We start from the raw sequence: 56,407 nt of genomic DNA, 5'->3' as shown, positions 1-56,407 counted from the left end.
AAAATTTTTTTATTAATTTTAATTTTTTTTTTTATTCTATTCATAATTTAAATCTTTATTATATTTAATGTTTTCTATGTTATTTATAGATTTTTTAATTAAAAAATACATTTAATATTTATTATTTATATAATTAAATAATACTTTAATTTTTGAATTTTATATTATTAAAATAATTTTTTTTTATTTTAGTTATACAAATTATATATTTATATTTTTTTTTTATATATTATTTAATTTTTTTAATTTATTCTATAAAAATAATTATTTTTATTTTTATAATAATATATCTAAAATTTTTTAAGTATAAAATTTTTTATAAAAATTATATATTTTTTTATTTCAATAATTTTTTTTTATTAATAATTATAAACATGCCCGTAAAAAATATATATTATTATTAAAATTTGATATGTAATTTTAACATATAATATATATATTTTATTTCATTTTATAATTTTCATGTATTTCTATTTATTTCATTTTCAAAAAAATATTATTTTTTATAATGAAATTTATTTTTTACACAAATTTATTACCTTTCATATTTAATTATCGATTATACATTTTTATATTATTATTGTTTTTTATCAACTGAAAATATCAAACATATTAAATTTATTTAAGTTATTCAAGTATTAAATTATGAAAATTCGCAAAAATTGTTATTATCAATTTTGAAATTTCATTTAAATCATTTTTATTTACTTTTAGAATGACTTTATATGATATTTTGTTGCTATTTTTATTATTAAAATTGATTATCTTTATGATTTCTATTTGTTTATTAAATTCTACTTTCATTATAAATTACTTAATTTTATAATTCTTAATTATTATTTTATTGATTTTCCTAATTTTAATTTTTTTAATATTTATATAAATTTTTTAAAACAAATTCTTTTAATTTATTTAGGATATTTTGATTATTTATATTTTAATAAATTTTAATTTTTTAATATAACTCAGAAGAAGAAGAATACAAATTCTTTTAAAAATGCTCATTTTATATTATTATTTTTTATTTTGAATGAAGTTTCATATTATTTAAAAAATAAATACTAACAAAAAATTTATATTCATTTATAATTTATTAATTATTTTTTTTTAAAAATATGAAAAATTATTTTTATTTTAATTTGTAATTTCAATAAAGGAATTCGAATTAAGACTAATTTCATAACAGAAAAATTAAATTAATGAATCTGAAATATTATTTAATTATAAATGTTATATTAAGAATATTTTTTTTATAAATAAGAATTGGAATTGATACTTTTTTTATTTAATAATAATTATTATTAATTTAATATAGTTATTTTAATAAATAATTTAAAAAAAATCAATTTTTTGTTATGTTAATTTTATATTTGATTTTTTTAAATTCATAATCATTTTATTGTTAAAACTCAATAAATTATTTATATATAATAAACTTTATAATTTAAACATATATTGGTATTTAAAATATTTTATAATATCAAATATAATTTTTAAATCTTTTGATATATTTAAATTTGTACATAATATAAAAATTAATATTATTATATTATTATAATTATTTATATTTTTTAAGCTATAAAAATATTAAAATAATTAATAATTTTAATAATAATTCGTATTATTTAATAAAAAAATGATTATATATAATATAAAATTAAAAAAATATCCTTACATAAATTATATATTAATAATTATACACATATATTAAATATTTTACATATTATAAAATTATTTTATTATATATTTTAAATATTTATTTAAATATAATAAATAAAAAATATATATTTTTAAATTTACTATAATTTTATGAAATTAAATTAAACTTAAAACTATTATTTTGGTTTTTTAAATATATATTAATTTTTAGTTTTTTTATTAATATGTATTTTTATTTTAAAATCATATTTAAAAAAAAAATCTATTATACAATTATTTCACCTTTTTTTTTACTAATTTTTCTATTTAATAAAATATTACAGAAAAATTCTAATAATTAATAATTTATTGTTTAAATTAATATTTTTATTTTTATATATCATATATTTTTTTACCTATATTATTTTTAAATTTTATAATACATAAACTATTTCAATTTTTTTTATGCTATTAGAATATTATATTTATCATCTTTAAGTGGTTTCAATGATTTTTTATTTTTTAGTTTAATAATAATTAATATATTAACCTACATTGATAAATAAATTATTTAGATTTAAAAAAAATGAAAAATAAAAAAAATATACAATTTATAAATTTCTTAAAAAATATAATTTAGAGAAAAAAAATAATTTAATTGTAAAAATAATATAAATAAAAAAAATAAAAAACAATTTAAATTTATTAAAATAAAAATAATATATATATATATATATTTATATAAATAAAAAAAATGGATGATTCTTAGAAATCAATTTCAAGTTCATAATCTTCAACTTCAAGATCTGTGTATGAATTTTTTAAAAAATTACACATATTTTATTATTATAAAAAAATGAAAAAAATTGAATTAAATAAAAAAGCATAAAAAAAATAATAAAAAACATAAAAAAAATTAAACATTTGTAGTCATAATCATACATAATAAATAAAAAAAAAGGAGCAGAAGCAGAAGAAGTACATCACATAGAAATTCTCAAAGAGAAATCCGTGTATATGATTATGAATTGTTTCTCGAAAACGAGCCTCGAGATATAATTTTAAAAATGGAATAATAAATCCAACAAGAATCTTCAGTTAGAATAGACAAAAACTTTTAAATTCCTGATTTATCTGGTACCCTTATACGTATATCTGGAGGGTAATAAAGCAAGAAATATGATGAATTAATGAGATTATTGAAGCAAATACATGAAAAGTATTAAGAAATGAGTTCTAAATATTAAAAAGACAGATAATTTACAATTTTATGTTTAGTACCGAATTAAATGGTAAGTTTAGTAATAGGAATAAGGGGGAAATAAATAAATTAAATAATGAATGATACTAAAACTAAAATAGTCGCGAATCAGCCGATTAGTAAAATGGTTTAAAGGACTATTAGAGTATATGGAGATTATAAAGATGTAGGTTATGCAATAAAATAAATATATTAAATAATTGAAGAAAAAGGAAGCAAAGTTGGAGATCAAGAGAGTAAAATTTGTGATCCTGTGAATATTTAAGAGTAAGAAGTTTAGGTTAAATATGTTGTTTATAGCAGGGTTAAAAGGTATTTGGAAAATAAGAATGATTTTTTGAGACATATTTAGAAAAAATATGATGTTAGTGTAAAATTATATGAAGATAGGAAGGCTAGATAACTTAAATAAAACGAATGTGTTTGTCTTTTAAAAGGAAGATTGTAAAGTGTGAGTAATTGTACGGCCAATTTATATGAAAAAATCGAAGATTTTTATGAGAATGATGATGATTCTAAATAGGATTTTTATATAAAATTTTTCATCCCTAATAAATATGTTACGAAACTTATAGGAGCGGAAGGATGTATGATTAAAGATATTTCATAAAAAAGTAAAGGGGCCTAAATTAAAATATTGAGTAATAAAGAAAGGGATAATGGGGATTAGAAAGAATGTCTTATTAGTATAGGAGGTAATATTACTTCTAAAATTACTGCATGTTAGTTAGTACTTTAGTAATTGGAAATTTTCAAAAATGGGGGACCTATTTTGGTTTCTGGAAAGGCTATGAATGAAAATTTAGTTACTTAATTTAAGTACTCTGTTTAAGATTAATTGAATTAAAAAGTAAATTTTTTTTTTTAAATAAGATATTTTTATATTATTTATCATTTAGGTTAAAGTAAAACATCACCTTATAATAATAGAAATAGTTCAGAAAAAGGAAAAAATAACGCGAGATCAAGAAGTAGATCAAAAGATGATTTAAAGAAGAAAAAAAATCAGAAAATTCTTAAACTTAATCTAGAAAATCACCCATTTAATAAAAAAAGTGTTTTATGAGGATTTTGAAGGAAAAATAAGATTTTTAGTAAATTAAAAACTTGCAAGACGCATGTAAAATCAATTATCAAATATTAAAAGTTAATCAAATTGCTCGAAGATTTATTTCGAAGATGTATCATATTTTTTTTAAATAAAAAATATATACATTTATATTTATATAAATTAAAAATTAAAAATAACAATGTTTTTTTTATTTTAAAAAACCATATCAAAAAAAGGTGATATAATTCATTTTTTTTGATAGTGGATTTTTTAAAAACACTATCAAAAAAAAGAAAACAATTATAATATATAATATATAAACATATACTTATATATAAAAATATATTTATATATTTTTATATATATTAAAAAATAATATTTTTTTTTATAAGGATTCTGATTATTCAGAAAGTAGTAATTATAGATAATTAGTAATTAAAGGTAATAGTATGCAAAATAATAACGCTTTTAATTTAATTTAAAGATAAATATTTTCATTTGAAATGGAAAATTTAAATAGTTATTGATTATTTAATAATAATTTAGAACAATTTTTTTTTATTTTATATTAATAATTTGATTTTAATAATAATTATAATAAAATAGTGATTAAATTAATTATAAGCAAATAATTAATATATATATATTATAGTTAAATCATAACATGATTTTAATCACCAATAATTTAATTATACTTTCTTAATCAAAAAAATAATAATTAAGAAAATAAATAAAAAATTAATAATTTATATAAAATGCAATTTAACATCATTTCATAAAATATTAATAATTTTCATATTATTTTTGTTATTAAAAATAATTTTTATTGATAAAATATTATCTTATAGTTTTTATAAAACTATTAGTAACCATAATTATAAAAAATAGCTAAAAAATAATATTAAAAATTTTAATAATCTTTTTCATATAATAGATTAATAATTAAAAAAAAAATTCATAAGAATATAGTTTTTTAATTATTATAAAATTGTTTATAAACTTTTGGATAAATAATTAGTAATTAAAATAAAAGATAATAATTTTAAAATATTTAAAAAATAATAATATTATCAATATTATATAAAGAAATATATAAATTTATATTTAATAATAAAAAAATATAAAATTGTTAAAAATAATAATAATTGTAGAAATTTCATTTAAAAATAGTCATATATGTATTTATATTTAAATAGTATATATAATATTTTTAAAAAATACTAAAAAATTGAAAATAAAAAATTGTGAAAAAAAAAAAAAAAATTTAAATAAATAAATATGTATATAAATATAAAAAAAACAAAATATTATATAAATATAAAAGTAAATGAATATATATATATATTTATATATAAATATATATATATAAAATATATATATATATAAGTATTTATATATATATATTTATATTTTAATTATATATAATAATACATTTATATTAATATATCTATCAAATTTATATTTTTAAATTTATTAATTAAATAATTTTTAATTTTTTTTTTTTTTTTTTATTTTCATTTTTTTTTTTATATATAATTATATAAATATGTGTATATTTTTTATTTTAATTTAAATTTATTTTCTTTTTATTTTTTTTTTATTTTTTTTTTATTTTTTTAATATTTATTTTTATTTTTAATTTGGATATATGAAAATTTTTTTTTATATAAAATATATATTTTTTTACTTTTTTCTCCATTTATCTTTTTATTTTAATAATTTTTTTGTTTTGATTTTTATATTTTAACACATGTTTTAAATTTTATTTCATTTATTATTATATTCTTTTTTATTATTATTATTTATTTAGTATTTGTAATTAAAAATCATTAAAAATTTAATTAATCTATTTTAAATTTTTATTATTTTATAGAAATCTATCTAAAAAATGAATATTTTAATTTACATTATAAAAAATTCTAAGGTATTATAAATCAATAAAAAAAAATTATTTTAATAATATATCTGAAAATAAATAAAAAATAATCATAAATTACTAATTTACAGTTTTAAAATTAGTAACCATGCTATACATATACAGTTCTTTATTTTTTATATTTATTCATATTTAAACAAAATTAAATAAATTTTTTTCTTAATGATGAATGCATTTGATATTTTTCTTTATAAATTAGATTTTTATATATTAAGAATAATTTTTTATTTTTTTATATTAAATTGTTATATATAAATAAATATATATTTTTTAAAAAAATATTACTATTTATGATGAAATTATATTTAAAATGAAATTATAACTAATAAGCTAAAACATGTAAATAAAATAATTTTATAATTTATATCTAATTTCAAATAAAAATGTGATGACTAACTTAATTGTTTAAAATTTATAATAAAAAAAACAAGTTTTTTTATTATTTTAATATTAAATAATGTTTTAATGAATCTCTTATTTAAAAAAAATAAGAATATTTTAACAATTGAGTATATTATTAAATAAAATTATTATATTAATCTTAATTTTTAGTTTATGAATAAAAAATAGAAAATTTTAAACCCAATATTGTGGATAAATCAGCTTATTTTGTAATTAATAATTACAGTAGTTTTTTATTAATTTTATTTTAAAAAAGAATATAATTGAATTGAAAGAAATTAAATAAATAATTATAAATTTAAAATTTTTATAAAATCATATTTTTTTTGAATATAATTGACTAATATTAAATAAAAAATATCAAAAATAAAAGTTCTTGTTTATTCTTTTGTTAATAAAATAATAATTTGTTTATTTTGCAATTTCTAACTTATTTATAAATTATTTAAGAAGTTTATTATACATAAATTTATATGTTAATTTATTATTTTTATTATAAAAAATGAAAACATAATATAAAATATTTAATTGAATATTAATTTACTTATTTTCCATTACAATTTTAATAATTTTATTTAAAATTTTCTTTCATTAATGTATTTTTTTATTTTTTTTTGGAAAAATTATTAAGCCTAATCATTTATATAAAAGTTTTAGTATAATATATGTTCCTAATATTTAAATTACTTAATTTATATGTTAGAACAAAACTATTTTAAATATTCTTTAAAAAAATTTATAATAATAAAAAGAATTTATAATAATAATAATAAGATTATTTATATAAAATGTTTTATTAATCAAATTATAACCATAATAATATTTTTTTTAATTTTTACTAATTAATTAATAATATTATTATATTATTATATTATTTATTATTCTAAAAAAGTATTATAATTTTTTTATTAAATATTAACATTTTTATCAATAATAATAAATTCATTTTTTTTTTGCCTACAAAAAGTTAATATTAAAACTAAAATTATTAAATATAAAAAAAAAAAAAACTTTTTTGAAATGTTTTAAAGCATAAATTTATATATTTAGACATAAGATATAAAATTAAAAATTAAATACAAAAAAAAATATAAAATTAATATTTTTTATATAAAAAAAATAAAAATAATAATAAAAATAGTTTGTAAAAAAAAAAAATATATGAATTCACACCCAGAAGAATAAAAAGAAGAAACACTAGCTACCCCTGGTGTCCTTGATAAGTATTAAGCTGCAGGAAAAATAACAAATTGTAAATAAAAAGATAATAAAAAAAATACTTTGACTTTTTTTTTTAAACAAAAACTAAAATTTCCAAATATATATATATTTATAACCTTTTATTTTTTTAATTAAAAAGTCGTTCTCGAATAAGTATTATAAAAAATAAAACCAGGTGCTAAAATAATAGAAATATGTGATTTTGGAGATAAACTTATTTAATCAGAAGTAATATAAAAATACATATTTAAAATGTTTTATATATATAAAATAAAAATAGTTAGCTAAAGCTTACACTAAAAAAAAAGTAGAAAAAGGCCCTGCATTCCCCACATGTATTTCCATTAATGAAATATGTGGACATTATTCCCCTCTTTTATCTGATTCCGAAGATAAAGAAAAAGATAATTCCCTTTTAAAAGAAGGAGATGTAGTTAAAATGTAAAAAATATATAATATATATGCATATAATAATATAACAAAAATAAAAAGTGATTTAGGTACACATATTGATGGTTTTATAGCTTTAGGTGCTCATACAGTTGTATGCTAAGATAATTAATAAGTAACAAAAGGTAGAAAGGCTGATGTAATTTTAGCCGCTTATAAAGCTTTGTAGGCTACTTTGAGAACTTTAAAACCTGGTGGTAAGAATAATGATTCAACTTAAGTGATAAATAAGGTAATTGAATCATATAAATGTAATGCTTTGGAAGGAGTTTTGAGTCATGAATTGAAAAAATACATGATAGACGGAAACAATGTGATTATTAATAAAGAAACTTTCGACTAAAAGGTTGATGATCATGAATTTAATGTAAATGAAGTCTATGCTATAGATATTATTGTTTCTAGTGGAGAAGGAAAAGCTAAAGAAACTGAATTAAGAACTACAGTGTATAAAAGAGCTTTGGAAAGATCTTATAATTTAAAAACTAAACACGGAAGAGCATTTATTTATGAAATTAATGAAAAATATCCAGCTTTATGCTTTTCTTTGAGAAATTTCGAAGATGAAATTACAACAAAACTTGGAGTAGCGGAATGCTTAAAGCATGATTTGTTAAATAATTATCCAGTTTTAACTGAAAAAAAAGGTGAGTTTGTTGCTTAGTTTAAATATACAGTTGCTATTATGCCTAAATAAATCGTAACTGTTGCAGGATTAGGGTTAGATGAGTAACTTTTCGAGAGTTAGTATTAAATTACTGATGAGACTATTAAATAATTATTAGATGTATATTTTTTTTTCTTTTTTTTCTTTTTATTTATATATTTTTTAATAGACTCCTATTACAAAAAAAGCTGCAGCAGCTAAGAAATGAATAAGTTTTTTTTCTTTTTTTTCTTTTATTTATTTAAATTTTTTTTTTTTTTGTGTTTATGTTTAAGTATTTGTTTTATTTTTTTCTTAAAAGAATAATATATGCATTTTTTTAAATTTTTATTTATGTTTAAATAACAAAAAATTAGGAATATAATAGAAAAAAAAAAGAAAAAAAAATTAAAATAAAATCCATTAATATATATATATAAAAAAAATGAATTTTTAATATGAAAAAAGTATAGCTAATATATATATATGTATAATTCTTTTATCACTTTTTTTTTTTTTTTTAAAAAAAAAAGAATATCAGTTATGCACACAACTTTCATAAGTTGGAATCATATATTTGATATTAATAAATGCATCCTAATTATAATTTTAAAATAAATAAATGAAAAATGTATACTTCTCCTCCTGTTTATTCAAATAATTCTAAAGTTTCTTATATAAGATCTCCTAAACTGAGTTTTTTTCTTTAACCATATTCAATATAATCACCAATATTATTGTTTTTATTTTTAAACATATTTAAAATAGGTAATATTTATCTATAATAAGGTACCTTTTTATTTTTATTTTTTATAAAATAAATAAAAAAAGAAAATTACTAAAGCTTCTCCAATCATATCTCCGCTTTAGACTAGTTTTTATAAAATTTTAAGTACAATTGAAATAATTTCATGATGTCTAGTATTTAGCGCAGCTTTTATTTAATTATATTTTTTTTTTTAATTAATAATTTTTACTTTTTATTGGAATAATAAGTTAAGGAATTACAGGTAAAATTTTACTTGAACCTTTCTAAAGTAAATCATTAGTACCTAAAATAGCTAAAAATCTATAAGGATCAATTCTTTCTCTTAATCCGTCAAAGAAAATAGGCAAATAATGATGATAATCAAGTTATTCAGGTGATATTTTCCATATAATATTATTTACAGATCCTTAATGATCTATTTTGATAGGTAAATCACCTCTATCATAATATCTTCGAAATTCTGAAAGAGGAATCTTTCTTTATAAAAAAGCACCAGAAACAGGCTAGGGAGGTATACAAAATTATTTATGGGGTAATTAAGTTGATGTTTTTCCACCCGTACCTTATCTTAAACCCTAGTATTTATCTTTTTGTTTATTTAAATTAAATTATATATATATATGTAATTAAATTGTATATATATAATTCACTTATTGTTGTCGCGGCTTATGAATCCTCGTATATAGGAATATGCTTCTTTTCAAGGCATTTTTAAGTAGGAATATATTCTGGGGGATAATCACCAAATGGAGAATGCGCATTCTTTGGTGCATTGCTACTTTTCCATGGTTTATAAGTACAGTTTCGGGATTTAGCTAGCATGTTCTTTAGGTGGTCTTCGACAATTAATTATGAAGCTATATTTTCTTTTTTTAAAATTTATTATGCATTTTATTGGAGTTGGACTTTAGGTTGCATTATATTGTTTTTGTATTATTTTATTTTTTGTTGCAAAAATGAGTTATATTATTATTTAATTTTATTATTATTTATTGTTAATGTAATTATTTTTATTTATATTAAATTATTAATTTTTTTTGGATTTTATAAAAATAAGTTATAAATTTATTTTTAATTTAAAAAATAAATTTTAATAGTTAAAAATCAACATTCTTGAAAATTTTGAATATTAATAAATATATTTTTCATATATATAAAATATTGCTATTTATTTATATTTTGTAGAAAATATTTCTATAAATTTTTAGAATTTTTTACATTTAAATTAAAAATAATAATTATTTATGTATTTATTTAAAAATATTATAATTTTTTAAATTATATTATAGAAAAAGTTAATATAAGATATTAATTTAATTGCAAAAAATAATAATTTTTTAAAATGGATTTTTTGAGAAATTTAAATTTCTTCTCAGGATATATTATTGGATTTTCATTAATTTGGTTGGTTCCGAAAAAGCAATTTATGTAATTGGGATATTTTTATGAATTATTAAACACAAGTAAATGAAAATAAAAAATTTAAATAAATTTTAATAATAAAGATTAATTAAATATTTATGTCTCTAGTGAAGAAGAATAAGAAGATTAGGAAAAAAATATTATAAATAAATAAGAATAAAATATTGATAAAATCTAATAAAATAAAAAATGAAATTTAATTGAAATTATTAAATGGTATTTTATAAAAATATTTTGAGAAAATAATAAATATATATATATATATATATATAATTATTTATTCATATATATATTTATATTTTAAAAAATATTTACTTATTTTTAATTTTAAATATCTACATATCTACACTATATATTTAATTTATTCAATAAAAATATAATTAAAAATTAATTCATAATACTTATTTTTTTATAATATTTTTATTTAAATATTTATTCTAATTTTTATTAAAAAAATTATTAATTCTTTTTGTATTTATAAAAAAATATAAATATTTTATTATTATTTTTACAAATATTTTTATTTATAAATTAAATAACTTAAACAATATTAACATAAATTAAAATTTTCTAGCATCAAATTAATCATATCAATATATAGAAAATATATTTAATTTTATTTTATAATTTCATTAAACTAAATAATTTTAATTTTAAAGTTTATTCGTAATTAATTTTTTTATAAAAAAAATATTGTTCTAATGTAAAATAAAATAATTTAAACAAATATCTTATGTTTTTTTTTTTTTTTAACAAAAAATAATAATTTTATTTGTATTATAATGTGTAATTTAAACTGCTTTATCTTTTTATAATTAAATAAACATATCTTTATCTAATACATATAATTTTAAAAATACATAATAAACTTTAATATTTATTTAGATGTAATATGTAAACTTAAATTTTTAAGAATTAAATTTAATACATTACATATTAACTAATTTTAGATATATGAAATAAAAAAAAAAGGTATTATGAATTATTTTTAATAAAAAAGACTTTAAAAATAAATTTATAGAAGAATTTTTATAATCTATTTTATAAAAATTAAGAATGAAAAATAATTGATAACGAAAAAATTATAAATATTTAATGATAAATGCAAATTTTAATAGTAAAAAACAAATAAACAAACTATAGAATTATCTTAATAAAAAAATTTTAAATGAAAATCTTCGACAAAGATAAAATTCTAAATACTTAAAAAATAATTAAAAATGTAAATATTAATAGAAAAAAATAAAAAATATAAAAAATAATATGTATTTACCATAAAAAAATATGGCTTTAATTTAATTTAAAATTAGAAATTAATTAAATATTCGAATTTAAAAGTTGAATACTTATTATAGTTGTAAAATAATATTCATGATATAATTTAATATTAAAATTAAGTATTTAAAAAAGATATCGAATTATAAAAATATGTTACTACTAAATAAATATTAATATAAAAAAAATATATATTATAAGGATAAATTAGTAATGTTTATAGAAAATATTATTTAAAAAAAAAAAATAATAATATATTTATAAATATTTATTTTTATTTTTAAAAATTATTATAAGAAAAAATATTATATATATTTTTTTAATTAAAATATAAATAAATAAATCTAAATGGATTAATAAAACTATCATTTAACTTCAGGATTTTCATTTCATAATTTTGAAAAATATATATTGAATTCTTAATAGAATTTTTAAGAACTAAAGGCTCATATAAAATAATAAAATATTTACAATTTGAAAATACGTTTTAATACTTATCGATTACTTTTAGGAATATTCAAACCAAATACTACAGATAGTGAAAAAAAAGAGATTTTAAATAAAAATAGATAATGCTATAAAAAATAATTTGAAACAAAAAATAATACAAATAGTTGCTTTTAATAAAATCCTTTATTAAAAGAGATTAAAATGGAATTAAGTTAGAATGAAATTAATTTGAAAAACGAAATAAAAAAAGATGTTGATAGGACTTATTAAAATAATTAACTTTTTTAGGAATAAAAAATAAAAAATATTATGAATAATGTATTATTTATTTATGCTAGAAAATATCCAAATGTCTCATATAAATAGGGTATGAATGAACTTGTTGCAAATTTAATTTAAATTTATTTTTCTGAACTAAATTATATTTAATAAAATTTAAATAATTAAACATATTCTTAAAGATCCAAATAAATGGCTTAAATTTTTATTTGTGAAGAATATTCTGAGGCTGATATTTATTTTATTTTTGAATTTTTAATGGAAAAAGCTACATTTGTGGAGTTTTTTAAAGGAAATAATAGCGATAAATAATACCCTTTAATGTAAAAAATAAAAACCATTGAAGATAAGTACTTGAAAATTATTGATACGGAGATTTTTAAACATTTAAAATTGCTTAATTTTGATGTTAATGTTTGTATTATTAGATGGATTAAGTGTATTTTTTGTAGAGAATTTTAGCTTTTAGATGAGTGTTTTTTAATTTGGGATTTAATTTTACTTTAATTTTTCGAAAATAATAATTAAAATGTTCATTTTATTGATTGTTTATGTTTAGCTTTAATTTAAAATTTTAGAAATCAAAGTATATTTTTTTTTTTTTTTCTTTTTTAATAATATTTTTTTTTTTTTTTTTTGGTCCGTGGGGAAAAAAAAGTTTAAGTTTTGAAAAAAATGAGGAAATTTTAGAATTTTTTACCAATTTCAAAAATAAGAAAAAAATGTGAAATCTATCATTGATAAAAGTCTAGAAATTTAAAAAAAAATTAGAAAAAAGTTTAAATTAAAATGAAATTAATGATAATATTTAAGTAGAAAATAATAATTTTTAAAGGTTTTCGAATTAACTTTTTGATGATAAAAATCAATAAAAAAAAGAAAAAAAAATAGAAAAATAAAATGAAAGTTAACAATATTAAATTTAAATAAAAGCTTAATTTCCTATAATAAAGTTTTCATAAAAAAATAAAAAAAAATATTCGTCTTCGTCTAGTTCTTCTTCATAGTCTTTAAATTCTTCTTAAGGTTCTTCTTCTAAGTCTTAATATAGTGATTAAAAAATTGGAAAAAAAAAAAATGTTTAGAGAAAAATCATTTTGGATAAAAAATAAAGTCCTGAAAAATAAAAATAAGAAGAATATTTAAAATAACAAATTAAATAAAAAAAAAGAAAATAAGGAAAAATAAATGAAAATGAAAATGAAGATGAAGATGAAGATGAAATTGAAAATGAAAATGACTATTAAAAATAAGATAAAGAAATAAAACAAAAAGAAAAAAATTTAAATAATTTTTTTTTTTAAAAAAAAAAAGAAGAAAATAATAATAATAAATAATAATAATAATAATAATAATAATAATAATAATAATAATAATAATAATAATAATAAATGATAATAATAATAAAAATAATGATAATAATAATAATTCTAATATTAATAATAAAAATGAGATTTTATAAATTTAAAATAAAATTTAAAAAACAATTTAAAGCCTAACAGATTTATATAAAGAGTAAAAAAAAAAAATTAATTTATTAATATATAGATATATATATATATTTTAATATTATATTAAAAAAAGATTTATTGTATTCTTTTTTTTAATATTAAATAAAATAAAATAAATATTTTTATTTATATTTTTTGACAATTAAAAGAAAAAAAAATAAGTTATATTATTACAAAATAAATAATATAATTATATATTGTATTGTATATATATATATATATATATATATAATATATATATATATATTTATTATTTATATATATATATATAGAAATTTAGATAACGATATTCTTAAAAATGCTATTTTCGAACTTGAAGTAATTGAATCATATTTTTAAAAAAATATTTTTAGTTAACATTTAAAAATTAATAATAAACCTATATTATTTAATAATATAACTTAAAATAATAGAATTGATTTTGAAAATAAAAAATAAGTATCTCTAGAATCTTATTAATAAGAATTAAATAAAAAATTATAATAATAAAATATTGTTATATATTCTGATTAAGATTATAATAAAATATAAACATTAGATAAAAACAATGATTTGAATCATTAATTTGATTAAAAATTAGAATAAAATTATGAATTATAAAATTAATATAATTTGGAATAAAACTAATAATTAATATAAGTATAAAAATCATAATAATAAAAACTAAGAAGGCCAAAAAACACAGATCCATTAGGAAGATTAAAAATATGATTTTTATTTGTTTGTATCATAAATAAAAAATAATATAAGCTTTCATATATATTTTTTAATAATAATATAATATTATTATATATTTAACAATAAAATATTTTAATTAGTTAAAAAAAAGAAAAATCTAAAAAGCAATAAATAATAAAAATAATACTTATATATTTGAAATGTTAATTATCATTTATATATATCAAGCTTAGCCTATTTTATCAAAACAAGTGACGATAACATAGTAGTTACAATAAAAATTGCAAATATCTACTAATATCCAAAAAAGGAAATAGTTGTTTAAATAAAAGCCCCACTAATACTTCCTGTACTATCAATAATTGCTGTAACTAAAGCTAATAAATGTTTACTACTTTAAAATCCTGATTATTCCACTAAATCTATTGCTACAGAACCCCCTATCATATTATAGGGTCCTCCTAAAAAAATACCGGCTAAAAGGACCAGAAAATAATAGGGACCGGGATTTCCTGGAGGCATATTATATAATATTACCATATTAATAAAACTCAAAAAAATAAATAAATTAATAACAAAAGCCCTTTATTAAAATTTATCGACTAAATATCCCAACAAAACTCCTCCAGCAAATGTCCCTATTTCGTTCATAGAGCAAATTACTACAGCCTATTCTTTCATGCCATTTTTTTATAAATAAATGGGTAACCAAAAAATTATGCCATATATAGTCCCTTTTACACCCCCCATAGCTATAGCATACATTGCCAATCCGGGAACTTTTACCCAAGCACTGAAATAATTTATATTTTCAGCTACATCTTTATTATGTTAAGAGTTTATTTAATTTTCTTATATTATATATTATTATTATTATTATTATTATTATTATTATTATTATTATTATTATTATTAAAGGTTCATTATTCAAATTTTCAATTATTTTATCGTTTTTTAAATCTTCTTCGTCTTTTGTTAAAGAAGTATCTTTTTCATCTTCATAGTCTTTTATAATAATATTTTTGTTATTTTTTAAATCTTACGGAATTATTATTTTTTGTTTTTGGTTTACTTCATTAAGAAATATGTTTTATTTATCTATTTAGAATATTTTTTGGTTGTTTTTTTCATTTAAGGATGATATTTGTTACGGAAATTAATTAACATTATTATTTTCGTCTATTTAGTTATTCTAAACTTCTTGTTAAAATTATAAGATTATTGGTTAGTCTATTTAATTTTTTTATTTTTATTGAATTTAAGGGTTTTCGTCTTGCATTTATAAATGATTTAGTTATATTTATTATTATTATTTATTTTCCGTTTTTTCACTTAAAGCTTGTAAATCTTATTAAGTAATACCGAATTTTTAAGGATAAGGGTCCAAATATAGCACGCAAACGACACCAAGGACAAGAAGAAACATCCCTGAGAAAAATAGAGAATATTTCCAGTCTAATTTCATTCTATTAACTGCCATATTTTATATAAAATAACCTATCATATTTCCAAAATTTCCGTTTGTAGCCCATACTCCCATTAAAAGTCCCTTTTTTCCTTTTCCAAACCAATTTCCCATACAAGAAACGACACTTGGCCATGTTGTAGATTATGAGATCCCATTTAATATCATCATAATTAAAATAAAAGGCTTATTTAATGTTACTTGACATACAAAATAAATAATCAAAAATGCTATAGAAGCATTAATCATGCCTATACCCAAAACATATTACAAAGGAATTTTTTTAGTAAATGATCCTTATAATTACATTGAAAATGCATAAAATAATAAAAATGAAGTGTCCACTAAACCAAGAAATTTATCATCTTGGTCTTACATTTGGTTTTTTAAACTCTCTTTTGAAGAAGACCAAGATGTACGAGTGGCATGAACTGCGGCATAGGCTAGAAATGTTAATGTAAACGAGGCTATTTAATTTCTTAATATTATTTCTTGTTTATTGTTGAGATTTTTTAACATTATTATAACTTTTTCCTTCGAATATTTTTTTTTATTTTTTTACACTATTGTATTATGTATATATATTTAATATAAAATAAAAGAATCTTTATCTTGAATATTTTTATTTTTTTAACTTTTGATTATCTATTCTGATTTTATTAAAATTAAATAAAAAAAAAAAATGTTTTAAAATATCAAAAACTTATCGATTTAAGCTAAAAAAGCATTAATAGGAGTCATAATTATAAAATTTGCAACTGGATTTATAACAACATGGGGAATATTAAATATTTATTATTATTGCTATTTTAAAAGTGTAAAAAAATAAAAATAAAATACTTATAATTAAAAATAGTTAAATCCTGATTTAAAAATAAAAGAAATAAGTTTACTGATTACGATAACAACAATACCAGTAGGAATAGCTTCCTTATTTTCATTAAGAATATGCCGTAAATATGGTTATGAACCAATAATTAGAATTTCTGTTATAATTTCTTCTTGCAGTTTAATTGTATCATCATATTAGGATACTTTTTATAAATTCGCATTATTTTATATGATAATTCCTATTTTTTTGATAGGATCATGCGTAATGCCTGTTTTGTATTGCCTGTGGAGTCATTTTCCTAAAAATACAGGAAGCGCGACAGGTATTGCATTGGCCAGTTTTGGAATTTCGGGATTTTTATTTTTAATTATTACAAATAAAATGGTAAATCCATAAAATTTAAAAGCGGAAATAGATTATTAAGAAGGAAAATAAGTATTTTTATATAATTATTTTATAAAAAAAAAAGAATTTAAAATAAAAATAAATAAAATATAAAAATATATGAATATAAATATAAAATAGATTTTTTATAATATATATAGTTATATATATTTATATATAATTATATATATTTATATTCACATATTTTTTTAATTATATATATATATTTTATTTTAGAATTATAAACTTTTTGGAGAAAATGTATTTAAAAATATTCCTTAAATGGTATTTAATGTTGGCTTAATTTAACTTGCTTTAAATACATTCGGCTGTTTTTTTATTTCATACAATAAAAACTAGTAAGATGACTTAGAAAATAATAAATAAAATATTTAACAATTAATTCCTAATAGTATTAGATCTTTAAAGAAAGATATTTTTTCATAAAATTTTTAACTCATTTATTTTTCATCATTTTTTATTAATTTTATATTTATTTTTTTATCATTAAATTTTAAAATATATGGATTAACGAAAATTAATAATGATCTTTTTTTAACTTATTTAGCAACAATAGCTTCTGTTTTGGGTAGTTTATCGACTATTTTTTGGGGATTTATTGTTGATAAATTTACTTTCGTATATATTTACCCTAATATGATTTTATGTTTAATTTTTTCTATTTGCTTATTTCCTTTACTTAGTTCTTTTAAATTTTTATTTGCTTTGTAAGTTTTTTTTTATGTATTTTTTTAAATATAATATAAAAAAGAGATTTTATAATATTCTCACTTGTTGAAAAAGGTATATATACTATTGTTGCCCCTGGTTTAGTTTAACTATTTGGAATGAGTGTTGGAGCTGAATTATCTGTTATTAAAGGCACATCTTTTTATGCAGCTTTATTTTTGGTTCCTATTATTTAAATATGGCTTTTACTTCATTTTAATTATGATTAATGTATTTTTTTTATTGGTTTGTCTTTGTTTATTTCTTATTTTATGTCTTATTATATTCGTTGAATATTTTTATTTAAAATATAAATATATTTAAATAATAAATATATTATTTTTTTATATAAAATTTTTTAAAAACATTTTTATTTTTTTATTTAAATTATTTTATATGTATTTTAATTTTTAATATAAAAATTTATTTTTTATTAAAGTAATATAATTTAAACATAAAAATAATTATATATTTATTATTAGTATATATTGTAAATAGAAATAGTAATTTTAATATAAAAAAAAAAATTAACTGATATTAATATATATATATATATATAAATGGGATAAGAATGTTCAACATGTAATTGTTCAAAATAAAACGAATTTACAACAGATGCCATAATAGAAAATAACAATGAAAACAATGCTACAGTTTAATTATATTAAGATAGATCAGCAACTATGTTTAATTCTTAAAATATAAATTATTAAAATAATAATGGGAATATAATGAGTGTTTTTGTTAGTCCAAATAAGAATAATGCTACTCAATAATCTGTTAAATTATAAAAACAAATAAACCATAAATTAAATTAATTATTTTTATTTTATTTTATTTTTAAAAAAAGTATTAAAAATCACCAAAATTAGCTCAAAATAGTCTTCTTTGTAATGAAGAGCCTTTAAACGATGAAAATAATATAGGAGGTGTAATAGATGCTAATGAATAGAAATATTTTACTTAATAAGAATTTATATAAACATTAAGTTAGAATTTTTAAAACAGAAAAACGAGAGAAAAAAGGCTTCCTTTTTAATTCTCTACAGGAGCAATATATGATGGAGAATGGATAGGTTTTCCTACTCTATATAAAATTAAATATATTTCATATTTTTTCTAATAAAATAAAAAGGTAATTATAGAGATGGCATTGGAATTTAAATATGGTAAGATGGAGCTAGATATGAAGGATAATGGAAAGAAAATAAAGCTAATGGAAAAGGTAAATTTTTACACGTTGATGGGGATATTTTCGAAGGAGAATGGGAAAATAATAAGGCTAATGGTAAAGGAACATATTTACATGCTAATGGGGCTAAATATGACGGTTTGTTTTATTATAAAAAAAAATATATATAATTAATATTATTTATTATATAAATAATTTCTTTTTCTTTTTTTTTTTAAAGGATATTGGAAAAATGATTTATAAGAAGGATATGGAATAGAAACTTGGGCAGATGGTTCTAGATATGAAGGATATTATAAATAAGCTAAAAAAGATGGTATTGGGGTTTATATATGGTCTGATGGATCAAAATATGAAGGTGATTGGTTTGAAAATAGGTTTTTATTTTTTTTAATTCATATTTATATATATATATTATAATATTTATATTTATATTTATATATATATATATATATATATATATATATATATATATATATTTGTTGTTGTTGTAGAATTACTGGAAAAGGAATATACACATGGTTAGATAAACGTAGATATGAAGTTAATTTTTTAATTTATTGATTTCTTTAAAAAAAAAAAAAAAGGGTGAATGGTTAAATAATAATATGCATGGTAAAGGTATTTATACATGGTAGGATGGAAGAAGATATGAAGGTGAATATTAATATGATAAAAAACATGGATTCGGTACATATTATTGGGTTGATGGTAGATAATATAAAGGATTTTGGTAATATGGAAAGTATTTTTAAATAAAAAAAAATATATAAATTATTATGCTTTATTTTTTAATTATAATAATAAAAAGATAACATGGAAAAGGAAAATATACATTGCCAAATGGAGAAAGCAAAATTGGAATTTGGGAAGATGGAAAAAAAAAATATGGCTTGAAGGAGAAACTGAATTAAATTTGTAATAAGAATTAAAGGCTTGAAGAATGCTAATTTAGGGTTTTTTTTTTTATATATTTTCTTAAAAATATAGTATTTTTATTTTGAGGGGATTTTACTTAATAGTTTTTGTTAAAAAAAAAATGTTTATATGTTGTATTACTAATAATTTAAATTTTATATATTAATATAAGATAATAATTTGTTCGTAGAATTGTAAAATAATTGACAGATATTATATAAATAATAATTGATATTATATTTATTTATTTTATAAAATCTTATTTTATATATTTTTTTTTATTATAATATATGTTTTAAGTAAATTTGTTTGAATTATATAAATTAATTTATATATAAGTTGAATATGAATTAAATTTTAAATATAAAATCAAATCTATTTATTTTTAAATTTGAATTTTTTTGTTTTTGTTTAAGAATTTTTTTTAAAAAAATTTATTAATAAATATTAAGAAATTTCTTAATTTAAAAAAACATTTATAAATCTAAGGTTATGTAAATTATTATAAAAGCACTTAAAATTTATATATAATATATTATTAAATGCTATAATAAAACAAAAAAAAATATATTAAAAATAATTTTTTTTTAGTATGAATAAATAATAAAAAAAATATATTTAAAATGATATATCACATTTATATAAATATTGGAAAACAAACAATGTTTTATATTGTAATGGAAAATATATAGGAGGGTAGCTAAAACATTAATTTAATAATATAAAACAAAAATTATTATTATTTTTATTTTTAAAGATCGGATATAAAGAAATAGTTTGGGACATTTATTTTACTTAATGCCCCTATGTTATTATAATATATTTATATCATTCCTGTAATTAAGTTATTCGAAATTAAAAAATATATAGATTATATGATAATAAACAATTTTGTTAAATATAAAATATATATATAAAAAAAAAATAGTAAATGTATTATTCAGCATAAATAGGATTTTTAATAATACTTCATGTTTTGACAAATATTTTCTTTTTTATTTTAAGTTTAACGGACCCAGGAATAATGCCAAAAATTGTATAAAATTAAAAAATATTTTAAATAATAATGATATATATTTTTTAGAATTTATAATATGAAATTGATTAGGATGCTTTATAAATACCCTTATAATAATATGTAGTTTAAAAAAAAAAATAGTTAAAGTAAAACCTGGCTTTTTTAATTTATAATAAGTCATATTTTTTAAGATTAAAATATTGCAAAACATGTTATAAAAAGAAAAAAAAAAATTTAAAAAAAAATTAAATAAAAATATAAGGCTGTATATATAGACCTACAAGGACTTCACATTGTTACTCATGTAATAATTGTGTTGAAAGATTTGATCATCATTGTCCATGGTTAGGATAGTGTGTTGGGAAAAGAAATTATAGGTATTTATAAATATTTAGTTAATCTTTTGTAAATATATATATATTTTTAATAGATTCTTTTATTTTTTTTTATTGTTTTTATCATTTCTTTTAGTTGTAATTATATGTACAAATATAGATTTGTTAGCAAGAGATAATGTTGAACATTTAGCTGTTTGTATAATAATATTAGTGATATCATCATCTGTAATAATATATATATATATATTTATATTTTTATTTTAAAAAATAAATTAGTTTTCTATATTTGTTATTGGGTTATTTATTTTTCATAATTATTTAATAAGTATAAGTATGACCACAAATGAATATTTAAAAAAAGTCTGGATTTCAAACGGAAAGAATCCATTCCATAATAATAATTTATGTTTTAATTTTTTATAAGCAATATTAATATAAACTACATTTAAACGTATAAATCTTTAAAACAAAATTTATATAAGGGCAAAATAACAAAATGAATAATACATCAAAATCTCTTCAAGATAATTAGAAGATTAAATAATAAATAATAATTTAATAATTAATAATAATAATATAAATAATACTAATAATATTATAATATAAAACAATATAAGCAATAATTAAACGTTTATTTTTAATTAACAAATTATACCGAAATAATGTTTGTAAAATAAATTTTTGTACAGTAAAACGAAACAAATGTATGATATAAGAAACGAAGGAAATATAAATCAAACTTTTATTAATCAAAATTTAGTATAGTTTTATAAGATGGGACTAATAAAAATATAGAATTTATAAATTAGTCATAGATTAATGAATAAAACTTTAATAATATATTTAAAAATCATAATTAAAGAATTTAATCAAATACAGGAATTGTTCATATTATTAAAAATATATAATTTAATAAAAATGATATTTTAGAATAAAATAATATAATAAATAACAAAGATTAAATTTGTAAAATTATTTATAATTATAAAACTTTTCCAATATGAAACAAAAAAATAAATATAAATATAATGGCATATAAAAAAATATTTATAGAACTATCTATAAATAAAATTTAAAATATAAAAAATAAAAAAAATATAAAATTATTTTAATGTTTTGAATAATAATTATATATATATATATAAATATATAAATATATATATATATATATATATATATATATAATATAAAAAAAAAAATTAATAAATAAAAAAAAAAAAAAAAATTAATAAATAAATAAATAAATAATATAATATTTAATTTTTTTGTTTTAAATATAATTTTTTAAATATTATTTCTTTTAATATTTATTTTATATTAATTATTATTTTAATATTTATATTTATTATTTCATTAAGTGTTTTTTTCTAATTAATAAAAATCAATAGGTACTTCTATTTTTATATTATCAAAATTAGCAAAAATCGAATGCATATTACTACTTTTAACCCAACTTTAGAAAGTTAGATAATCAATAAACTAATTTAAAAAATATATAATAATTTTAGATTAAAATAATACTCCTTTTTTATTTCTATCTAATTAAGAGAAAATGTTTTCTATCTAATGATTTAAATTAGGAATATTTTGTTAAGCCCATCCATTTAATTTTGCTGTATTTATTGTTTATTAATTAAAACGTGTTTTGTTTGCAGTATCTCCTAAAATCATAAAAGCTGCTTTCCATGAATCTTCAAAGAATTCAATAAATTCTTTTCTTGAAATTCTATTATCTCCATCCTTGTCATAAGCTTTGAATGTATCTTATTTAGTTTTTATATTAAAAAAATATACATATATATAATATATACAGCTTATTCTCATTTCTTTGTCTTTTATTAAATTACTTAAACCTTAAAGAAATTCTTATTCATTAATATTATTTTCTTTATTCTTTTTTTTTTTTTATTTTTCATATGAATATATTTTATAATAGACAAATAAAATATATATATTTTATATATAAATGAAAAATATAAAAATATAAATAATTTAACTGTATCAAATATATTAAAAAGTCTCTCTCCTAAAGGTGTATATCGAATTCTTTTTATATTAAAGTTTTCTAAAACAGCTAACGCGTCATTAAATTTATCTTTGTATAGACTACCGTTAATTGCAACATTTTTAAATGATTATTTAATAAAGTTTTCAAAATTTTAATCTATTTAATTTTATTGTTATGCTACTTATACATCTGTTCCTGCTAAGTTTTTTATTTTAAAACAAATATTGATTATATTATTTAATTTATTATACATATAACTTAAGGTTTTTAAGGATTGTTTCCCATTTTTTATATTATTTTTTTTATTTTTTTATTTTTATTTTTAAGAATAGAAATTTTATTGAATGGTTTTATATATTATATAGATTTAAATAATTTATATTGATTTAGATTTTTTTTTTTTTTTAAATAAATATATTTTGTGTTTTATTTAATGATTTTTTGTTTTGTTTTAAAATTAAAAACGTATTATAATTATAAAAAAAATAATCTTAAAAATATTTTCTTTTTCTTTTGTTTTAAAAATAAATAAAATAAAAATGTTTAAATAAATAATTCTTTTAATAATAACAATATAAATTATAAAAGGAGATTCTATTTAATGTAAATGGACAGATAAATTATAAAATCAATATGATTTCTAACAATTATTTACATAATCTAAGTAAAAAAAGCCAAAATAAAAATAAAAAAAAATAGGCTTAAATAAAATAAAAACCAAAAAAAAAAAAAAAAATAGATATGTAGTAAAAGATGATGTTTCAGGATTAGGAATGTTTGAAATAGTATATGTATTTAATTTTTGTGAAACAGTAAAATGCTCTGATAAATAAGTAGCAGTATATGAGGGTTTATAAATATTAGGTGATTTAACCGAAAATTGTGATATAATAGCATATTCATCAAATCCTATATTTTCCCATATAGATGATATAGCCGAAAAGGGTGTTTAAATCTAATATACGGGTGATACATGTATTTTACCTCCAGTAATAAGATATGATGAGAATAATAATTTAATAACTAGTCAGGCAAAAGAAACTGGAGAGAAAAAAAAAGCTACAATAAATATTGTATGTAGTAATTATTAAGATAATAATTTTAAATTAGATTCAAGTGATTAATGTAATTTGAAATTCGAATTAAAAAGTCCTATAGGGTGTATTGGGGGTGGAAGTGGGAATTTTATTGCTTTGAAAGTTTTAATTATTTTCTTTTTAGGAATTTTAGCTTATATGTGTATAGGATATTAAATTAATAAATCGAAATATGGAATAACTGGGATAGAAGCCTTACCTTTGTATTTTTATATCTAAGATCTTCCGTATTTAATATAAGATGGAATGAAATTCACTTTTATATAGTTTACGGGATTAATTAGAAAAATTAAAGGCTTTAGAAGTTAAGCTTATGAATAAAATAATTCAAGTAAATATTAGGATATCTGAAATTTTATCTTTTTATTTTTTTTTGTATAATTTTTTTTATAATTAATTTAAAGTTTTTTGTTAAAATATATATATATCTTAATAAATGCAAAAAAATATTTATTAATCTAAAAATAAAAAAAGTAATAATAATAAATAAAAAGATATTTAAACAAAAAATATGATTAAATAAATATCCAATCTAATAAAATACAATATAACAGTTCGTCAATAAAACCTTCATAAACGTTTACCTGAAGCCGATCCTTAGCTATAAAAAATAATCGAAAATGAAATGTAGCGCTAAAACACAAGTATTTCATTAATTCCATTCGAAAATCGAGCATCTGTTTCTGTAAACTAAGCCTTAGGATCAATTATGAACTGTAAATATTCCGAAGGTTATCCTAATTTGAGATATTATGGAGGAAATGAATATATAGATTAAATGGAAATATTATGCCAAAACCGTGCTTTGAGTTTATTTAATTTAAATAAAAAAGAATGGAGAGTAAATGTTTAATGTCTAAGTGGTTCTCCAGCTAATTTCTATGTGGTTTCTGCCCTTATAAATAATCATGAAAGGGTTATGAGTTTAAACCCATTTGAAGGCGGACATATATCACATGGACTTTAATTAGGAAGAGAAAAAATATCTGCTGTAAGTAAATATTTCGATGTATTAAATTATGGATTAAAAGATGATAAAACTATTGATTATGATAAATTAGAAGAACTATCTAGTCATTATTTACCAAAATTAATTATTGGAGGAGCCAATGTATATCCTAGATAAATTAATTATAGTAAACTAAGGTAAATATGTGATAAAATTAATGCATAATTACTAATTGATATTTCTGATGTTGCAGGACTTATTTCTACTGGTTTAATTGAGAGTCCTTTTCCTTATGCTGATGTAGTAACTACTACTACACATAAAAGGTATATATATATATATAAATATAAAAATATATAAATAAATATATAAATATATATATAAATATATATATATATATATATATATATTATTTATTATATATATATATATCTATATATATATTTTATCTATATATTTTTATAGTTTAAGAGGACCAAGAGGAGCTTTAGTTTTTTGTAATTTAAAAGATTAAAATTTAATATAGAAAGTTGATTTTGCTATTTTTCCTGGAAATTAAGGAGGTCCTCATAATCATACCATAACTTCTATTGGTGTAGCTTTAAAAGAAGCATAAAGTATTTCTTTTAAATAATATGCAAAGTAGGTTGTTATGAATGCAAAAAAATTAAGCGGATTTTTATAATATAAAGGATTTTAAGTATTTACAGGAGGTACTGATAATCATTTAGTTAGTATTGATTTAAGTAATAAGGAAGTTAAAGGAAATGTAATTGAAGAATTTTTGGAACAAGTTAATATAATAGTGACAGGATGTAGAATATAAGGCTAATAGAATAATTTATTACATTTAGGAACTTATGATTTAACTAATAGAGGATGTGAAGAATAAGATATGGAAATAGTAGGTGGATTTATAATTTAAGCTTGTGAAATTTTAAAGGGAAAGGTCATAATTGAAGAAGAGTTAAAAAATAATTAAAAGGTTTTGGATTTAAAAAAAAAAGTTTAAAATTTTTGTTAAAAAAAATAATATTGATTAATTTTTATATATATTTATTATTATTATATATAAAAAATTATATTAAGAAGAAAAATTGTAAATATGTAAATTTATAAATAATATATATATATAAATAATATATATATATTTATATTTATATATAATAATATTTTATTTCAATATAAATTATAATCTAATGTAAAGTTATTTTAATATTTAATTATGGAGGAATTTCATCACAAAAAATCGTAACATTTTCATTTACGAAATTATCTTCGAGATCAATTTCTTTATTTATAATATCATTTTAATTATGTACTTAAATTGACAAAAGTCCTCTTTTTTCAAAAAGTACTAAATTTACAAAATTCAGTACTTCATCTTCATCTAAATACTAAACTTCCTCCACAGTCTATTCTTTTGTCCAAAAATCGTAATTTAGATATTCAATATTTTCTATCAATTCATTAAAAAATTCCATTTATGAACTTCTTTTTTCTTGTAAATTCTTTATAGTACTTTCTTTCATATTATTTAATCTTTCGGATATATTATCCTGTAAATATTCGAAGTATTTAACTAATGATTCGTCTACGTAATTATATAGAAGAGTTGCTTTTTATTAATCACCCATTACTTATATTAGAATCCCATCTATATTTCCTATAGATATTATTTCAGCACATACTACATATCCTAGTTATTATTCAGTACGTAATTTTTTATATATATAATTATTTAAATCATTTATTATTAGATTTAAAATTCCATAATTTTTATATGTTCTTATTCCTATTTAATAATAATTTAATAAAGCTCTATTTTTGTTATCTTATTATCCATAATTTTTTATTCTATATATATATATTATTTTTAAGTATTATATATCTTTATTTTAATAGATATAGTTTTTTTAAAAAAATAAAATAAAAATAAAAAGAGAATATAAATTTTATTTTATTTTAAATTTAATAAATTATATTTTTATTAAAAATACATAAAAATAAAAAAAAATAAGGTTAAAATGTAATAAATATTATATATATATATATTTTTCATTTTTTTTTTTAAAAATAAATTAAAAAAATAAATGTAAAAAAAGTTTATATATTTGTTATAGGACTTTTTTTGTATTTTTAATTAAGATAAAAATAAATAAATAAAAAATAATAAAAAAATATGTACAAATAATAATATTAAAAATAATATATGTATATATTTATTTATATATATAAATATATATTAATAAATATATATATATATATATATATATATATATATATATATATATATATATATACTTTTTTTATTTGTTTTTATATATATAATATATATATATTCTTTACCTTATTATATACGTATGTAAAGGTTCTATTTTAACTATATTTTATTAAGGAATATAAGATAAATTATCTTCTGTTTATTAAAATATATTTTCTATTTAATTTAATAATTCTTATGCTTATTTAGCTTAAATATTACCATATATAAGTGCTTTTAGTTTTGTTTTATTCTAATATAAATCAAATATTTATTATATTTTTTCTAGTTTAAGATTTTCTATTTCTTTTATTATTTCTTCTATATCAAAATGTTTGAAAAGTAGTGCCTTACTAAGAAAAAGATAAAAAGCTTATTTCTAAGGATCTAGTTATAAATATTATTTTTTTTCTTCTAAAATTTGTTATTTAACTATTTAAAATTTTTCTTTTTTTATTTCCATATTTTTCCATTTTTTGAAAATTTCGGGACAAAATTCTCCGAATTTCTCACTCCAACCTGCAACTTTTATTTTCATAGAGGCCATTTTAAACTCTATTTATAATTAGAAACCGGCTTCTTGTGCTTAAAGGGATTATTCTAAAATCTCATTCTTAAAAAACTACACTAAGACACTCATTGCGGCAATTTCGGATATATTATTTTACATATTTGGAAATTAAATATCAAAAAAAGCATAACTTAAGGGCTATTTATAATAAGAATCTAACATATACCACCCTTCAATGTTATTCTAATATTTTATTAGAGAAGGATTTTATTAATTTTTCTAAATATAATCTTGCAAACCACATTCTAAAGCCTAAGAATCACTGATATAATCAAAAGACTTAAAATTATATAGTTCTTTTTTTTCACTAAAAGGATTTTTTTAGCCTATATTATCATTTTTAATCTACATATCGTTTTATATACAAATATCAACTAATTCTTCCTACAAAGGAAGATATGGATTTTATTATTGGGGTAAAAAAGGTGTAGTATTATTTTTTTCTAGTTAAAAGAAATTAGGATTGTCTAATTTTGTATATGAAATATTAAAGGTTTTGTCATAATTTTAATAGGTATTATTTTTTTATATTTTTTCGTTATTTATTATTATTATATTTTCGTTATTTTAGATTTATTCGAAGATGTTTTTTATAAAATCTTGGTCTAATTCGTCTTGCCAAATGTAGTCTTTTATTAAGGCTTCCTTAAAATTAAAATTATTTAAATTTCGGGCTATTTAGGATATTCCATCTTCGTTAAAAATATCGGTTTCTTGGTTATTATAATGGAATTTTAAAGACTCTATTTTACCTTTTTCGTTATAATATGAAGTCTTTATTTCATTTTATTTCAAAAAATCTATAAAAAGCATAAATTAATTCACTATTTCTTGGCTTTTTTAGAGACTTTATACTGTAATTTTACAACCGAAAATAACGTAGTTTTTACCTTCAAAATAAATTTCCATTTTTAAGTCTAAAATGTTATAGTTAGTTTCTAAAAACTCGTAAAAATCGTGATTGCTTTCAATTAAATAAATAAGGAATTCTATTCCTCTTTTTTTATAGGAGAATTAACTTATTTAGACTTAAAAAATTATAAAAATCTCCTCGTTTTATCCACCAAAGGAAGTTTTTATTTACTAAAAACCTTAATTGAAAATTTTTTAGTCTGTTATTTTGTCCTAGTCTTCTTCTTATAGTTAGTTTTGGATAGGAATCTGATTAAATGGCTAAATAAAATCTAAAATATTTTCTATTTCTTCATTTGTGTATATTACAAGCTTCATATTTTCACTTGTATAGTATTTTTCTTTAAAGTTTTATAGGTTTTCAGCCAGATTAGGTACTTAGGATAATTATTCGGCATTTCCAATATTAAATTTAGAAAAAGGATGTTATGGATTAGCTAATAATTTTAATAAATTTAATATTTTCCAACCAGAATCATTAATATCAATCTCATATTCATCATTTACAGCCAAAAGTTCTTTTCTGATTAAAATATCATCAAATATAGGAGAAATAAACATATTAGAAAAAATATCAAGTACATCTTATAAATAATTAGTATTTACTTTCAAATAAAAAGTAGTATTTTCATTTTAAGTTTCTCTATATATATATATATATATATATATATATATATATATATATATATATATATATATATATATATTTATTTTGTATATATTATACGCATTTGAATAACCTCCATTTAATGCTAAAAAATTATCCAAAGAACTAATATCCGGATATTTTTCATTTGAAAGAAATAATATATGTTCCAATAAATGTGCTAATCCGTTTATATTTTATTGAAAACTTCCAGCTTTGACATCTAATGCTACAATAGAGAAATTTTTATTTGTGTTTTTAATAATCATTACCTATAAACCATTATATAATGTTTTTAGTTTATATTCATTTTTATCTGTTTTTGATTTTATTATGTATTTTTCTGAAAAATCTTCTTTTTTGTTAAATTTTGAAGTTAAATTTAATATGTTTATTAAATATAAACTAAAAAAAGCAAATATTAATAAAATTATTCCGATTATTAAAAGAATGCATATAATAGATAATAAATCGTGATTTTAGTTTATTTTTTATCTTATTTGAGACTTTTTAGAGTTTAAATAGTACTTTATTTATGAAAAGTTTTTCTTTTTTTTTTAATAGCAATCTGATTTTAAAGGAACTAATAGATTTTAGTTTTCTTCATCTTAATTTTGTTGATTTTGGTAGATTTAGGCGTCTATTTCTTCTTGGATTTATTTGATGTATTAGCCTGTTATTGGTTCAACGTTTTATTCTTCCATTTTTATATTTTTTTTATTTATTTAATTTATTTTTTTTTGTTAAAAAAAATAAATAAAGATATATATATATATATATTATATATGTTTGTATTTATTTAATTTTTTTGTTAAAAAAAAAATAGAAATACACATATAAATAATTTGTAATATTTATTTATTTTTAATTTCATAGTGGTTTTTTAAATTAAGAATTATTAAAACGTTTTTTATTTTCTTTATTTATTCCCATATCAAATTCTAAAAACTTTATTTTTTATAAGATTTTTTCAGTTTAAAAATTTTATTCATAATTTTTTATTTTTTTTTCTTCTTGTAAAAATTAAATATTTACTTTAAAATCATTATTTTATGTATTTTTAGAAAAAAAATTATATGGTCTTTTAAAATATTAACTATTATTAAAAACACCATTTTTACTACTTGAAATATGAGTTATTTTAGAAAAATTGCCTTCGTTTTTTCGAAAAAAGCATTATTTACAAAATTTATTATTATCTTAAATTTAAATATTATTTGTATATTTTAATTTTTTTAATATTTATTATTATTTAATTTAATATAAATTAAAGCCTTCATTATTACACTAAATGCATTTCATTTTTTAATTATTAGTACTATATGTAGAACTTGGTCTTTGTTTAATTATATTTTATTCAATAATATTTTTTTTTATTTATAGTTTTTCTTAGTTTAGAATTTAAAATTTTTAGTTTTTTTCATAAAAAAACTGATAATTAAATGAAAAAGGTATGTTATTTTTAGGAAAATCAAATAAAATTTAATTCCAGTATATTAATTAGGTTTTTTCATTTAATTTTATAAAATAAAATAAAGCCTATTTTAATTTACTTTATTGTATATATTCTATATTTTAAACGATTTATTAAACTGTATATTTTAGGTTTAATTCTAATTGTTCATTATCTATTTTCTGGAATTGGTTTAAGAATATATTAAAGTCAGTATATTCTTTGTTTGTTTTATATTTAAATACTTATGTATAGTTTTCATTATATTAAACTCTGAAATATTCATTTTGGAAATCTTTTTTGTTACTAAATAATTAAATAAATATATTTTCAGGGTTAATATTCTTTAAACTATATTATTTTGTTTCGAAATATTTTGTAATCTCAGATTTTTCTTATAAATATTTTATTTTTAATATGTTTTCGTTTATAAGTATATATTCTATAAGTATTTTTTGGTTTTATAAAATATATTAGAGAATTTTTTAAGGAGAACTGTTTTCAGAATTTCTTTTAAGTATTTTTCCTGTTTATTATGAACGAAATAACCAAAGAAAATTGAAAAATTAATCTATAATTAATGTTTCTGGAAAATATAAAAATGTAAATTAAGTTTTTTATCTGTTTTATGAATTAAATAATTCATTAAAAATATTAAGCATTTTATAATAATTATAATTAAAAAAATAAATAATAAAAATTAATGATATCTAAAAAAGAAAAAAGATAATAATTTTATTAAAAAAAATAAAAATATATAAATATATATAAATATATAAATATTCAAATATATATATATTAAATAAATATAAATCTATATTTAATATATCTATTTATATAAATATATTTATATTTATAATTAATATTTTTATTTTATATTATTTTTTTTAATAATTTTAAAATAAATATTTTTTTTTATTTTTTGTTTCCTTTAAATAAACCTTAACAAGAAATTATTTTTAATAATAATACAATATTTATATTTTTATATTTAATATTAATTTTAAATTTTTTTATTTTCGTTTTATTTAAACATAGATAATATTTAAATTAATAAAGCTTTTATTTATAAACTATAAATTATTTTTAATAATTATATAGGTATATTTTTTAATTTTTATCTTAATTTTAAAATTTATTTATATTTTTTATGTATTTTTTTTATTAAATATTTTACATTCTGTATTTTATAAATAAAAAGTTTTTTACTTATTAATCTATTTATTTTTTATAATTTTAATATTTAAATATTATATTTAATATAATATTTTAATTTAAATTAAATTAATATTTAAAAAAAAAATATTTTATTAATATTGGTTAAAATTATTAATATTTAAATATTTTTAAACTTTATTTGTAACATTTTTAAATAAATTACCTTTTAAATTTCTTTAATTTTGATATTCAAAAAGTTATAAAATTATATTTTTATTTTTAATGGAAATCAAATATTTAATATATATAGGATAAAAATAATTTTTTTTTAAAAAAAAAAAATTTAAAAAAAAAAAAAATATTTATAAAAACAAAAATAATTTAATTTTTTTTTTCATAATATTTTTTTTTCATAATATTTTTTTTTAATTTTTTTTATAAAATATTTTATCAATTCATTTTTTAAAATGTTTACTATATATTTTTTAGTTTAATTTTATTTAAATTTATTTAATTTAGTACTTTAATTTATGTTTATTTTTAAATTAAGTTTTTTCATTTTAATTTAAATAATTACTTTATTTTATAAAATGATAATTTTATAATTTTAATATATTTTCAGTATAATAATTTTTTTTTAATTAATATTTTCGAAATTTATTAGAAATAAGTATTTTTTATAGAATAAAAACTAGTAATTATTTAAAATAGAAAAAAAATTATAATATTAATTAATACAGAATCCCAAAAATAAAAAATAAAAAATTTATTATAAAAAAATAAAAAAAAAATTAAAAAAATGAATTTAAATAATAAAATTATTGTGTAGATAAACGAAAAAATCGAATAATTATGGAATAAAAAATATTTCAAATATGAAATTTCTACTTCAAATTAAAATACAATATAATGGAATGAAATCGAATAAAATTAAATAAATTTATCGATTACTGTAAGCTAACACTAAAGAAATATTAATTGTAAACTTAACAAAAATATATTTTAATGGTATGCCTATTACAATTTGTAAATGCCGACAATATATGTAAATATAGAAAATGGTTAATAAAATGAAAATTATATTTTATTTATTGATTGTGTTATTTCTAAGTCAAATAAAATATAAGAAAGATTTAATATGAAAGGAGAAAATATTAAAATACATAAAAATGAATAAAAAATAATAGAATTTAAATAGTTGTAGTTTAATAATTTTTAAAAATATAAAGTAAAAATATTTATATACTTTTTCAGAATATATTAAATATATTTTTTATATTTTAAGAAAGCCTAATAGCATATTTGTATTTATATTTTGCTGATAAATGATGATTTTGAAATATAAGTTAAGGGTGGATATATTAGTTCTGGATTTTAGTTAAATCAAGGAAAAATCACATCAAGAAATGGTAAAATAATTATATATATATTTTATTATCTTTATTTTTAAATTTGACTTTTTCTTATTTTTGTATATTGTTCATTTTTTAATTTATCTTTTTTGTTGAACTACCTACATTTTCTATTTGTTCTAATTTACTGTTTAAAAATTAAAAAGAATAATAATTTTAAATATATAATAAAAAAAATTATATAAATGGGAAAACTATTTGAAAATATAATAATTATATATTTATGATAATTTAATATATAAATATAAATATATAAATATATATATATATATATAATATATATATATATTATTTTTCAGTACAAAGATTTAAATTATTTTTCTCCACATTATTTAAAATTACCTATAATTAATTAGAATAAAAATAAAAACAGCTTATATATTAAGATGATATAGAAGCATTCTCTTAATATATTTTTGAGTCTAATACAAGACACAAAGTAATATTTAATTTTTTATTTTTTTTAAATTATTTTTCATGAATTACTAAAATATATTAAAAATTTTTTTTACATTAAATAAAAAAGATAATTAACCCTTTATTTTTGGCATTCAAATTTCCAAAAAGTATTTAAATATATTTGTAAAAATAAAGATTTTCTTAATTTTTGAATGTATAAATAAATATAATATTAATTTTTTATATTTTTTTCTTTTAATAGCAAGTTGAATTAATTAAATGTTTTTTCAATTTATTAAAAGAAAAAATTAAAAGTTAATTTGAAAAACCTATAAAATTATTTATAAAGCTCAACAAAAATGACGAAATCCTTAAATAAAAAGTAAAATTATAGAAAACTAATTTAAATTATATAAAAGAATTTTTTTTTAATATAAATTTAAATTAAAAATAAATAATATTTCGAATTAATATGATAAAAGCTTTATCCAAAATATAATAAAATTAAAATAAAATAGATATTTATAAATTGTCAATATAAATATAAAACTAAAAAAATTTTTATTGTTAAAAATAATATATTATATTACAAAAATACTTATTTTTTAGATTTCTAAAGCATTATCTATTCTATAAAAAAGTGGATGTAGTTTAGACATAAGTTAAAATGATTTTCACTCTGAAAAGTATTTTCATCTTAATTTAGATGTATTAAAATTAACTATATATAATTTTACTGAAAAAAAATAAAAAAAAGGAATAAATATTAAATGATTATAAAAACACTTATTATTTAGAATATTATGACTATTATGATAAATGTAAATAAATATATTCTAATTGTACTATGCGCATATAAGAATTATTTAATAATGATTCTGTCCTTTAAAATAAAGATAACTTTAATGGAAATAAAATATATATTGATATAAATGCTTATAATAAAATCTCAAAAAAAATTAAACCTATATGTATTGAAAAAATAAATGTTTATAGAAAATGTAATCTAAACTCTAATATTTAATAAAAATAATAATATTAAATTTAAATATTAAATCAAAGTGTATAAAATCAAGTTTAATCTTAAAACTTAATTAATGAGTAAAAAATATATATTTAAAAAAAAAAAAAAAAAAAAAAAATATTAATCTATATTTAAAAATTTAAGAACAACAGAAAGTTAATTAATTCCTTTTTAAAACACTTTTATGTAATATATGCCTTAATATTAAATATAAGTACCTTTCTCAATTACTATTCCTATTTACATTTAAAATCCTCTTAATATGTAAAATTTAATTATATAAAAAAATAAAAAATATAATATAGTAAATAACAAAAATTATATTTTTATATTTAAAAAAATAATATAATAGGGATAATCCTGTCAATTAAAAACAATCATATAATCATCAGAATATTTAAACATATTTAACGAATAATTCATTAAAAAATTAAAATACTGAGTAAGAAAAATAATTTCATTATAGCCAATACTAATAATAAATGTGAGTTTGATTTCTAAAATATTAGAAATTATAAGAATTACAGAAGTCATTTAGATTTTTTTTTATTTATTTAAAAGGAAATTACTGTAAAAAAAATAATTTTTTTAAATCCTGTTATTAAAATAATCAATTTCATTTATATAATTATATAATTAAGTTCTATATAATTATTTATAAAAAATATAAATTTAAATAAATAAAAATAAGTATACAAAATAAACTATTTACGAGTAAAATAGCTCTTTTTTTTATTTTACTAAAAAAATTATATATAAAATATAAATATTAATTAAAAATATAAGAATGTCTTATATAAAATACAAATGGTTTGTATCTTTTTTAATTGTATTTAAATGTGAAATTAAAAGTATTAAATTATTATTTTAAGATAAATTAATAATTATAATAAATAGAAGAATTTAATAATAATATGTAGTATATTTAATTATTAATAAAAAAGAAGAAACTTTAATTATGAAATAAAATTAATTAAAAAAAAAGGAAGTAATTAATAATTAAATATGAAAAAAAAAATAAAAAAATAAAAATAAAAAAAAGTATAGAAAATATAATTAATTTAGATATATATATAAATAAATATATATATATATATATATATAAAATTATAATTTTTTTTTTAAAAAAAATATAAAAATATGTATTAAATTTCTATTTGATTTTTTATATTTAATTGTATCTTTATTAAATTTATATTAATTTATATCGTATTTTGTTTATGTAAATTTAATACTTTTGATATTAAAATAATATAATTTTTTTTTCTATCTATATGTAAATATATAATAATTTTAATTAAAATTATTTTTACATAATACTGAATGATTTTTTAATTTATTTTATAATATAGATAATTTATATAATATATTTGATAATATATTTATTTTATTATTAAATTTACTTATATAATTTTTATCTTTTAATAATTAATTATTATATAATTTTCCATAAAAAATATATTGTTAAATAAAGATAACTTTTTTAATAGTAAAATGTCTATTTTTTTTTTTAAACCAAAACTTATATTCAATAAACATTTACTTGAATATTTTATGAATTTAATTTTTATAAATATTAAATAAATTTTAAAATTGAAAAAAAAATCTAAATAAATGAGTATATACATATATTTTATATAGATTTTAAAGAGTTTATTTTTAATTGATAAGTTAAAACTATTATAAAAAAATAAGTATATTTCTTTATGATATACATATATTTAAAATTTTAAATTTTAAAAGACAACTTTTTAATTTTTTATATTGTAGGTAATTACACGTTTATCAATTAAATTTATAAGTTTTTTTATTTATGTAAAAATTGACTATAATAAAAATATATATAAAATAAAAAATATATATATTTATATATATATAAATTAATATATATATTTATATATAAATATTTATATATTTATACATAAATATATTATTTATTTTTATTTTTATTTTTCTATTATTTTTTATTTATTTATATCTTTAAATTTCTTTCTTTAATAATTAAAAAATAATAATAAATTTATTATTAAGAAACTACATGTTTTAATAATTTTATTTTACTTTTTAAAAATAATATTTTTTATATTTATTATTTACAATTCAAATTACTTTTAATCTATTATTATTTTTTTTTTGTATATAACTTTTTTTTTATTTAATTTAAATTTTTATTTTTAAATTATAAAAAAACTTAACTTTTTTATTTAATTATTATTAATATATTAATAATTTTGATTATATATATTTATATATTTTAAATTATTTACTGATAAAAATATTAATAATATATTTTTCATTACAAAGATATATAAAAACAAAACGAATTGTCATTTTAAGCTATAAAAGTAATTCCGTTTCCATTTGGCTCTATTTTTTATATAATACTATTACTAAGTAGAATTCCATAATGCATATTTTCCAACATATAAACATTCGTAATATTACAATTTTTTTCATTTAAACAGAAATTTGAAAATTAATTAATTGCATTATTTTCATTTTCATCTTATTAAGTACAACTAATAGTAACCTTTTTTTTTTTTTTGATTTTAAATAAATTAATAAAATAAAATAAAATAATATATTTTTTTATTATATACTTTAATTTTATCATTTTCTTTAGCAATATTTAATTATATAAATGCTTTATCATGTAAATTAATAAAATAAAGTAATAAATTATAAAAAACTCTATCTAATCTTTTATAGTCTTAAATAATTTCCCTAGGTGTATCTTCATTATATTTTAATTGAAAAGTATATTATTAAGTTGATCTCATTTTAACTTTATCAATAACAGCATTTGATAATTGATATAAATCAATATTTTTTTTTACAGGAATAAAAGTACCACTTATTAAAAGTGAAGAAGTTGCAAAATCTTAAAGAAACTCATTAATACAATCAATTTTATTAATAAATCCTTAATAATCTATTTACTATTTTGGTATTTTTTACATTGTATCTAAATATTGTTTAATTTATTGTGTATCTATAAATAATTCTGAGATCATTTTACATACAAAGTATTACATTTTGTGATTTATTTGATGTACTACGGTAAATGGATTGTTTTAATTAACATCTTTAATATTAAATATTATATATGATTCCCCTCTATATTTAAATTTGGAAAGCTCAACCTCTATTATATAGTTTTAATCAAAAAATGATTTAATTTAAAGTTAATTTTGTTGTTATTTTTCTGGTTATTTAGACTTTTTCTTATTTAAGATTTTTTTAGGTAATACACAGTACATTATTTCACGGGTATTCTATCCGAAATTCTAATAAAGACCATTTATTGTATCAAGTTCTGATATATAATTAGGTTTTTCGTATTATATTAATATTTCTTTTAAATTCAAAATTGTATTTTTAAATGAAAATATATTCTTTAAAGGCATTAATTATTAAAATATTTTATCTGAGGAACAGTTAAATACTCTACAGGCTTATTAATTATTATAACAGACTTTTGAGTCTTATTAATTAACTACTATTACTGCATTATTTATATTAATTAATAACAAATCAAGTATATCTAATCTAAATTAATATTAAGTTTATTATTCTTATTTAATTTTTTGGGTATTATTTTATTATTATTAATCGTTTTTGTATAAATATTCATCTATTTTTAAAGATTCTTCTAAGTTTAATTCACTTTCTTTTGGACTTGTGATATTCCCTATTTCTTTTGGACTTAAAATATTCGAGATTATAGTCTTCTAAGAAACATCATTTATTTCTTATTAAGCACCTCTAGTTGAGTCTATATAATCATCTCTTGGTGAAAATACTTAATTAGTACAATGATTATGGGTTGTATTAGTATTTTTTTCTAATTTTGCGCTTTGGAAATAATTGGAGACTATGCCAAAATGTGGGGAATTTACCTAATTATTATTATTATTATTATATGGATTATTATTTTAGTTTATTTTAGAAGAAATTGGATTTTGGAAGAAAATTTTCGAGTTTTCTTTGTGTTGTTTTTTGATTTATTTTACTATTTTATTAATTTATATGTAGAATGGATAGATTATTAGGAAAATTATAATTATGAGAAAACAATGAATTTTTTCTTGGAAATAATTAAAGGAAGTTATTCGGAAAAAAATATAGAGAAAAATTATTAGTAAATATAAAATGTTGAAAATCATTTTAGAGTGGAATTTTAATACTAAATTTTATAAAATTAAAGACGAAAAAATACCGAAAAATATGTTTTCTAGTTTAGAACTTTAAGTCTCCGCAAAAACACGGCATTCAAAAAAAGTCACGAAAAGAAAAGTCTTATAAATACAGTTTATTATATGAAGTTTTGACTTATTTATGTTTTCTTTTATGTTTGTTTTGATTATTATAGGCAGTGAAAATGCAAAAAAAGAAACTGAAATGAATAATTAAGTATCTTTTTGGGAATAAATAATAAATTGAGACAATAGTTTAATAAATGAGTCAAGTAAAAGCAATAAAGTAGTAAATAATACATCTTTTATTTTAATTATTTTTAACATTTTTTCTGTTATTTGGTATCTTTTGGAATTTTATGGCGTTTGGGATTCTATTGGGCTTTTTTCTTGGTAATATGTATGGGTAAATATGCCACTATTGTTATTATTTAATGTTGGAGATTAGTCAGTTTTTTTTTTTTCTTGGAGAAAATTCATATTATTTAAATTTTCAAAACGCTTTAAGGTTTTTGGAGATTAAACTATGAATTAAAATTATGATTTTTCTGGCTATTAATCATTTTTATAATCTTCTTCGATGTCTTTTTGATTTTTTTATTCTTTTTAATCTGTTTAAATTTTCGGTTCTGTTTATGATAACTTTTTATTTAGTTTTTCATGTTTTTTTGGTTCTATTATATCGTCTCCAAATGTCAACATTTTACAATTTTTTTTATTTTTATTTTATTTTTTTTATTTAATTTTTATCAATTTATGCCTTTATATATATTTTTTTATGTTTTTTATTTTTATATTTTAATTGAGATTTTTTGTTTTTTAAATAAAAAATTTATATAATGTGTAAATCTTTTAAATTTATATATGTGTATTATCGGAATTAAATTATTTGTATTTATGAAGGTAATAAAATTAATATATAATTATGTGTTTGTATTATTATTTTTTATTTACTTCTTTTTTATTATATTATTACAATATATTTTTTTTAAATTAAAAATAAAAAATAAAAAATAAAGAAATGTTTAAACAAAAATTAAATAAGAATTAATTAAATAATAAAAATTTGTTAAATATAAAAATAAATCATAATTTTTTTATATATGTTTGTTTGTAGAACAAATAAATTAATATAATATAGGATAAAAAAATAAAAAAAATAAAAAATATTTATTATATATTTGAATAATTAATTATAATCAAAAATGTAAATAAAATATTTATATTAAATTAATATTATTTAAAAAAAAAAATTATTTAAATAAACAAAATGAAATGAAATATTAAATTTATAAAAATTATATAAAAATATATAAAATTATTTATATATTTTTATAAAAATTTAAATAAAAAAATATTATAATATAATTTATATAAAATTTTTAATAATAAATAATTATATATTTTTTATATTTAAAAATAATATGAAATATAAATTAATAGAACTTTTTTTAAAAAATAAATAAAATTAAAGTAATATATTAATATAATATATCAAAAGTAGAGTTTTTTATTATAAAAAAAATATAAAAAAATATAAATATTGAATTTTAAAAAAAATAAATATATATATACATAATTATTTATAAATATTTTATCCATATAAATATATATTTATTAATTTAATTTTTACTATTTATTGGCAATTAAAAGTTTTAAAAATATTTATTTTATTTATAATTTTTATATTTATTATAATTTGAATCCATGTTATTTTATATATATATATATATATATATATATATATATTTTAATATATTTCTAATAATTAAATAGAATAATATAAATATTTTTAAGAATTTCTTTATATTTTTATCATAAATTATATAATTCTAATTTTTTATTTTATTATATAAATATATATTTATTATTTAGTTTTATATATTATTTTTCTATGATTTTTATAAATAATATTTATTATTTATATATTTGTTTTCGTTTATTCTATATATATTTCATTTATAAATAATTATAAATATATTTACTTTTAAATTTACCATTTATTACAATTTTTTTTTTTTTTTTTTTCAATAAAAATAATATAATTCTAATTAAATAAAATATAAAAAAAATTAAATTACAATTAAAGAAAATAAAAAAAATATATATATATATACATATATATTAAAATAAAAAAAAACTAATAAATAATAATAATAAAAAAAAAAAAAATTAAAAAAAAGAAAGCAAAATTACTAAATTTAAAAAAAAAAAAAATAAAAAAAAAAAAATGTTTTAATTTAATTTTAATACAAATATGCCTCCAACCTAAACAACATAATATACATAATCGTATCAACAATCATCAAATAATAATCCAGACATGAATTAATTTTTCTCAGATGTATTTAATCCAATATTCCAGAATAGTTTTTTTCAATAAAGACCATAATCATAAAATAATGATTAATAATAATAAAGGTAAAATTTTTAATAATAATAGCAATAATTTACATATTAAAATCATCCAAATTAATAATAATAATAATAAAATTAATAAAGATAATAATAAAACCAAATTTTTTAAACAAATATTTAATAATAAAATAATACTAATAATTTTCAATAAAGTAATTTTTATAATGAACCTTAACCAACTTTTTAAAATACTCGAAATTTATTCCGAAAAGCTGATTATAAAAAAGAAAAAAAAATCAATAATAATAAAAATAATAATAAAATTCTTAATAAAATCTCTCTTCAAATACCGGAGCATATTGGAAAATGAAAGGAACTTAATCTTTTAAAGAAGGAAATTATGATTAGGCTATTAAATATTATACTAAAGCCATTGAAATCGATAGTTCTTAATCTGTTTATTTTTCTAATAGAGGAAGATGTTATAAAATATAGGGAAATTCAAAAAAAGTAAAAAAATGATATAAATATATATATATATATATATTAAAAAACTTCAATAATAAAAAGGCTTTTGAAGATGCTGTTTAATCTATAGAGATAGATGATTGTAATATTAAAGGATAACTTTTATGTGGATAAATATTATGTGAATTAGGTAAAAATGAAGGAGGAATATAAAAAATAGAAAATGGTATAAAAAAATTAACTAGAGCTTTAACTTTATGTAGTAATTTTGCTGGTGATAAAAAAAGTTAATATGAAAAAGAGATTTCTGTTTATATTTATAGGGCTAAAAAATTATTATGGTATAAATAATAAGAAGAAATTTATAATAATAAAATTATTAAAATTGATAATTATAAGAAATATTTAAATAGTTTAAATTTAAATGAAAGTTAATTTAATTAAGAATTATAAGAAGTATTATTTATCATTTATTCATATTTTTTATTTTTATTATTTAAAGTTTATAATATGTATTGGAAATCCTTATTAATAATATGATTATAATATTCCTGATTATTTATCATGTAAAATAACACTTGAGTTAATGGAAGATCCATATACTACAGAATCTGGGCATACTTATGAAAAAGAAGCCATTGAAGATCATATAAAAAGAGATGGGTATATTGATCCGGTTAATAGATAACCTATTAAATAACCTATTTATCCTAATTAATCAATTAAATAAGCTGTTTAAGATTTCCTTTTAAAGTATTTTTTGTTTTATTATTTATTTAATATAATATATTTTTATATAAAGAAATCCTAGGGCTTTCGAATTTAGTAGTGGAGAAAATTATAAAAGTATATAATCTTGAAATAAATTATAAAGCTATATATATTATAGTATTTTGTTGTTTGGAAAATTAACTATTATTATAAAAATTAATATATATATATTATTTCTTGTTTTTCTTTTATTAAAGTAAAAATTTTTATTATCGTTTTTTGAATTAAATTTTGTTATTTTTTAAATATTTTAAAACTAAAACTAAGAATTTTTATATATATATATATATTTTTATTATTATTAATAATATATATTGCAAATATAAATAAAAAAATGCGTTTTTAATTGAAAATTTTAATAGTTTTCATAATTTAACAATTAATTTAGTGTTAAAAAATAAGTAAAAAGTAGACCTTTATTGGTAAATTATATGATTAGTTTGACGAAATTTCTAACTAAATAAATACAGAGTAATTTGGAATTAATTATGATAAAAAAATGATTTTTATTTTTATTACTTTTATAGTACCTTTGATTATTGTAGGAGCTTATACTTTAATTACTATTAAAATACTTTAATAAGAAATTAAAGGAACGAAATAAAAATTTAAAAAATAATATTATAATAATGATAAATTATGAAATAAAATGGTCTTATTTGAATAAAAAATATAAAATTTATTTAAAAAAAAAAAAAAATATTTGTATAAGGAAAAATTAATTTTTTTTTAAAAAAATATAAATAATATTCTATTTAAATACATATATGTATGAATTTATATATATATATAACATTAAATTCAAATAATATTAATAAAAATAATTTTTTATTTTTATATTTAAATAATATTTAATTTTTAATTCAATAAAAAATGCTTCATAGAACATTATTTTAAAGTTTTATTATTCTTAATAATAAGTTAATTTTTAAATTATAAAATCTAATAATATTAACAAAAATAAAAATTCGAAATATTAATAATTTTAGTTTAACAATCTTTTTGTTTGTTAGTCAAAATTTAATATTTTAACCCGATAAAGGAAATAATGTTTTTTTTTTGTCAGTTTTAACCTTCGGATTATCAGATGAAATAAAGAGAGTACACATAAAAAATAAACCAGAATATTATTGTTTATAATAATAACTAATGAATTAATTAAATAATAGATATATGGTTATTAAATATTTAGATATAAATAATAAAGTTTGTGATATTTTGCTAATTAAAGAATATTTAAACAAAAAATAATTAAAATTTACTTTTTTTAAAAAAAATAAAAATAAAATATAATTAAAAAACAATAATAAATAATATGATTAAAAAAAAAAAAAAATTAATTATTTCTCAAAAAGTATAATATTATATAAATAATAAAATCAATTTAATAGTGCATGAACAACTGTTCTTACATTTAATTTTTTTAAATGAGGATATTTTTATCCTACTCCACAAAAAACAATAGGTTTTCCTGTATTATAAGTCATACTTAAAGCTGCTCCAACTTTATAAAAAGTTTAAATTAAAAAATAAAAATTATATATATATTAAAAAAAAATAACAACAACAAAACTTTTTGAAAAAATATTTTTTTTTTTTTTTTTTTTTCGAAATATAAGAAAAAATTTTTTGAAATAAAAAAAAAAACCTTTATCTTCTACAATATCAAATTTGCTTAAAATAATACCATCAATTTCCTTAATATTTTCTTTAGGTGATAAGTCAACTAACGCCTTATTAAATTTCATAAGTTAGTCCGTTCCATCATTCCCTACTACAGCCTCTCCAATAAAAAGAATTAAATCAGGATTATTCATCACTACAAGTTTACTTAATTGTTTCATTAAAGGTTCATTATCTTACATTCTACCAGCTGTATCAATTAAGAGGATATCTATTTTTTTCATTGTAGCCTCCCTGATAGCCTAGAAGGCAATATCTGCAGGTTCTTCCCTATATCCTTTATCATAAACTGGAATATTTAAACACCTTCCATGAGTTTTTATTTATTCAACTGCTCCAGCTCTGAAATTATCGCAAGCTGCTAACATAACAGAAAATCCTTAGGTCTTAAATAAATAAGCTACTTTAGCTAAATTTGTGGATTTTCCAACCCCATTTACACCAATAAAGGTTATTATATAAGGTTTTCCTTTTTCTCTGGCACTTAAAGCTTCCGAGATTATATCTATATTAGTCTTTGGGGTCAAAATTTTACTTATGGCTTCTTAAAGTGACTCTTTTACGGTCTTATATAAAGTAGTAAAGGCCTAAGATTTAGTTTTTAAGAGATTTTATTTTATACTATCACATAATTATTAGGCTATTTGTTCAGCGACATTTCTACTCATTAATTAATCTTTGAATTTCTCTAATACTGGCTATAAATCTTAAGCATCTAATACCTTAATATATTATATATTATTTATTTTTTTATATATAATATATTTTTTACTTTTGAGCCTGTTAATTATTTCAATGAATTCGATAAAGAAGCAAAAAAACCTCTTTTTTTAATATTTTATTCATCTTCATCTGAAGATAAATCATTTAGATCGTAAAATCCTTTTATATGTTAATCATCTCCTCCTAAATATTAATCTTGGAATTTCTTTATGTCTTCTTCTTTATTAGCATGACTAAAGTCAAGTCCTTAGAGTGTACTTTTTTTTATTTTCTAACTTGTACCTATGGCTTTTTCTTTGCTTTTTTTTATTTTAGAAGACGATGCGTTTTCTTCTGTATTTTCAACTACAACAGTTGATTTTTATATTGTATTTTTTTCAGCTTTTTTTGCCATTCTTTCTATATTTTATGTATATATAATATTATATATGTTATGTTATGTGCTTTTTTTTTTTCAAATATTACCTTTTAAACGTTTTCTAGCCTCTTCAGTTTCCTGTAAAGTGTTTTTAAAGCCTAATTCATCATTAGAATCACATGAATTAGTATTTTAACTTGCCGAATCGTTATTATTAGTATTATTATCGCTATTATTATGCATACTATTATCTTTTTCGTCATAATTTTCATTATTGGTTTCGTATTTAGATGTAGTGGATATTTTTGTGGATGTTTTTTTTTTTTTTTTGGTTTCTATTTCTTATCCTTTTTATGTTTATTCGAAGGTTTTCATACCTTTTTATAGTTTTTCCTTTCGGATGTGATTTTACCATGTCTATACTGCTTATTAGAAGCCTTCGTCGAATTTAGGGAAGGATTTTATTATATTATTTTTTATTATTATTTGTGAAAAATATTCGTTTATATATGTAGCTTCAATTAATTTTAATAAAACATCGGCATATTGTAAATGTTATAATTCACCATAAGCTATCATAAATATAAGCTTTTTGTCAGTATTACTTTTCCACATTACACGATAAGAGTCGTAGAGATAAGATTTTTCAGATGAACGATCGTTTATAAGATTTTTTTTTATTAAATTATCTACTAGATCGGATTTTAATGTGGAAAATTATTACTGGAATAATATTATGCCGCCTGTTGTGAAAATACAAATTAATTCTATCATTTTTTGTTTTTTTTGTTTTTATCTTTTTTTTTTTTTTTTATTTTTTTATTTTAATAATAATATTTTTATTAATTTTTTTTATAATTACTAGATATTATATATTATTTATTGCTAATGGCATACGTGTAATATTATTTTGATAGAATTTATATTTCTTAATTTTGTAAATATTATATATTTTAATTTTTCTTTTATTTTTTTTATAATTAGTTATATTCGTTTAAGTATTTATTTATATGTGATAAAAGGGTTGTTTATTTTTTTTGAAATTTAAACTATTTTTTTTTTTAAATATATACATAAATTAAAATGATAATTAATAAAAAGTTATTTTTAAAAGGATATTTACAATTATAATTAATATTTTAATAATATACTAAAATATTTATTAGAAACAAATAATTCATAAACTAATATATAAAATATATATTAAAAAATAAAAAAAATTATAAAAAATTATTAATCAAAATATAAAAAATGATATCAAAAAATAATAATTTCATAAAAATTAATTGTAAAAATAAAAAAATAGAAATAATAACAAAATATAAAAAAATTTAAAATAAACATTATATAAGAAAAAAAAATCAAAACAAATTAGTTTTTTTCATAATTCTAATGAATTCTTCTTCACTAATTTCACCGTCTCCATCTCTATCAGCTTCATCTATCATTTCTTATAATTCTTCTTCAGTCATAGCTTCTCCAAGTTCTCTAGCAACTCTTTTTAAGTTTTTAAGAGAGATTCTTCCTGTTTAATCATCGTCAAATAATCTAAATGCTTTCAATATTTCCTCTCGAGGATCTCTATCGGCCTTATATATAAAAATATAAATATAAATAAAATATATATAAGAAAAAAAAAAAAAATATAAACATTTATATAAATAAGTAAATAAATATATATATATAAATATATAAATATATAAATATATATATAAACATATTTCAATTTTTTTTATAAATACCATTTTAATTGTCATTAAATCCAAGAAATCTTAAAATTCAATAACTCCTCTTCCTTCACGATCTACTTCATTAATCATTTTTTTTATTTCTTCTTTTTTTGGCTCAAATCCTAGTGCACGCATTGCTACTTTTAATTCTTTAGCATCTATATAGCCTGTTCCATCTGTATCAAACAAATCAAAAGCTTCTTTTATTTCTTGTTTTTATTCTTCTGTTAGTTCGGAACGGGCTTTTCTTGTTTATTTTACTGGAGGTCTTGTATTTTTTAATTATGACATATTTATTTTTTATATATTTTTTTTTTAAATAATTTATTTTGTTTTCTAATTTAAATTGTTTTTTTTAAATATATATATATATATTTATTTTTTGTTTTTTTTTAAATTAAAAATAATTTTATGTATTTTTAATAATTTTTTTTTTTTACATTCTAATCATTCTTATATGTATACATATAAAAAAAAATAACTTTATAAAAATTTATAATTATTATATTTAAAATAATTAATATAAAAATTTATTTAAAAATAAATATAATTTTTTATAATTATAATAACATAAGAAATAATTTCATTTTATTTATAATATAAAAAATTTAATTCTTTTTTTTTTAGTTTATTCATTAACATTAAAAAAAATAAAGTAAAATTTATTATTAAAATAAACAATAATTTATTATAAAAAAAAAAAGATTTTTTTATATAATTTTAAAAATAATTATAATTAATTATAATTAATTTTTATATATTTGAAAATTAATCGATAAAATTTTTATATTTTTCAATTTTATTAAATTTTTGTAATTAAAATTAATAATTAACTTTAAATATAAAAATTAATCAAAAATTTTTATTTATATGAATCTTTGAAATAAAAAATTCAATTAATTTAAAATTAAGTATTATAATAATACACAGAATATACTGAATATTATTTGCATTCAATAAACATAAGTTTAAATTCAATATATACAATTATAAAAATTATTTTACATAATATTATATAATTATTTAGTATAAATGATTTAATATATAAAAAAATTTAATTATAAACAAATAATTAATTAAATAAAATAAAAAAAACAAGATAGAGAAAATAGTGATTTTTTGAATATAATTTTAAAAGCATGTTTATTCATAAAAAAACATGTACAAAAATAATTTAGGATTTGAGATATTTATTTTTAAAATTTAAAATGAAAAATTGTATTTTAATGAAAGGAAAATAAATATTAATTAGATATATATAAATATATATAAATATACATATATATATATATAAATATTATCTTAAAGGATTTTTATATTAATATTAGAAAAAGAAATCAAAATTAATAGTAGTTATATATGTAAAAAAATTTAGACTAAATAACAATATAAAATTTTTAGTATTCATAATATAAATTAAATTAAGTTTAGACTTAAGTATGATATATATAATAATTTATTTAAATAGTTTTTTTTTATTAAAAAAATTAAATTATCATAATAAAGAAAAAATAAATGCATTTTGAATGTTAATTTGTGTTTATTGTGTATTATTTAAGTTTTAAAATATTTCATTAAAATAAAATAAAAAAATTAAAAATTATATAAAAAATAAAAAATATTTTTAATAAATAGAAATATATTAAAACAAAAATATAATATAATAAACATTAAATATAATATAAATTGTAATTAATATATAAAAATCAATTATATGAATAAAAATAACTATAAAGTTACATTAGAAAATAATATTCATATATATAAATTTTATTCATTTAAAATATTTTAATATTAGTTGTTTATTTTAGATAAAATACTATATATTATATAAATATAAATCAATTTATTTTTTTTAAAAAAAATAATTATACATAATTATTTTTATTTATTTATTATTAATTTAATATTTATATTTTAATTTATTATTAAATTTATAATTTAAAAAGAAATGATTAAAAAACCTACATAAACAACGGTTTAAGAATAAGAAGACAATGAAGAACATATTAGATAAGTAATAGCTGAAAAATAGAAAAATCAATAAATTTAAGAAACTAAAGATAAATGGAAGATTCATTTGATTTGCTTTTTTAAGCCTATAAAATCAACGAAAAATTTTTAAAAGATGTATAATTAGGTAAAATAATAAATTTAATAATTTATTTTAAATAATATATAAGGATCCGATATTTTATAATAAATTGGATTTAGTCATTGGAATAGAGGAGATTTAGATGCAGCTATTGAATTTTATGAAAATGCATTAAAATAATAGATAAAATATGCAAGAAAAGATCATCCTGATTATATATATATATATAATATATATATATATATATATATATATATATATTTTATTTTTTTATTATTTTAAAATTATTTATAATAATAGCTTTGTTAATAGAATAATTTCAATTTTAATTTTTTTTTATTTATTTTCATATTATATAATTTTTATATTTTTTTCTTATATATAACAAATACATATAAATCTTATATTAAAAACAAAGTTGCTATTACTTAAACAAGTATAGGGACAATTTATTTAGATAAGAAAAATTTTGCAAAAGCTATTTTATATTTTGAAAAAGCAGTTAAAATTTAAGAATCTTAATTACCAAAAGATCATCCTGATTGTAATATATTTAATTTTTTTTTAATTTTATATATTTAAATTATTTTACAAGTAATTTCTACTTATAGCAATTTTGGATCAGCTTTATTTGGAAAAAATGATTATTAAAAAGCTTTAGAATATTTTAGAAAATCATAAAAAATAGAAGAGAAAATATATGGGATTGATAGCATTAATTGTATATTTTATTTGAATAATAATAAAGATATATATAAATAATTAATTATAAATAAAATATTAGTAACTGGAATATTGAAAAACATAGCTGTAATTTATCAATCAATGGGAGAATATGAAAAAGCACTTCCTCTTTTAGAAAGAGAATTAAAAATTAAATAAAAACATTTAAAATAAAATCATTTAGAAAGTATATAAATTATATATTTATATATATAAAAGTATATATATATATATATATATATATATATATATATATATATATATATGTGTGTAAATGTCAGTTGGAAATAATTTTGTTGATATCAGTGTAATAAAGGAAATGAAAGGTGATATTCAAGGAGCTTAAAAAGCTTGCTAAGAAGGTTTTGATATAATTAAATAAAATTTAGATAATAAAAACTAAAATTTTTAATTATGTGAAGAAAGATGTAAGGTTTTAAAATAAATATGTGAAGATATATAAGAATCTTAAGAAAATTAATGAAAAATAAATATATAATATATTTTTTAAATTAAAAATAAATTAATAATATTAAACTTTATTCATTTTTGATGAATAATTATTAAATAATATTAATTATTTTAATATATTTTTTATTACATTATATTAAAAATAAATTTAAAATAACTTTATCTATATTAAATTATTTAATTATCATATTAAATTGTTATTTATTATATATTTATTGTTTAGTTAAACAATTATCTATAAAATTTAATTAAATTTTTAAAATTATATATATATATATATATATATATATATATATATATATATATATATATATCTATATATATATATATTCTCTTTTTCATAATATATATAATAATTATTTAAATTCACATATTATACTAATTTCGTTATAATTAGTGAATTTTTACTTTTTAGATATTTTATATATTATGTATTTTTTTATAATTCTACCAATAATCTTAAAAGCTTACTTAATATTTAAACTTCACTATTTTATATATTTTTATACTAATACAAATAATTAAAACTGTATAAAAGAAAACATGCAAATCTAGAAAATAATTAAAAAAATTAATATTTTCAACCTTATTTTATTTTAAACATTAACTGAAAATTTTTAAATGTTCTTTTCCTTATATGTTTTATGAACAATTAAATAATACATTAACATTTCTATATTTATATTTTTCATATAGTCTTAAAATAATCAATCCTATTATACTGACAAACAATAAAATACATAGTATATTATCAAATAATTTTTTAAACAAAGGATCAGCTTAATAAAATTATTATTGAAAAACTGGCTTTCTTATTGATTATTTTATTTATTTTTATTTTGCTTTATTAACTAATCTTTTTATTAATCTTGAATTTTAAAAACAATTTCGTACTGCATTACAAATTGTTTAAAAATCACTTTCGGCACATGTTTCGATTCCTTATTACGAATAAATTTCTTCATCTTCTTCTGAATTAGAATCTGTTAAATAACTCATTAAATTTTTTTAATAAATTAATATAAATATAAATATATATATATATATATATATATATATATTTTTAAATTTTTTTCTATATTTTTTTTCTTTTCTTTTTAAAAATTAAATATTATATTAATGTTTAAAAATAAATAATTAAAAATGATAATAATTGTTTATTTTAAATTTTAATAATATATATTTTAATTAGATATATTTTATGTTTAATATTTATATAATTTTAATTAATATTTTATTTAAAAATTTATTTATATTGAGTTTTTTTTAATATTATTATTTATTTAAATTAACTAATTGAAAATTTAAATATTTTTAGATAATAACTTTAATATTGTTTTTTGTTGAAAATTATTCTATTTATATATATATATATATATATTTTATTTTTCGTTATATATTAAAATTTATTACTGTTTATATTTTTTTACATATTTTATATTTTTTTTTTTAATATATAAATATATTTAATTTAATTATATTATCTTTTTTATATTATTAAGTTTAAATTTTTAATTATTTATAAATAAATAATATAAATTATATAAGCTTGAAATATAGTAAATAAATACATAAAAATATCTATTATTTATATAGAATTTATAATTGAATATTTAAAAGAACTAATATAAATAAATAATATTAAGAAAGACAGAGTTCATATAATAATTATTATATTTAAATACATTGTTGTTTGATATTAATTATTATACATAATAGATTAAATAATATAATATATTTATATATAATATAGATGTAATATAATATATTATAATAATTTTATAAAAATAAATATAAAAATAATCATATAATAATAAAAAATGCACTAAAATTTATCGTTTTACCCATGAAAAAAAAAAAAAGAAAGATAAAAAAAAATATACTAAAAAATTTATAATTTAAAATAAAAAATAAAAATAAAATCACAAAATAAATGTAATAAAAAGACCATATAAACTTATTTTTTACTGGTTAAAATCTAAAAGAAACTGACCTTCTCAGAAAATCTGTCCTCTTCTTAAAATTATATTTAATAGATAATAAAAAGCGTTATTTATTAGGCCAAACAGAGCCTTAATAAAACATCTAATGTTTCACATGGACCACTCCAATATAGATTGAGTATATTTTCTAGAAAAAGCAAAAACTAGAATTCGAAATATATGATAAAGATATAACAAATGACGATCTAATAGCTAAAGGCAAATGTAAATTAGGTCAAATAATGGTAGATCGTGCGAATAAATTCGAAGTATAATTAAAATCAAAGGACGGTAAAAAAGACTAAGGTAAACTATACATAAAGCAAGAAAAAGTAACAATATCGAATACCATAGAATGGGATTGGTCGGGTGTAAATTTAATAAATGTGGACTTTTTTACACTCACTGACCCTTTTTTGCGATTTAATATATTCAATAATGATGATTAAAATAAATAAAAAAGCCTAGTATATGAAACTGAAGTAATAAAAAACAACCTAAACCCAATATGGAAATCACACCGTTAAAATATCACAAAACTAAGCCATGGAGATTTCGAGAAATAAATAATAATCGAATGTTGGGATCATGAAAGAACTGGAGGACACCGAATAGTTGGGTCAATTTAAAAATCAATGAAAGATTTAATAGAAAATTAAGGGCAAAAAATTGAATTATAAAACGAAGAAAGAAAAAAAAAGGACAAAAAATTTAGGTTTTTAATTGTTTAAAATATTAAAATCACTCCTCCCACTTTTCTTGATTATCTAGAAGGAGGATAATAAATTAATATAGTCTCAGCTATAGATTTTACAGCTTCAAATGGAGATATTAATGATAATATGTCATTACATTCTACTGATTTATAAAAAAATGAATATTTAATGATATTAAAAAAAACATGTAATGTCCTGTTAAATTACGATACTTATTAAAGAATTAAAATGTACGGCTTTGGTGGAGTCCCGAATTATCCTAATTATAAATCCTATGATACTGACCATTGCTTTCCACTTACAGGAGATAAAGAAAATGATGAAGTAGAAGGTATAAATGGAATAATAAATTGCTATTAAAATGCTTTAAAAAATGTAGTTTTTTGCGGACCTACATACTTTGGACCTATTATATAATTAGTTAGTTAAATTGCGAAAAGTAATATAGGAAAAGATTTATATACTATACTTTTTATTATTACAGATGGAGCAATTGATGATATGGAAGTAACTATTAATTTATTAGATTAGGCTAGTAATTTACCTTTATCAGTTATTATTGTAGGAGTTGGAAGTGATAAATTTGATTAAATGAAAGGCTTAAATGATTGTTTAAAGATTAGGAGCAAAAATAGTCATAAGAAAGAGAGAGATTTAGTTTAATTTTTTGCTTTTAGAGATTTTTTGGGAAAAGAATAGTAGTTGGCAAATCTTTTACTTGCGGAAATACCTAATTAGTTTTTGTAGTATAAAATTAATAATTATAAATATCCTAAACCTAACATTATTTAATAATTGATTTTTTGATGGAAAAGTTTTTGTTTTTATTTTTTTTAAATAAAAAATGTTTTTAATGAATTTTTATTTTTTTAGTTTACAATATTAAAATTAAAAAATCTTTAAAACATAATTATATTTTTTACAAATATATATATAAGTATTGATTATTGTTATTATTTAATTTTAAATATCTAATTTTTAATTTTTAAATAAAATTTATTTTTATCTTTAAATTATAAAAAACTGTTTTTAATATTTGTATATATAAATGTATTTGTCTTATAACTAGAATAAAAATTTAAAAAAAATATTTACAATAAAATTAATTTAATAAAAATTTTTAGAAAAATAATATTTTTTTTTTAAATAAAATAAATATCGAAATAAAAAGTCTAAATTAATAATAATCTGTTTTTTTTAGATTATTTCAATATATATAAAAAAAATTAAAAATTTTTAGTATGTGTAATATAATAAAATAAAAATATATCATAATTTTATAAATAAAATATTTATATTTATCTTTAATATTTACATATAAAATTATTTATTTAAAAACAAATAATAATATATATATATATATATATATATATATATATATATATATATTTGAAATAAAATTATCATTTTATGAAATAATAGAACATATTATTGCTAATTAATATTTTCAACTTTAATATTTTATCTATTAATCATAATAATATAAATAATTATAATTTTTTTTTATACTTTTAATATTAATTAATTATTTAATATACTTATTTTAAAAAAAAATTCTTATTTGATTTAGTATATATATATATTTTTAATAAGTAATTATATATATTATAAATATAATAAAATTTAGAAATTAATATTAACGAATTTATTAAAAAAGAAAAACAAATGAATTAAAAAAAAAAAAGAAATAGCATTTTTTCTGATTATAATATATCACCAGATCAAATAAATAAAAATAAAATGAAAATTGAAGATGAAAAAAACAGTTTAAAAATATAAAATTAAAAAATTAAAATAGAAAATAAAAAATAAGAAGAAATCAATTCAAATTATTAAACAGCAAGTTTTGCATTATAAAATACTAAAAGTTACATTGAAAATATACAAGGGAACGAATTCGCATTAGAAATTGAATATTTTTCTTATTTAATGACTCCTCGTATATTCTAAATAAGCTAAAATAATAAATAATATTAATAATTTTCAATATAAATAACCATGAAAATCGTAAATAATTTCGAAGATTATATATTTGAATGGAGAGAAATTTAGAATTTAAAAAATATAAATTATATAAAGATAAGTAATATAAAATACATACATGTGGAAAATGAAAAATGTTTTTGTATTGTATGGCATTATGATGAAAATATGAGTTTATCTTAAAATTTATAAGATTAAAATAATAATAATGAATTTAGTAGTTTTTTGGGAAATTATTAATATTCTTATATTAGTGTTTTATGTAAAAATTCTAAATAATTAAATAAATATGTAATGGCTTTAAATTTTTTAGTTTAAAAACATAAAAATGATTTATTAAGAATATATATGAAAAAATATTAAGAAAAAAATATATGAAAACTGAGTCGGAGA

At 15.7% G+C, this 56,407-nt stretch overlaps 14 protein-coding genes across 14 annotated transcripts, besides 132 other annotated features; 6 read left to right on the top strand and 8 right to left on the bottom strand. All coding sequences in view use genetic code 6, as the record gives it.

Moving 5' to 3' along the window:
• Positions 1-80: 80 nt before the first annotated feature.
• Positions 81-150: a microsatellite.
• Positions 96-177: a microsatellite.
• A 155-nt stretch (positions 178-332) lies between these two features.
• Positions 333-368: a microsatellite.
• A 434-nt stretch (positions 369-802) lies between these two features.
• Positions 803-840: a microsatellite.
• Positions 841-1,279: 439 nt separating this feature from the next.
• Positions 1,280-1,325: a microsatellite.
• A 356-nt stretch (positions 1,326-1,681) lies between these two features.
• Positions 1,682-1,758: a microsatellite.
• An 80-nt stretch (positions 1,759-1,838) lies between these two features.
• Positions 1,839-1,898: a microsatellite.
• Positions 1,899-2,512: 614 nt separating this feature from the next.
• Positions 2,513-2,555: a microsatellite.
• A 1,707-nt stretch (positions 2,556-4,262) lies between these two features.
• Positions 4,263-4,304: a microsatellite.
• Positions 4,305-5,064: 760 nt separating this feature from the next.
• Positions 5,065-5,099: a microsatellite.
• A 182-nt stretch (positions 5,100-5,281) lies between these two features.
• Positions 5,282-5,360: a microsatellite.
• A 75-nt stretch (positions 5,361-5,435) lies between these two features.
• Positions 5,436-5,478: a microsatellite.
• Positions 5,444-5,480: a microsatellite.
• A 44-nt stretch (positions 5,481-5,524) lies between these two features.
• Positions 5,525-5,587: a microsatellite.
• Positions 5,588-6,166: 579 nt separating this feature from the next.
• Positions 6,167-6,207: a microsatellite.
• Positions 6,208-7,015: 808 nt separating this feature from the next.
• Positions 7,016-7,055: a microsatellite.
• An 85-nt stretch (positions 7,056-7,140) lies between these two features.
• Positions 7,141-7,171: a microsatellite.
• A 278-nt stretch (positions 7,172-7,449) lies between these two features.
• Positions 7,450-8,834, top strand: IMG5_170920 (hypothetical protein; the record flags this gene model as incomplete). Its single annotated transcript, XM_004029858.1, has 5 exons — positions 7,450-7,540; positions 7,649-7,737; positions 7,790-7,950; positions 8,002-8,746; positions 8,796-8,834. The coding sequence occupies 5 exons, from the start codon at positions 7,450-7,452 to the stop codon at positions 8,832-8,834; spliced, it is 1,125 nt and encodes a 374-aa protein (XP_004029906.1).
• Positions 8,835-9,142: 308 nt separating this feature from the next.
• Positions 9,143-10,292, bottom strand: IMG5_170910 (hypothetical protein; the record flags this gene model as incomplete). The annotated part of the gene is made up of 5 exons (XM_004029857.1): positions 9,143-9,202; positions 9,243-9,398; positions 9,445-9,539; positions 9,628-9,960; positions 10,025-10,292. 5 exons carry the CDS (start codon positions 10,290-10,292, stop codon positions 9,143-9,145), a joined length of 912 nt encoding a protein of 303 aa, XP_004029905.1.
• A 55-nt stretch (positions 10,293-10,347) lies between these two features.
• Positions 10,348-10,389: a microsatellite.
• Positions 10,390-11,045: 656 nt separating this feature from the next.
• Positions 11,046-11,095: a microsatellite.
• Positions 11,096-12,000: 905 nt separating this feature from the next.
• Positions 12,001-12,060: a microsatellite.
• A 472-nt stretch (positions 12,061-12,532) lies between these two features.
• IMG5_170900 (hypothetical protein) lies at positions 12,533-13,391 on the bottom strand (the record flags this gene model as incomplete). Its single annotated transcript, XM_004029856.1, has 1 exon — positions 12,533-13,391. A coding segment is annotated over one exon (801 nt), but the record flags the coding sequence as incomplete, so codon positions are not given.
• Positions 13,392-13,986: 595 nt separating this feature from the next.
• Positions 13,987-14,040: a microsatellite.
• A 79-nt stretch (positions 14,041-14,119) lies between these two features.
• Positions 14,120-14,246: a microsatellite.
• A 14-nt stretch (positions 14,247-14,260) lies between these two features.
• Positions 14,261-14,293: a microsatellite.
• A 223-nt stretch (positions 14,294-14,516) lies between these two features.
• Positions 14,517-14,582: a microsatellite.
• Positions 14,529-14,577: a microsatellite.
• Positions 14,583-15,199: 617 nt separating the features above from the next.
• On the bottom strand, positions 15,200-16,625 carry IMG5_170890 (major facilitator superfamily protein, putative; the record flags this gene model as incomplete). Its single annotated transcript, XM_004029855.1, has 2 exons — positions 15,200-15,840; positions 16,352-16,625. 2 exons carry the CDS (start codon positions 16,623-16,625, stop codon positions 15,200-15,202), a joined length of 915 nt encoding a protein of 304 aa, XP_004029903.1.
• Positions 15,845-15,904: a microsatellite.
• A 511-nt stretch (positions 16,626-17,136) lies between the features above and the next one.
• IMG5_170880 (major facilitator superfamily protein, putative) lies at positions 17,137-18,692 on the top strand (the record flags this gene model as incomplete). The annotated part of the gene is made up of 3 exons (XM_004029854.1): positions 17,137-17,721; positions 17,908-18,398; positions 18,443-18,692. 3 exons carry the CDS (start codon positions 17,137-17,139, stop codon positions 18,690-18,692), a joined length of 1,326 nt encoding a protein of 441 aa, XP_004029902.1.
• Positions 17,823-17,867: a microsatellite.
• A 7-nt stretch (positions 18,693-18,699) lies between the features above and the next one.
• Positions 18,700-18,737: a microsatellite.
• A 222-nt stretch (positions 18,738-18,959) lies between these two features.
• Positions 18,960-22,083, top strand: IMG5_170870 (hypothetical protein; the record flags this gene model as incomplete). The annotated part of the gene is made up of 11 exons (XM_004029853.1): positions 18,960-18,981; positions 19,535-19,729; positions 19,812-19,968; positions 20,086-20,134; positions 20,179-20,336; positions 20,403-20,509; positions 20,682-20,703; positions 21,267-21,345; positions 21,438-21,545; positions 21,790-21,904; positions 21,958-22,083. The coding sequence occupies 11 exons, from the start codon at positions 18,960-18,962 to the stop codon at positions 22,077-22,079; spliced, it is 1,134 nt and encodes a 377-aa protein (XP_004029901.1). The 3' UTR covers positions 22,080-22,083.
• Positions 19,989-20,070: a microsatellite.
• Positions 21,752-21,784: a microsatellite.
• Positions 22,084-22,402: 319 nt separating the features above from the next.
• Positions 22,403-22,471: a microsatellite.
• Positions 22,405-22,460: a microsatellite.
• Positions 22,406-22,471: a microsatellite.
• Positions 22,472-22,993: 522 nt separating this feature from the next.
• Positions 22,994-23,054: a microsatellite.
• Positions 23,007-23,118: a microsatellite.
• Positions 23,048-23,098: a microsatellite.
• A 2-nt stretch (positions 23,119-23,120) lies between the features above and the next one.
• Positions 23,121-23,196: a microsatellite.
• Positions 23,134-23,179: a microsatellite.
• Positions 23,156-23,213: a microsatellite.
• Positions 23,166-23,212: a microsatellite.
• A 2-nt stretch (positions 23,214-23,215) lies between the features above and the next one.
• Positions 23,216-24,158, bottom strand: IMG5_170860 (hypothetical protein; the record flags this gene model as incomplete). The annotated part of the gene is made up of 3 exons (XM_004029852.1): positions 23,216-23,344; positions 23,387-23,628; positions 24,125-24,158. 3 exons carry the CDS (start codon positions 24,156-24,158, stop codon positions 23,216-23,218), a joined length of 405 nt encoding a protein of 134 aa, XP_004029900.1.
• Positions 24,157-24,197: a microsatellite.
• Positions 24,158-24,197: a microsatellite.
• A 449-nt stretch (positions 24,198-24,646) lies between these two features.
• IMG5_170850 (serine hydroxymethyltransferase, putative) lies at positions 24,647-27,036 on the top strand (the record flags this gene model as incomplete). The annotated part of the gene is made up of 3 exons (XM_004029851.1): positions 24,647-24,848; positions 25,525-26,245; positions 26,385-27,036. The coding sequence occupies 3 exons, from the start codon at positions 24,647-24,649 to the stop codon at positions 26,956-26,958; spliced, it is 1,497 nt and encodes a 498-aa protein (XP_004029899.1). The 3' UTR covers positions 26,959-27,036.
• Positions 26,247-26,376: a microsatellite.
• Positions 26,952-26,993: a microsatellite.
• Positions 27,034-27,070: a microsatellite.
• Positions 27,042-27,085: a microsatellite.
• Positions 27,086-27,991: 906 nt separating this feature from the next.
• Positions 27,992-28,023: a microsatellite.
• Positions 28,024-28,127: 104 nt separating this feature from the next.
• Positions 28,128-28,222: a microsatellite.
• Positions 28,223-28,818: 596 nt separating this feature from the next.
• On the bottom strand, positions 28,819-29,538 carry IMG5_170840 (hypothetical protein; the record flags this gene model as incomplete). The annotated part of the gene is made up of 1 exon (XM_004029850.1): positions 28,819-29,538. One exon carries the CDS (start codon positions 29,536-29,538, stop codon positions 28,819-28,821), a length of 720 nt encoding a protein of 239 aa, XP_004029898.1.
• Positions 29,271-29,322: a microsatellite.
• A 36-nt stretch (positions 29,539-29,574) lies between the features above and the next one.
• IMG5_170830 (insulin-degrading enzyme, putative) lies at positions 29,575-31,015 on the bottom strand (the record flags this gene model as incomplete). The annotated part of the gene is made up of 3 exons (XM_004029849.1): positions 29,575-29,670; positions 29,975-30,308; positions 30,393-31,015. The coding sequence occupies 3 exons, from the start codon at positions 31,013-31,015 to the stop codon at positions 29,575-29,577; spliced, it is 1,053 nt and encodes a 350-aa protein (XP_004029897.1).
• Positions 30,310-30,372: a microsatellite.
• Positions 31,016-31,498: 483 nt separating the features above from the next.
• Positions 31,499-31,568: a microsatellite.
• Positions 31,569-32,511: 943 nt separating this feature from the next.
• Positions 32,512-32,584: a microsatellite.
• Positions 32,518-32,622: a microsatellite.
• Positions 32,595-32,645: a microsatellite.
• Positions 32,611-32,654: a microsatellite.
• A 328-nt stretch (positions 32,655-32,982) lies between these two features.
• Positions 32,983-33,044: a microsatellite.
• Positions 33,001-33,057: a microsatellite.
• Positions 33,002-33,059: a microsatellite.
• Positions 33,011-33,060: a microsatellite.
• A 189-nt stretch (positions 33,061-33,249) lies between these two features.
• Positions 33,250-33,279: a microsatellite.
• Positions 33,252-33,306: a microsatellite.
• Positions 33,305-33,349: a microsatellite.
• A 1,219-nt stretch (positions 33,350-34,568) lies between these two features.
• Positions 34,569-34,623: a microsatellite.
• Positions 34,624-36,684: 2,061 nt separating this feature from the next.
• Positions 36,685-36,763: a microsatellite.
• Positions 36,764-36,765: 2 nt separating this feature from the next.
• Positions 36,766-36,798: a microsatellite.
• A 24-nt stretch (positions 36,799-36,822) lies between these two features.
• Positions 36,823-36,861: a microsatellite.
• A 726-nt stretch (positions 36,862-37,587) lies between these two features.
• Positions 37,588-37,621: a microsatellite.
• Positions 37,596-37,663: a microsatellite.
• Positions 37,613-37,688: a microsatellite.
• Positions 37,613-37,695: a microsatellite.
• Positions 37,613-37,697: a microsatellite.
• Positions 37,688-37,731: a microsatellite.
• A 164-nt stretch (positions 37,732-37,895) lies between these two features.
• Positions 37,896-37,943: a microsatellite.
• Positions 37,944-37,970: 27 nt separating this feature from the next.
• Positions 37,971-38,013: a microsatellite.
• Positions 37,971-38,020: a microsatellite.
• Positions 38,021-40,661: 2,641 nt separating this feature from the next.
• Positions 40,662-40,701: a microsatellite.
• Positions 40,702-40,943: 242 nt separating this feature from the next.
• Positions 40,944-40,976: a microsatellite.
• A 212-nt stretch (positions 40,977-41,188) lies between these two features.
• Positions 41,189-41,225: a microsatellite.
• An 8-nt stretch (positions 41,226-41,233) lies between these two features.
• Positions 41,234-41,275: a microsatellite.
• Positions 41,260-41,361: a microsatellite.
• Positions 41,362-41,617: 256 nt separating this feature from the next.
• Positions 41,618-41,654: a microsatellite.
• A 10-nt stretch (positions 41,655-41,664) lies between these two features.
• Positions 41,665-41,714: a microsatellite.
• Positions 41,670-41,702: a microsatellite.
• Positions 41,715-41,983: 269 nt separating the features above from the next.
• Positions 41,984-42,059: a microsatellite.
• Positions 42,003-42,047: a microsatellite.
• Positions 42,060-42,078: 19 nt separating the features above from the next.
• Positions 42,079-42,184: a microsatellite.
• Positions 42,111-42,197: a microsatellite.
• Positions 42,158-42,185: a microsatellite.
• Positions 42,159-42,183: a microsatellite.
• Positions 42,198-42,422: 225 nt separating the features above from the next.
• Positions 42,423-42,467: a microsatellite.
• Positions 42,427-42,467: a microsatellite.
• Positions 42,468-42,609: 142 nt separating this feature from the next.
• Positions 42,610-42,634: a microsatellite.
• Positions 42,635-42,677: 43 nt separating this feature from the next.
• Positions 42,678-43,639, top strand: IMG5_170820 (u-box domain protein; the record flags this gene model as incomplete). Its single annotated transcript, XM_004029848.1, has 4 exons — positions 42,678-42,821; positions 42,882-43,235; positions 43,282-43,532; positions 43,582-43,639. 4 exons carry the CDS (start codon positions 42,678-42,680, stop codon positions 43,637-43,639), a joined length of 807 nt encoding a protein of 268 aa, XP_004029896.1.
• Positions 43,138-43,190: a microsatellite.
• A 1,156-nt stretch (positions 43,640-44,795) lies between the features above and the next one.
• Positions 44,796-47,088, bottom strand: IMG5_170810 (signal recognition particle receptor, putative; the record flags this gene model as incomplete). Its single annotated transcript, XM_004029847.1, has 4 exons — positions 44,796-45,054; positions 45,199-45,955; positions 46,006-46,355; positions 46,560-47,088. 4 exons carry the CDS (start codon positions 47,086-47,088, stop codon positions 44,930-44,932), a joined length of 1,761 nt encoding a protein of 586 aa, XP_004029895.1. The 3' UTR covers positions 44,796-44,929.
• Positions 44,818-44,885: a microsatellite.
• Positions 45,153-45,197: a microsatellite.
• Positions 45,960-46,009: a microsatellite.
• Positions 45,965-46,003: a microsatellite.
• Positions 47,083-47,133: a microsatellite.
• Positions 47,088-47,140: a microsatellite.
• Positions 47,095-47,140: a microsatellite.
• An 81-nt stretch (positions 47,141-47,221) lies between these two features.
• Positions 47,222-47,275: a microsatellite.
• Positions 47,276-47,504: 229 nt separating this feature from the next.
• Positions 47,505-47,567: a microsatellite.
• Positions 47,529-47,581: a microsatellite.
• Positions 47,582-47,658: 77 nt separating this feature from the next.
• On the bottom strand, positions 47,659-48,359 carry IMG5_170800 (hypothetical protein). The gene is made up of 2 exons (XM_004029846.1): positions 48,057-48,359; positions 47,659-47,903 (listed from the first exon to the last, which is right to left on the bottom strand). The coding sequence occupies exons 1-2, from the start codon at positions 48,333-48,335 to the stop codon at positions 47,676-47,678; spliced, it is 507 nt and encodes a 168-aa protein (XP_004029894.1). The 5' UTR covers positions 48,336-48,359; the 3' UTR covers positions 47,659-47,675.
• Positions 47,915-48,030: a microsatellite.
• Positions 47,958-48,028: a microsatellite.
• Positions 47,969-48,024: a microsatellite.
• Positions 47,969-48,028: a microsatellite.
• Positions 47,988-48,028: a microsatellite.
• Positions 48,360-48,530: 171 nt separating the features above from the next.
• Positions 48,531-48,602: a microsatellite.
• Positions 48,603-48,691: 89 nt separating this feature from the next.
• Positions 48,692-48,741: a microsatellite.
• Positions 48,742-48,771: 30 nt separating this feature from the next.
• Positions 48,772-48,796: a microsatellite.
• Positions 48,797-49,079: 283 nt separating this feature from the next.
• Positions 49,080-49,114: a microsatellite.
• A 182-nt stretch (positions 49,115-49,296) lies between these two features.
• Positions 49,297-49,342: a microsatellite.
• A 278-nt stretch (positions 49,343-49,620) lies between these two features.
• Positions 49,621-49,730: a microsatellite.
• Positions 49,681-49,728: a microsatellite.
• Positions 49,731-49,924: 194 nt separating the features above from the next.
• Positions 49,925-49,982: a microsatellite.
• Positions 49,928-49,988: a microsatellite.
• A 364-nt stretch (positions 49,989-50,352) lies between these two features.
• Positions 50,353-50,400: a microsatellite.
• A 70-nt stretch (positions 50,401-50,470) lies between these two features.
• Positions 50,471-50,524: a microsatellite.
• Positions 50,525-51,015: 491 nt separating this feature from the next.
• Positions 51,016-51,045: a microsatellite.
• A 5-nt stretch (positions 51,046-51,050) lies between these two features.
• Positions 51,051-51,128: a microsatellite.
• Positions 51,129-51,596: 468 nt separating this feature from the next.
• Positions 51,597-51,663: a microsatellite.
• A 689-nt stretch (positions 51,664-52,352) lies between these two features.
• Positions 52,353-52,394: a microsatellite.
• A 62-nt stretch (positions 52,395-52,456) lies between these two features.
• Positions 52,457-52,488: a microsatellite.
• An 11-nt stretch (positions 52,489-52,499) lies between these two features.
• Positions 52,500-52,535: a microsatellite.
• A 522-nt stretch (positions 52,536-53,057) lies between these two features.
• Positions 53,058-53,109: a microsatellite.
• Positions 53,090-53,151: a microsatellite.
• A 115-nt stretch (positions 53,152-53,266) lies between these two features.
• Positions 53,267-53,621, top strand: IMG5_170790 (hypothetical protein; the record flags this gene model as incomplete). The annotated part of the gene is made up of 1 exon (XM_004029845.1): positions 53,267-53,621. A coding segment is annotated over one exon (355 nt), but the record flags the coding sequence as incomplete, so codon positions are not given.
• A 1,757-nt stretch (positions 53,622-55,378) lies between these two features.
• Positions 55,379-55,420: a microsatellite.
• Positions 55,421-55,678: 258 nt separating this feature from the next.
• Positions 55,679-55,720: a microsatellite.
• An 80-nt stretch (positions 55,721-55,800) lies between these two features.
• Positions 55,801-55,841: a microsatellite.
• Positions 55,802-55,841: a microsatellite.
• A 514-nt stretch (positions 55,842-56,355) lies between these two features.
• Positions 56,356-56,395: a microsatellite.
• Between the last annotated feature and the right edge of the window lie 12 nt (positions 56,396-56,407).

This window comes from Ichthyophthirius multifiliis (assembly GCF_000220395.1).
Source record: "Ichthyophthirius multifiliis unplaced genomic scaffold scaff_1120509251259, whole genome shotgun sequence".
NCBI lineage: Eukaryota > Ciliophora > Oligohymenophorea > Hymenostomatida > Ichthyophthirius > Ichthyophthirius multifiliis.
This window is presented reverse-complemented; position numbering and strand designations above follow the sequence as displayed.